We start from the raw sequence: 70,558 nt of genomic DNA, 5'->3' as shown, positions 1-70,558 counted from the left end.
GTCGGGAGCGGCGCAGGCGGGGCCGGGGCCGCCGTGGGGGCGCCAGGGGGCGCGAGGGGCGGGGGCGGCGCTGCCGCGGGGAGGGGCCGGGAACGGGGGGAGCGGCGGGAGCGGCGGAGGAGCCTGAGGGCGGGACGGCGCGGAAGGAGCTTGGGCGGGAAAGGCTGATGGAGCTCAGGGAGGGGGGACATCGGGGAGGCTTTGGCGGGAAAGGCTGAGGGAGCTCAGGGAGGGGTGACATCGGGGAGGCTTTGGCGGGAAAGGCTGAGGGAGCTCAGGGAGGGGGTGACATCGGGGAGGCTTTGGCGGGAAAGGCTGAGGGAGCTCAGGGAGGAGATGGCGTCGGGGAGGCTGCAGTGGGCAATGCTGAGGTAGCTCAGGACGGGATGGCACTCAGCTGTGGTTTCAAAGGGAAATGCTGAGGTACCTTGAGGAATGGACGCTGGGCTGGGAACTATGAACACATCAGGTTGGTTCAGAGAGTGTTCATGACAGAAATTTGTGCAGTGAAGGATTCCAGCAAAGAGAGGGAGAAGAGCCAAACTTAGATCAGGCCTCCTAGGACGCCTGCAGGTTTGGGGACAGGGATGACGAGGTTGTTAATCCGGTCCTGACTGTTTCTTTCTCTGTCCCTCTCTTGCAGCACCTGACTGAATGGAGGAGCAAGTGGACGGGAAGCTCCTGCGCCACACACAGATCACATTTGTTATAAATAAGAGCCAATGAATCGATTCTGAGTCAATCAATCGATTTTATTTAGCAAGCGGTAATTAGGCAAAACAGCGCTGGGTGACTGGGGGAAGCTCAGTTCCGCCAACAGGCACACCACTCAACTTTTCGTGTGTGCTTATATATGTTATACGCTCGTTCACACGCTGGGAATTTCCGTCTCTGGAACTTTGTTACCTGTGGCACCATCCGGGAGTCCTGTTACCTGTGGCACCATCCGGGAGTCCTGTTGTCTGTGGCACCATCCGGGAGTCCTGTTACCTGTGGCACCATCCGGGAGTCCTGTTACCTGTGGCACCATCCGGGAGTCCTGTTACCTGTGGCACCATCCGGGAGTCCTGTTACCTGTGGCACCATCCGGGAGTCCTGTTATCTGTGGCACCATCCGGGAGTCCTGTTATCTGTGGCACCATCCGGGAGTCCTGTTATCTGTGGCACCATCCGGGAGTCCTGTTATCTGTGGCACCATCCAGGCAATCCAGGCATTGGCTTAACTACTACTACAAGGTTCTACAAAACATAATCAAACTTGCACAAGCGCAGTTACTGCTTACAACAATATGCATAATATAATTGAATCCTACTCGATTTGTTCAACATTAACAATTTTGACCATCACTTATTACAATTCCCCCCCTTGTTTTTTTTTACCCATTTATTTGTTGATCAAATCGAATTACCGCTTTTCGGGCTAGTAAGGTCATTTCAGCTTCTTCATCAGCTCCATGTTTCTGTAGCAGCATAAGGTGTACCCGCTCTACACGGTTTTTAACTAGTCCAGTAAGTCAATTTAGGACACAGGGTCCAAAGGTTAGGGTGAGTAATAATATCATCAAGGGTCCAGCTACTGTGGATAGCAATGTAGTTAGCCACGGGGACTGAATAAACCAGGACTCGTACCACCCTTTTGCAGCTTCTCTTTCCCTTTTTCTCTGTTCCAGTCTCTGCCTCAATTTTGCCATCGAGTCTCGGACTACCCCTGTGTGATCTGCATAGAAACAACACTCTTCCTTCAAGGCTGCGCATAGTCCACCTTGCTGTAAGAAAAGGAGATCCATCCCTCTCCTGTTTTGCCACACCACTTCAGATAGCGAGGTTAGAGATCTCTCTAAGGCGGTTATGGAGTTTTCAATTCTCTCTAGGTCCTCATCTATCGCAGTCTTCAAGGAATTGAATCCTTGATTTTGTTGAACAAGTGAAGCTCTCCCTGTTCCTGCTCCGGCTACCCCTAACCCTAGCAACGTGGCTATAGTAATGGCTGTAATGGGTTCCCGTTTGGTACGCTGGAGTCCTGTATCCCAAATATCATACATTACATTTTCTTGATGATACAATATCCTTGGGGTGATGGTAACTAACATGCAATACTCTCGGGAACTGTTGAACACCTTTAAAGACACACATGGAGTAAGTCCCGTCCTAGAACATATCCATTTTGTTCCATTCGGGGGAATAATATATCCTGTGGTTTCGTTAAGGCTCGGTACGATATTCCCACAAAGTGGTCTCTTGGAGTTTGGTACTTTCCCTATACAAGTCCCTATCCCAGTTCCATGTTGCATAGTTATCCCTCTTTTCTGCTTTTCCCAAGGACATTGAATAGGCACAGACTCCTTGTTTATGGTATACCGACGATTCTCCCCTATAGCTTCATAAAAGGGTGGATTAACATTATAACACAACCAGCAAACAGTGGTTAAGTTGGGTTGAGTATAGTTTAGGGTTTGATAAGTAGCCCGGATAATTTCCCATAGAGATTCAAAGATTGCGAGGCTTCAGTATTCAGAGATTTCAAGGCTTCAGTGACAGTTTCCTCTTTTACTATTATATTCTCCTTCTCTGCTGTCCTTGTCTCCTTACCCAGAGGGGGAGGGGATTTTACTACTGGATTGGGACCTATCGCTCGAGGGGTCGGTTTAACTTCTTCCTTCTTTATGAAGAACATGCCTCCCCTATCATCACCCGGTTCATAATACCGCATTCCCCAGGTTTTCCCAACAAGCCATCCACTATGTTCAGGGTTTGTTATGTTAAGGAATATATATTCATACTCGCCATCACTGTCCCGCTCGTTTCGGTTGCGAGGATAACCGAGTTTTAGTCGGCGGCCTTGGTTCACGACTCCCGAAGGAGGAATGCATCCTACAGGTCCCCATCCAACCCTTAAGAACTTATCAGTATTTGCCGGAGGAATTGGCCAGCTTGAGGCAATCGTTTCACACCCCCAGTAAGCGCAGTAATAGTGTCCTGGGGTATTACAATACGAGGGCCCTGTGCTGGGGCACATATAAAACCCCATTTTGTTAAGGCATGGCTCAATCTGAACTAATTGGCAGAAGGTTACAGTAAAAGAAGGTGACCCTGATGTGCTCTGTTGTTGTATGATCGTTTGGTCCTCCCATCGATAGAGGGTCCATTTAAAAGGTTGGTGAGAACTCCCCTGCTTTATTGCATACAGAAAGTCATACAGAAAGTACTGAATATTTTTACTACACTCTATGTTCTTAACTATAAGTGTCTCTCCTAACTGTGCAACAGTTCTGTACCAATCTCTTCTATAATGTCCGTATCTAGGCCAATTTTCCCGTCCAGTAATTTCCACAGTATTTCCACAGTATTTATGGTTTTTCCCAAACACTCATCACACCATCGTTCAACATAAGGAAACTTTTCCCACTGCTGTATCCCGCACCCGCTACACACACGACATACCCAAGGATTACATTGTTTGCATACAGGACATGCGATATGTAACTTCCGCAATTCCTTACAGTTGTCCATAAGAAGCTTAGTATCTACGGCTATACGTCACGTGTCTGTTTCCTCCTGAAGGTCAGCTTCAACTCATCCGGTTCCCCGGTGACTTCCCAGTCTGTATGAAGGATAGGACCTTTTACTCGACTAGCGTGTGTCCATCCTCTTTCTGCTGCGCGGACTGCGGTATCTGTGGTGAGTAAAACAAGGAAAGGTCCCTCCCAGCGAGGGGTTAACGATGATTCCTTCCATGTTTTTAGGAGTACTTGATCTCCCGGCTTAATACTATGTATTGCTACATCTAAAGGTGGTCTTTGAACCACCAGGCCTCGCTTTAGCAGTTCTTGCCTCCTTCTCATGAGTTCTATAAGATATTCTTGTAACATCTTTTCTTCCACTTTAGGGTGTTCGATTGGCTTCTCCAAATCATAGGGCATTCCATATAACATTTCAAAGGAGGAAAGTCCTATATCGGCCCTCGGTTGTGTCCTTATGTTCAAGAGGGCTAAGGGGAGGCACTTCACCCAGTTCATTCTGGTTTCTATCATTAATTTGGTCAGGTGCTTTTTAATTTCTCCGTTCATCCTTTCAACTTTTCCTGAGCTCTGGGGGTGCCAAGGAGTGTGATACTCCCACTTGGTTCCCAGAGCTTCTAAAGTTTCTCTAATTATTTTGGAAGTAAAATGGGGTCCTCTGTCCGAATCAACAACTGACATGATCCCATATCTAGGTATGATATGCTCTAATAATATTTTTACTACTGTCCTCGCAGTGGCCCGAACTACCGGAAAGGCTTCGACAAAGTGAGTTAGGTGGTCTACCATAACTAGAAGGTATTTATATCTGCCTACCTTTGGTAACTCCGTAAAGTCTACCTGAATCCTTTCGAATGGCTTTTTGGCTAGTTGTCTCCCTCCAGGGATTCTCTCCCTAAGGTGCTGTTTATTTATCCTTTGACATGTTAAACATTCTCCAACAATTCCTTTTGCCAGATCACACACCCCCATAACCATATATTTGTTAGCGAATTGATCTACCAGAGCCTGCACTCCCCAATGGGTTTGTCTATGAAACTCTCTCAGGACTTGCCAAGCCACTCCTTTCGGAAGCATTTCTCTCTCATCCGGTAGCCACCACTTCCCCTCTCGTTCGACTATTCCCATTTGCCCCAATTTCTCCTTTTCCTGATTTGTAAATCTCATAGCATACTTAGTTTGTACAGGATCCTGTTCGACTGCTTTTATTGCCAGTAGCGCAGCTTTCTTAGCTTCTTCGTCGGCTAAATTATTTCCTCTTATTCGCGTGGAGGTTCCCTTCCGATGGCCCTTTACGTAAACTACTGCAATTTGTTTGGCCCCTCTTAATGCCTCCAGGGTTTGCTTTATTAAGGTCTCGTGTTGTCGAGGGTTAAGATTGCGGGCTGACAATAAAACCCTGGCAGATGTATTGTTAACCCCCTCTCCCCCCCACTTCCCCCTTGTGCCCCTCCCTCTCCCCTTTTCCCACTCAGGACAGGCGATCGGGAGGGCAAGAAGGACAGAGAGAAGAGAGTTGGAAAAATTAAAGATGTTTTACTAATGCTACTAATAAGAATAGAGAAAATAATACAAAATATACAAAACCAATCTTGAAAGTCTCAGCAACTGCAGAGCCGGCACCCAAAGTCCTGGACTGGACTCTGCAGCCAACCGGAGCTGGATTCAGTCTGTCACTGGCCTCAGTTCGCAGGGACGACTAGCAAGGTCCTCTCCTAATGTCGGCCATAAGCAGAAGGGAAAAGCAAAGGCAAAAGGGAAAAGGGACGAGATCCTCGTGATCTCCCACTTTTATATGAAGTATTCACGTGAATGGAATGTTATACACAGTTGGTCAGTTTCTTGGTCACTTGTTTCTCGTCGCCCCTCTCGCGAGATGTCCATCCGTGCTTATCAATAAGTTTGCATTCCATTGCTAGTTTTACCAAAACATGTGTCTGGTTCTCCAGGAAAATGCAGTTAATATGAAGCTTTAGCTGACAGGCAAATTCACTAAAAGAGAAACTGGTTTTTAACAAAACCAGGACAGAAGGGCTTCGGCCTTTCATCGCAGGCTTAAGTGCTGCAGCCAAGGCCGCAGCGTGGGCTTGAGCATGTAGTTTTGCCTTTTCTACCTCCTGTTGCGTGATCGGTACCTGTGTGCAAGCTTCCACCATCTCTGCTAGAGAAGCAGTTTTTCCCAAAGCGGCTCATATCTGTTGGCATTGGGTGTTTGCATTCATCATGGCCAAATCTTTCCCCACAGCAGCTTTTGCCTCTGGAATCAGGTTAGGAGAAGCATCTATAGCTTCTTTTAAACGGTCCACAAACTTCATATATGGTTCCCCAGGATCCTGCTTTATTGTAGAATAGGGTGGCACAGGGTTACCTATATTGGGTAACTCACGGCTGCCAGAGCAAGCCCTTGCGTTTGCTGCAAAACCCTTGGATTATCATTACTATCACTGCTATACAATTCCCTTGTGCTTCCCTGTGGATCAGTAAGTCGACGCATATTTGCAAACCCATCTAACCCAGTCTCCAGCCCTTTTCCACACCACGATCTCAAATATTCATCTGCTCCTCTTACGGACCACATCCCACCTTCAACACATTGTCTAGCCCATTTTTGTGTTCGCTCCCTTTTAATACGGAGCTCCTCAGGAGTGAGGTCTAATTCCGCCCCCTCCCTTTCCTGTTTTCCCCGTTTTTCACATCCCCTGCCAGTTGCCTCCAGCCCGTCCTTCATCGCATCTGACGCCTTTTGATATGCTCTTAACCACCAAGTTTTACTGTTACCGCCATCTAGTCGCCTCACGGCGTCTAGAACTTCTTGCATCTGGCTCTCCTGCCGTCTCAGTAAGTCCTTCGGGCTCTGCACGTGGCTCTCCTGTCGCGGTTGAGACGGACAAGCGACATGGACCGAGTTCTTTCAAGATGAAAGGAATGGATGCTATTGATTGCTATAAGTGCATTTTTATACAATTCTACCAGTTCATGTGTCTTTTCACTATTGGTTACAAGTTACAGCACTAACATCTCACTGGTTAATTTTGCTATCATCCATGTTATTCTTCTATCCCCTTCTCTCTCACAGGTACATCTCTCCTCTCTCACGGGTACAACTCCATATCTCCGGATACTCCTTTACTCCCATCCTTCTCAAGGGTAAATCTTAATATCTTCAAGGCTGATCTCTACTCCCATATTTTCTGACAAGGATTCCACAGACCCGCTGTAGTTTCCCACACTCTCCTCCTGGAAGCCAGGGCGATTCTGCGGTGCTGCATTCTCGTGCTCCACCGGGTCCTCCGGCAACGGCACTTCAGCTGGATTAACCTGTCCGGGCTCGTTGAACCTTGCTGGTTGCTGCCGTTGCTCGTCGCAGGCAGGCGATGGCTCAAAGGGCGCAGAGGGTATAATTTGCTCTCCGCCCCAGAAATCCAAATCTGACACGGGACATACCAGCGGTATCGATTGTTCAGAGTCCTCGGAGGGGGGGCAGCTCGCGGCGGGCGGCTCCGGGGGGACGGCACACGGCTCCGGCTCCGCTGAGACCTCCTGCATCAGCCGCCTGACCTCCCGCCACGGCCCGGCGAGGTCGCAAGCCTCGCGGCTGCCCCTTGTGACCGCGTCCCACAGTTCGGTCCCTGTGTCCTCCCGTGTACCGGGAGAAAAAAATCCGTCGTCGAAGGGGACACACGCCTTCCGCTGGGCGAATTGCAGCAGGCGCTTTAACGCGTCTGTTTCAAAATACCTTCCTGTTCGTGCAGCCAGCTGCAGAATACTCTGCATTATGATTTTTTCTTCCGCGGATGCCGTGTTTCCCACGCCACCTGCTTCTCCGCAGGCCTGCTTTCCGCTATTCTTCAAGCGCAGGGCTAACTTCGCCCTCCAGGTGCCTTTCCTGGCGTCTTCACGTCCCAACGATCTTGCTTCGATACGAAGTATCACATCGGGGTCACCAAAATGTTGCTCTTTCCACGCGAGACACGGAACCTGACACAGCAATGTGATGTTCACAGAGTTCGCTTTATTGCCGGAGCGGGCTGGCTCTATAGCAAAGCTGCCCTGTCCACGCGCCTTACAACAACGCTCCTTTAGTTTCTTCTGTCTCTGGCTTCACCTCTCAGCCAGGCTGGCGACAGCCCCATCCCCCCGGGGCGGGGGGGCTCTGCCACTACAGAAAAGCAAAGACTGGTGAGAAGAAATAAGGCAAAAAGACAAGGGATTACAATTACCCACAGGAGGGAAAACCCTGCTTATAGATCTTATGGAAAATAGACCATGCTGGATAAATGTCACCTCATGCTGGATATATGGGGGGTCTCAAATGACTGATACATCGGATGAACCTCTTGTAAGCTAGTGTCGCGGGTAAATTCATCAAATACCTCTATTGCTCCCCCTTGGTACCCAGGTCCACCTAATGGATATTGGTCTCGAAATGGTAGCCTGGTGGAAGAAAACAGGGTTCGTGATAGCATGTGCATTTCTGGGTTTACTGTTTGTGCCGTGTATGATCCTGTGCTTTATTCGGTTAATACATCCAGTAGTCCAAGGCATGCAAATCTCAGGCATGCCCTATAGATCCTAAAAAGGCAACTTAGCAAGATTTGTCAGGAAGCAAAAATTCAATGGGCTCAGGCCTTGCCAATAGTGGTGTTGTGTATTAGAATTAAACCTAGGAGCGGAATGTCAGTAAGTCCATACGAAATTCTGTATGGCAAGCCATATGAAGCACCGGATCCAGATCCAAGTGTACATGTAAAAGGTAATCAGGATTTCTACAATTATGTGTTGCCTCTCGGCAGGACACTGAATCAACTCAGATCCGCACTAGTGTGGAATCGCCCACTAGCACTTGAGAATCCGGTACATGATACAGAGCATGGAGACACGGTGTATACAAGAACTTGGAATAAAGGAACTTTAAAAGAACGTTGGGACGGACCCTATCAAGTACTCTTAACCACATTAACCGCAATTAAGGTTGCTGGAATAGACTCCTGGATACACTACACCATTCAACACAAGAACCGAGAGGTTTTTGACACCTGCGTTCTTGTCGGTGTCCTACTGAGCACTAGCACAAAGCCAAGAGTGTTGCTCAGCAGCACCAACCACGTCTGCCAGGAATTAGTCTTCAACATGAACCAGGGGCAGCAGAAGGCAATCACCAGCACCACAGACAGCAAAGGAGAAGTCTGCAAGATCCCGTAAGGCTGGAATAGACTGTTGGCATCTGCTCTCCACGGCAAAACCGGAGGAGAGCGTAGAGGGAAAAGAAATGAAAGTCATTGACCGTGAAAAATGCGTGGCGAAACACAGGAGGTTCTGACACAAAAAGACCCTCCCGGGAGCAAGCCATGACTTCTGGAGCCAGCATCTCTGGCCCGGGATGAAGGCTTGCCCATTGCCGTGCGGCCACTTGGGGTGCAAAACTGGGGTTTGAGAGGGGCTGTTGCCCCCCAGTGTCTTGCTCTGCCTGGAGATGTCTGTGCAGAGGTCCCTGGACAGGACGCCTCTTCCTCAGTCAGCGCTGGCAAAAGCCATCTGGGGACACGCTCCGTCCTCTGGAACTCTTCCTGTGTGACTCGCAGCTCACGTGTGACAGCGCTGCTCCAAACTTGGCCATCTCCAAGGACCGGCTTTCTTTGGGATGTGGGGTTCACTCTCAGAGGAATCATGGCAGCCCTGCTTTCTGTGTTGGGGTCTCCCTTTCAGCTGTGGAGCAGCTTCAGTTCTCCGTGCAAAAGGATCTTGCAATGGCTGTGTAGATAGCAGCAGCGTTTCTGAAGCATCAGAGGAGATGTCAGAGCCATCAGGCTGAGGGACGGGAATGCCAGCAAAAGATGGCCCGTGTTTCAAAAGGGAGGCAACCGTGCCAGCTGGAGAACCTCTCTCGCAGCTCCATCCCCAGCAAAGAGCTGTCTCTAGAGCAGCTCGTGCTGCTTACAGGCAAGATCAGCCTTTGCATTTGAACCACCTCCTTGCAGAGGTGACAGGAAACATACTCTGGTTTATGTCGTTCTAGCTGCAAAGGCCAGGACAGTGTTCATGAGGGAGCAAGCGATGAGCACATTTCCTGGTCGGCAGCCGCTGGCTCGTGCCAACGGTCAAGAGAGGCAGAAGAAATCCCTTCAGAACAGCTCCCTCTCAAAAGACATCCTTCTGCTTGATGAACCGCAGGGAAAGGCGTCCTAAACCAGGCACTTTGACCTTGTTTTCAGCCCAGGTTCCCAGTGCTGGTGCACTCGTGAGCCAGTCGCTGCACATCTGCCACCAAGGGGAATCGCCTCCGAGGCCAACTGTGCCGTGGGGAAAGGAAAGGGTGAAACGTGGGGAGAGTTTGATTTAGTGCACAACACGGATAAAGCCATTCTCTCTGCAATTAAAACTGAGGGTATTTAATTGAGTGAAATGAGATTTCATTCCCCATGACCTGACTGATTGTACTTTGATTCTGGGCACGGGCTGCAGTGACCTGCCACAACATTTGAGGTGTCACCAGCTGCATTGTGGGTGGTAAAGTGGGAAAGGCAGGAGGGAGCCTCAGCATCTCCCATCCCGTGGGTGACTTCATCACAAAGGACCAGGGCGGCGCCCGCTGGCTCCTGGGGCGGCTGTTGCCGGGCAACAGAGACACTATATTGTCCCCTGTCACCTGTGCCCCTCGCCCATTTGGTCACTGGCCGTGGTGGGATCACTTGCCGTGGTGGGATCACTGTGGTGGTGGACTCATTTTGGCAGTTGGATCGCTTTTGGTGGTGGGATCACTACTGGTGGTTGCATCACTTTTGTTGGTTTGATTGCTTTTGGTGGTTGCATCACTTCTGGTGGTGGGATCACTTTTGGTGGTGGAATCGCTTTTGGTGGTTGAACCGCTTTTGGTGGTTTGATCACTTTGGGCACTCGGATCGCTTTGGTGACTGGATCGCTTTCATCACTCGGATTGCTTTCGGCACTTGGATCTGTTTTGGTGACTGATCGCTTTCTGTGGCAAGAAGGAGCAGGAGAAAGGCTGCTGGCTGCCCATCCCTCCAAGATCACCTCCGGACAGAAAAGCTCCCGTCTTCCCACATCAGTCTCCGTGTTTTCCGGCAGAGCAGCAGCGATGGCCACACTCGGTCTGCTGGAGATGCTGAACGCCGCCATCGGGACACCCAATTTGGGGGTTGTTGACTTCGTGGCGCTTCACAAGTTGCTCGAGGCCATCATCGGGCAGCTGGGCCAGCAGCAGCTGTCTGTCCTGGAGCCAGGGCAGAGCCCGGCCCCCGGCCTGGCAACGGACCAGGACAGCAAGGACCAGCCTGGCCAGGAGAAGGAGGAGGACGGAGCCCTGGGCACAGGGCAGCAGCTCTGGAAACCAGAGGAGCAGCTGGAGGGGACCGGGAGCAACTCCGAGGTCTCCTCCATGGCCAAGGAGCTGATGCCAACAACAACCGAAGAGGAGGAGAGAGCCGTCTCCAAGGTAGATGCTCTTGCTGGTCCCTGGGTGCTCCCCCACGAGACGCCCCCTCCTCCGGGCTCCGCGCTGCCGTCGTGCCGCCCTCAGCCCAAGGGCTGGGTTAAGCCCGAGCTCCCGCAGCAGAGCACAGCGGGGCCCAGGTCCCCAGGGACCCTCCCCTGGGCTCACCCCCCACCCGCTCTCCCAGAAAAGGGCTTCGCTCCAGCACCTGTGGGAGGAGATCAACAAGTTTAAGGAGGCGCAGTGCGGCCTGGCAGAGGACGTGCGGGCCATGCAGAAGGCGCACTCTGGAATGGCACAGGACATGCGGGAGATGCAGGAGGCCATGCAGAAGGCGCATTCTGGAATGGCACAGGACATGCGGGAGATGCAAGAGGCCATGCAGAAGGCGCATTCTGGAATGGCCCAGGACATCCAGGAGATGAAGGAGGCGCATGTCGGCCTGGCAGAGGACATGCATGCCCTGCAGGAGGCGCATTCCGGCCTGGCCGAGGACATCCAGGAGATCCAGGAGACGCTTGGCCTGGTGAGCATCCCCTGGTGCCCCGGGAGGGAGCTGGGCCCTCGTCCCTCCCCGCTCCTGCTGCCCTGTCACACTGTGCCCGTGCCCCACGGCCATCGGTGTCAGCAGCGTGAAGGGCAGCAGGAGGGAAGAGTGGGAAGGGTGTCCCAGGAGTTGCTAAGGCACTTTTGAACTAGAGAGCCCTCAAAACAGATCCAGGGGAGGGGAGGAGGGGAGATAAAGCTCTGCCCGTGCAATTCAACCACAGCCCCCAGGCACAGCCCTGCCCAGCGTCCCTCTGTCTCCTGCCCCAGTTCATTTGGGGATACTCTTTAAATCCCGCTCCCACATCTGAACGGGTGTCCCTCTCCTCGCCCAGCTCCAGGGGAAGCCCCAGGACGCTGCCGGGCTGCGCAGGGACAGGAGGCGGCTGCGTCCCCCGCTCCCTCGGGGACACCAGCCCTCCTGCCTCGGGGCACAGCCTGTGGGGTGGGGTGCTGGGCGGTGATGCTGCGGGTCCCATCCCTGGATGTCCCATCCCCCCAGCTCCATGGCTGGGCTGACCCCGTGATCCCTTTGCATTTGGGCTCTCAAGTTCAACACGAGTTTGGCCCTGTGAGATGGTGGTTTGGGGACAGGGACTGGGGACATGGCGGGGGGTTCTGGGGTCTGTCCTCACGGCTGCCCAGCTGCCAGTAAACGTGCTGCCCTTTGCCTCTTCTTCCCAGGAGGGCGGTGGGGGCCAGTCTGCCCCTGCTGAGCCCACCCAGGTGGCCATGGACAGCCAGGCCAGGAAGAGCTCAGCACTGGGGCCGAAGGGACGTGGGACACGGCCTGGGATGGAGACCGGCAAGGGGACTGCAGGGTCTGGCTCCCCGGGGATGCGAGCAGGGACACAGGGGGAACCAGCAACCCCTGTGAAGTTGTCAGGCGCTCCCTCTGATCACACGAGGTCTATTGGTGCCGGCGCCACCACCCCGGGGATGCAGGCAGGATCCCGGGGCACCCAGGCCAGCACCTCGGGGCTGGAACCAGGATCACGGGGCACCCAGGCCAGGACCTGCCTGGGGACACAGCCAGGGGCCCCTGATGCCCAGGCCAGCACCTCGGGGATGCAGCCAGGATCCCCTGGGACCCACACCAGCACCCCTGGGGTGCAGCCTGGGTCCTCCAGCTCCCAAGCCACCATCCCAGGGGATGCCCAAGAGCCGGCCAAGCCCTGGGGCTCCACCAGCACCTCCAGCTACGAGTCGGAGATGCGGGAGGTTCTCTCCCAGGTTGGGCAGCTCGGCCACCTCTGCACTGGTCTGAAAGAGCAGGTGGAGCAGCTTAAATCTACCAAAGCAGAACATGCGGATCTTGAGAACTTGCGCCGGCTCTTCCCGAAGGGAGGTGAGAGCACGGGAGGACTGGCGGGGGCTGTTTGGCGTGGGGTCACCCTGGGTCAGGGGCTCGTCATGCTCAGAGACCCCCTCACCGACAGCACATCCCCTTGCACCATGTCCCTCTAGGCCGGGAGAGCATCACCAGCATCCTGGCCAACCTCAGGTGCCAGGTGTCCTTCCTACAAGACATGGCCAGGGCCCTGCACGGGGAGGAGGAGAAGGTGAGCCGGCAGCAGTCCCCGAGGGGCTGCGGGGATGCCAGTTTGGGCAGGGAGGGGGCAGCCGAAGGGTCCCCGTGCCGGAATGACACAGGGGGCTGTGCCCTCACCGCCCCCACTGCCGTTCCCAGATCAGCAAGGTGGAGGATGCTCCCAGAAAGACGAGGGGGGCTGGAGCCGGCAGAAAAGCAGCCGGCAGCGGCCAGATGACCCGACAGCCACGGTAAAAGGATGGGAGAGGGTTTCCTACCCCGCAGGGCTGCGAGGGATCCTGGGGTCTGGGAGCATCCCAGTTTGGGGGCCAAGGGACACCCCCACGAAGGCTAAGCCTGCCCCTGCCCCCATCTCGCTGGCCAGGCCCAAGGGACAGAAGGTCAAGGCAGAGCGGAAGGAGCTGGGGAAGCAGCCGGAGCCGACCCAGGCCGAGCTGGAGCAGTTTGCGGCCAAGTACGTGAATAAGTTGGTGATGGAGACAGCGCAGCAGCTGCAGGCAGAGGTGAGGCCCGGGGGCAGCGCTCCCAGCCCCCGCTGGCTCGGGGGGAGTCCTGGCGGGGTCCCGGCCACGTCCCCTGTCTGGAAGGGGCCATGGAGCCTCCATGGCACCTGGGCTTGTGGGCGGCATCCAGCCCGGCTCAGAGCTGATTCCTCCTCCCCTGCCAGCAGGTGGACGAGCCGAGGGCGACGGTGCAGAGCGGGGGACACGAGCACGCAGGGTGCCACTTCTGCAGCCCGGACACCAGGGTGCTGCTGGGGAAGCTCCTCCAGCGCTGCGAGAAGCTTGAGGAGCAGGTGGAGTCCCTGGCCCAGAAGGCGGGCGGCAAGGTGGACAGTTATCCAAAGTGGAGGAGACAGGTAAGGAGATGCGGTGTAGGGGGCTTGAGCTGCCAGGACCCCCCAGGCATTTCTGCTTTGCTCTAACGTGGGGGAGCCCCTCGCTGCCCCCCTAATTGGCTTGTCGGAGTCAGCAGCACGGAAGGGAATTAAAGCCTTGGAGCAAATGTCCTGCTTGCACTGAGGGCCCGTGGCCATCAGCCAAAATACCCTGGGTCTGCCCCCGTGGGGCAGCCACTCCCTTGCTCAGCACCGCCTTGTCCTCTTAGTCCCTGCAGCAGGACGAGCAGCTCAAGTGCCTCCAGACCAGCATCGTGCAGCTCCAAAAAGGCTACGAGAAGTTCAGCTCGGCCCTTGCAAACCTGCAGCAGGATCGCCAGCAGGAGCAGAATGACGTCAAGGTGGGTGGCTGTAACGCGCAGGCAGAGCCCAGGCTGGGACCCCAAGGGGTCTGTCCCCCTGCCACCCTGCTCGCAGCCCTGCACAGCTTCCCCATGCCTTTCCTGGAGGTTTCTGATGGGGTGGGGAGGCAGGGGGTGCTCGGCTGGCCAGGGACAGCTCCGACCCTGCCGTGGCATCACGGGCTGCTGTCTGCCTTGGAAGGCTCTGTCCCAGGCCCTGGGGAGGCTGGAGAAGAAGCAAGCAGACAAGGAGGAGCTGCTGGTGCTGGGAATCGATGAGGTACGGGCTCAAGGGGCCCCGGTGCCAGTCAAGGGTGTCCCGGGCAGGGTGACAAACACCCCTTGTCCCTTGGGTGCCGGCTGGCAGAACCAGCCAGGGGGAGGGAGGATTTCTAGCCCGGCTGCAGGTCCCTTGCCAGGTCCCTCTGTGGCCCCGAGTCCCTTCGGCTGGTGGGACCAACGCCACGGGGGTGATGGGGTGAACAGGACCACGTAGCCACTTCCCCTCTCCTGTTGTCTCTGCATCCTGTCCCCACCGCTCTCCTGCCTTTCCCTGTTGCTAGAAAGCAGACAAAGCCGCCCTGGCTGACAAAGTCAGTCGCAGCCAGCTTGAGGCGTGCGTGGAGCGGCTGACCAAGATGATGGAGGAGGTGACGAGCCGGGTGACGGGCCAGGAGAACGGCTGGCTCCAGTTCCAGAAAGAGCTGCAGAGGCAGATGGACTGCAAGGTGAGGGCTCGTCCCCTCCACGCAGCACTGGCACCTTGGGGCCTGGCAGCCTAAGGCAGCATCCTTGCGAGGGTCCCCCCTCCCGGCTGTGCCCCCGGGGACCGCCATGTCCCATCCTGGGGTAGCTGGCTGAGGGTGTCACCCGTCCACAGCTGGACCGCCGGGAGCTGGGGGCGTTCCGGAAGCAGCAGGAGGAGCGGTGGAAGAGCCTCAGCGGGCAGCTCCAGGAGCAGGCGCTGCAGGCAGAGCGTGACAATGCCGCTGGGATTAGGAAGTGAGTGCGATGGGGACAGTGGCGGCTTTGGCAGTGCTGGCCCTGTTCCTGCTGGCTGTCCCGGCTCGTGCCGGTGTGGTACCTGGCGTGGGAGCCATGTGGGCAGCGCCCCTGGGGCTGCTGAGCAAGTGGCTGTGCCTTGTGCTCCTGCCAGCTGCAGCTTCGCAGCGATAGAGGCGGCACAATGAGGGGCACGTGTGGGAGGAGCCCTCCTCAACCAGTCTTGGGGGGTGGGTGCAGAGGCTTTTTGTGGCTGGTGTGCAGGTGGGGCTGTGCCCCCCAGGAGCTCCCCAGCCCTTTTCTCCCCCCTCCAGGCAGCTGCTGCCTGGTTTCCATTGCCTGTCCTGTGACCGGCCCCTCAACATGCTGGCGCCTGGACCGTGAGTAACTGCCCCCCGAACAGGGAGCACCCCCCGACCCCTCCCTGGCGTCGAGTGACACATGGGGTGCCACCTGCCGGGCCCTGAGCACCCCCATGTCCTGTCCCACAGGGAGCGGACGGGCGAGTGCAGATACCCCACTGTTCCGCGGAGCTGCGGGGGCCCACACACCGTCACGCCCCCGCGCTTCCAGCCCCAACCGCCCAGCACCCCACGGCCGTCCCCATCCAGCGCCCGCCGCCCCAACAAGGTAGGGATGACAGAGGTGGGGAGGGGGATGCTGAGCCTGCGGGGGGATCTGTGCCTCAGTTTCCCCGGGGAGAGCTGGCTGGGGGAGGGTTGCTGGGGGCTGCGGAACGGGGCCCCGTGTTTGGGTCACACGCTCTCCCCTTCCCAGAAGGACGCGATGCAGCTGTCGGGCCAGGACGGCACTGATGGGAAGCGGCAGGACGAGCAGCTCTCCATGATGGGGGGCTCTCAGCTGCCCACAACACCAACGGCCACCCCAGAGACCTCGACCTCGAGGAGCCAGAAAAGTATGGCCCTGTCAGGGCACCGGGGGGCAGAGGACACCCCGCTGTCTGGGGGGACGGGTCTGTGCCCACAGCTGGGCAGGGTTGGACGGGGGTCTGGGCTCTGGGCTGGGCTGTGGGGGCAGCACTGGCTGCTGGGGCAGCCGGTCCCTGTGGTGGAGCTGGAGGGAGCTGGGGGGACATGTGGGGTGGTGCTGGGCAGTGTGGGACAACAGCCTGTGTGCTTCAGGGTGGGGGCAGGACCCTGTTGGTGGGTGTCTGTGGCTGACCCTGCCCCTCGCCCCCAGGCACCGCCTCCCCGCTGCTGTTAGCCGTGCTGAAGCGCCGACCAGCCTCATCTCCCGGACGCCTCACCCAGGCACCGAAGCTGCTGCCGCCCATCCAGCCCCCCCGCAGCGAAACAACCCCCTGACAGCCGGGCAGGACGGGGGTCCCGGCCCCGGTCCCACCGCCCCGGGCGCTGAGCAGGCAGTGGCTGCAATAAATGGCGATGGGCAACCAAGCGCCGGTGTGGTCTGAGTGGGGGTCCCTGGGGCAGGATGGCAGAAAGCCCCCTGTGTTTGCTTTTCCAGGAGAAAAATAAGTGCTAAAAAGGCGCTTTGGGGTGCCCAGGTGGATCCAGTGGTATCCAGGGTCCCCAGAGGGAGCACGGGGAGCAAACCAGTGGGCACCAGGGCAGAGCCAGCAGAGGCCCATCCTGCACCCCGGCTGGGGCTGAGGTGTCCATGGGCTTCAGAAGCACCCCCTGGCACTAACTGGGGGGACGGGGTGAGGGGGGAGCCAGGGGGCTGTGCAAGAAGCCGGGCTGGCTGTCGGCAGCCGGAGGAGGGGAGCGCTTTGCTCTGGGTCGGGGGATCCAGAACTGGGGGGACGCAGCAGCTTCGTGCCCCGCCCCGGGGTGCCCACAGCCGCCGTGTCGCAGCGCTTTGCAGTCGCAGGAAAGCACCGGGCAGCTCGAGTTGATGGGCGCTCAGTTTCCCCAGCCAGGCGATGCCGGCGGTGCCAGCCCAGCCACCCAAGGCCCTACAAGAGACAAGGGCTGTTCATAGAGCCAAGCAAAAGTGTGGCCCGTGGGCAGGGGAGCTGCCAGCCCTGCCTGCCCTGCCTGCACAGGCAGGAGGAAAGCCCCTGAGCAAACCTCCTGCATCCCAAAACCGGGGATGCTCAGCCCAGCAGAGCTGGCACTCTGCACTCTCCAACTGAAGCGGAGCAGCTGAGACCGGGGAGTGGACCAGACATGTCCCTGATGGAGCCACGTGCCAGGGGGTTCCCACCAGCCCCCCAAGGGCAGTGTGTCACGGAGAGTCCTCGCAGCTTCATTTAAGGGACAACAGAGTCCAAAACAACTTTCATTAAACCGGCGAGGAACAGGGTTTTAGCACTCCAAAGTGACTTAAATAAAGGTTCGGATATCAGCTGAGGAAAATTATTTGAGGGGCAGCAACTGATACAACCAATCAGGCGGTGCACAGCGTGCACACACGGGGCTTCACTCAAAACAAATGCCGGAGCTGGCCCTGAGTCCCGGAGAAGTACACACTTGCCTAACACGGCGCGGGATTGTTTTAAAGAGATAAAGTACGCGTGCAAATGCGCACGGAAAGTTACTCGTGCATATGTGCACGGGAGGAAAATACACCCGCGATTCGGCGAGGGTCAATTTATACGCGCTCAAATGGAGCGCGGAAAGTTATACGTGCATATGTGCACGGAAAGTATAAATATACTCGCAATCCTGCGAGAAGTTTTACTTACACCCGTGGCGGTGTCAGCATTCAGGACACAGAACCACGGGCGTAGTTATATGCGGTGCTTTATTTCAGCGCTGGGAAACCAGGGGCTCGCACCCAAAGCTGGTTCCGACCACTGATTCAAACTTCACCATTTTATACAATTTGGTTACATACATATTCATTGAAGTTACAACGTGTATATTGCATATTCATTAGGTTACACAATTATTTCACAATATCAGTTGCAACACCTTGGAACTACTCTAAGCATGCGCAGTGTCCTCTGGTGGTCGGTCAGGGGGTCTTCAGGATGAAGTAAGTAGTCTTCATCACTAGTGTACTTTCCACCATTCGTCACAGCACATGCGCACTTCGTATAAAATTATACAAATTCTTGGATGATAGCAAATGTACCTTCTCAGCACTTTCAAGATAAGATAAGAACTTACTGAGAACTAACAGGACTAATTTTCAGTTCTCTACAATATGAGCTCGTATACAACTTGCAGAGCTTTTACGATAAGGTAGGAATCCTGGATATGGTCTACAGAATCAGAAACACAGCCCAGCCCACAAAACTCAATTCAACTAGAACAGCGGCGAGGCAAGCGGAGTCTCCATCCCAGGGAGGGGGCTCTCCTGGCGGCAGTGGCTGAGCTCGTACTCCGAGAGACCCCCACACAAAATGGGGCTGGGTCTCGACGAGCATCCCGTTTTTATCTGATCAGATCTGACTGTAGGCACTCTAGAAGCTTCTCTGCACCCCCCACACTGGCTGCGGGTGCCCCTGAAGCCTTACCCTGGCCGCTGGCGCCCAGCGGCTCGGCACTCCCCTCTCCCAATGGCCCAGGAGCCAGGGTGCTCCGGGCCAAACAAAAGAAGCTGTTAGCCTCAAGTAGCAGAGAAAAGGGGGAGATGTGCCATCCTGAACGAGGGAGGGGGGTTTGCATTCTGCCACACAGTGCTGGGGTGCTGCCTGCCCTGCCAAGCTCTGCCCCTCCACCCAAAGCCCTGCCAGCTCCCCCTCCCCGAGGCTGCCCCCTCCTTGTCCCCTCTCCTCCTTCCCCCCAGCCCCTCAGGGCGTCCCCAGCTGCTGACAGGGTTCCCCAGAGCATTCTGCCCCCATCTCCCCATGGAGCTCCCCAAAAGGCAGAGCTTGGGCTCCCCAAGGACCTGTCTCCAAGCCTGGGCTGGCAGCAGCTGCTCAGAGCCAACAGAGAAAGCACAAACCAGCACGTCAGGGCAGGGCTCAGAGCTCCAGCACCCCCGGGACCCCCCAGAGCCAAGACCCCTCTGGCCACCACCTCGCCTGTCCCAGCCCCGCTCTCCTGGCAGCAGAGGGAGCAAGGCCACCCCCGATGGCCTTCAAACAACATGAGCCACGGACTCGCTTCTGATTTTTAGCATCTTGTTTAGACAGATTAAATAAAACTAAAATCAGGTGGCAGTTCATGGCAGATGCAGAAAATCACCTGAAGGGAGGAAATTCAAAGCAAAGGCTGCAAGTTTGGGGTGTTTTTTTCTGTTTGGTCGGGTTTGTTTGCCTCTCTGTGCCCAAGGAACCTGCGTGTTTGGGAGCAGAGGGCATGGAAATCCTGTGCGCAGTGCTGCAAGAGCTGGGGACTTTGCTACAGGGAAATTAAAGGCAATGAGCTCCCCCAGCAGCGCCAGAAACCCTGACCAGGGCAGGTCCAGCCCCTCAGCAGCTCCTCTGAGCGCTTTGCAAAGTTTCATGGCAGCAGCAGTTTAATTGCAGCAGCAAGTCCCTGGGGAAATGTCACCCCACAGGCGTGTGTCCCTGAGCACAGGGGGCTGCCACGCCAGGATCAAAGTGCTGTCCTGTCCTTGTCCCTAAAATGGATGCAGGTCCGCAGCACACTGGCCTGTGCCCTGCAGGGATGTGACATGCACTCAGCCACAGGGCCTGAGGCCACGGGGTTGGGCTCCCATGGCACCATCCCCTGGTGGCACCATCCCCTGGTGGCGCCACCAAGACCAGCACGGCGCTCACTCTTGGGCTCCGTGAGGGTGGCCGGGACAGTGAGTTCGCCCACCCAAGGGAGGTCAGAGCTCAGCTGAAGGCAGGAGGTGGGTGACGGCAGTGGGGCTGGAGGGACAGCGGGGCTGGGGGCATTTGGCAGGGCAGAGCAAGGCCCATGGGGAGGACGTGGCACAGGAGAGGGTGCTGGGAGCTGGGGGTGCTGGGAGCAGCAGGGGGTCCCAGTGAGTGTGGGGGGCACAGGGTGCAGGTGGGATGTGCGGGGCAGGGGGTGCGGTGGGTGCGGGAGATGCCGGTAGGTGCGGGAGATGCCGGTGGGTGCTGGAGGTGCCGGTGGGTGCTGGAGATGCCGGTGGGTGCGGGAGATGCCGGTGGGTGCTGGAGGTGCCGGTGGGTGCTGGAGATGCCGGTGGGTGCGGGATATGCCGGTAGGTGCGGGAGATGCCGGTGGGTGCTGGAGGTGCCGGTGGGTGCGGGAGGTGCCGGTGGGTGCGGGAGGTGCCGCTGAGGCACTGCACCACCGCGTTCATGCAGCAGGTGTTCCCGTGGTTCCGCAGCCCCTGCGCGCTCATGGCCCCGGGCGGGCGCTGGGCACCCCCCGCCGCCGGTGCCGGTGCCGCTGCGGGGCCGGAGGGGCCGGCCGGGCGGTTTTGTGCGCGGCCGGCTCCTCCCCCGGCCGGGCTGGGGCTGCGAGCGGGGAGAGGGACGGGAGGAGGAGGACGAGGACGAGGAGGACGAGGGAGCGGGAGCTGCCCCGGTGTCCCCAGCATCACCGCGGGTACCCCAGCCTGATGTCCCCAGCATCACCCCAGGGTGTCACAGCATCGCTGTGGGGTGCCCTGATCCTGCCACCTCGGGGTGCTCGTAGCTGGGACAGTGGCACAGTGGCCACCTCTGCACCCTCCACACTGAGGTTTTGAGACCTATCGAAGCTCCCTCCACAAAGAGCCACAGAACAAGGGTGGCCACCCCAGCGCTGGCACAGCCCGGAGGCTTTGGCTGCCTCCTGCCCAGCCCACACCAGCTGGCCCCATGTGTGGGTGCTCGTTTGGGGTCCGGCAGAGCTTGGCTGGGGAGCGACAGTGTCACCTTCCCCCCCGCCGCAGGGATCAGCCCCTGAGCCTTCCCTATGTGCCCGGGGGGACACAGGATGGCTGAGGCCACTGGGTCAGCTCCTCCTCCCCACCTGCAGCGCCGCCAGCAGGGGAAACCCACTCTGGTTCTGACAAGCAGTTTTCAACCGGATCAGTCCCATGGTCCAGCTGGATCCGTCCCACAGCACCACGCATGTGGCACCGGCTGTTTCTGAAGCAACTCCCCTGGACGGCAACCCGGTGGCAACGTGTGGTTCTTCACCCAGCTCTGAGAGACTCGCAGCCCCAACCAAGTCCAGCCGTGTGAGGCTGGGACCCGCCTGTCTGTGCCAACAATCTGGAGGTGAACCCTGGCCCGGGTTGCTTTGACAGCTGCCAGCACTGCTGAGATAACAGCCCCAGCGCTGCCCTGTGCCCGGGAGCCTGGGCACATCTCGGGCAGAGCTGTCCTTAACCAGGGCCAAGGGGCTGGCAAGGGATGGAGTGGGAAGGAGGTCCCTGTGCCAGGCACGGGTGCCACTGAGTGTCACCTCGCTGCAGGGCAGGGGGTGTTGCAGAGGCCCCATTGCGGCGTGTGGCTCTTCTCTCTCCAGGGAGCTACAGAGGCTGATGATGATGTTGGGGGGGCTCCCAGGGGATCTGAGCTTGGCTGTGGGTGCTGCGGACTCTCTTCCATCCCTGCATCTGCCTTTCCCCCCGGAAGGGACAGCTGTGCCAGGCAGGCTCTGCAGCGCCTTCCCTGCCCCACAGACACCCTGGCCATGGGGATGTGCTGCAAGCCTGGCCCTGGATGCAGCTGGAGGTGATGTGGGTTCCGAAGAGATGGGGCAAAGTGGTGGAGGAAGGGCCAGGTGGTGCTGCTGGATGTCACAATCCCTCCTCCCATGGGGCAGGGTGTTGGTGGCAGGGACACAGTGACCTCCCCGGGGATGCCAGGCTGGTGGCCGCCAGCGGAACCTGAGCGGGGCTTAATGCTGGATTGAGTGGAACCAGAAATCCAAAGCAGTTTGTCAATGAAAGCAGGAAAAGCCTGAAGAAAAAGCGAGGGGAGCCGGACAGTGAAAGATGCCGGAGCCAGACTGAGAGATCAGAAACCAGCATTTGTTGGAAGGAGGTTGGTAGAAAGCAAGACCCGATGAACACAGGAAAGGGAAATAGTCTAAAATGCGACAGTGGAACAGGCACGTCCCAAAGCTCCAAACCTGCCTGAATTAGGAAGTGTTAGATAACGCCAGTGGCTCTGCCGGGTCCCCAGCAATGTGCCACAAAGTGCAGCAGGTAACAGCAGCGAGAGCCTCTGAACGCCCTGCCACGCTGATGCGGGGAAGAAAACCAGCTCCCATCAGCCAAGGACCTAAAACCCTGCTGGGGTTCTTCTTGAGCAGCATCTTCCCAAGCGCCAGGGCGCAGGCAGCGATTCCTTTCTGACAGGTACCGCCAGTCCATTCCAATCCAAAGCGTTTGCAGGTTGGAGCGGGCGCCAGGAATGCTCGCTATGCTGATCTGCCTTTCAACAAGATCGTGTGTGCGACCTTCCCCCTTCAAACCGTTCTGAACGCGATGCCTTCCTGTTCAGGCTGAATCCAACATCCATCGGTGCTGCAGCATGCTGCAGACTTGGGAGCAAATTTGGGGTGGGGAAAATGAAAACGTCCAATGCAAGCAGGGGAGGAAAACGGTTGCTCGCTATTCTGGAAAATTCCGTGTTGTTATGGCACGAACTGTCCTGGTGCCTCGGGCACCAGACAGATGGAATGGATAATTAAAGACACGGAGAGTTTTGGTTTGATCAGGGAGACACGGGGACAGGACAGTGTTGGAAACGTCTCCTCTGCCTGGGCAAGAGTCTCTGCCCCAGGGAGGCACTTGGGTGTCAGGATAAGCTCAAGAAAAAAGCCTGAGCAGGTCTGAGCTGAGCTGTTCCAGGCCCGGCAGAAATCCATTGTCATGCTGCCAATCACAATAACAATAAAAACAAAGGGAAAACGTGGTCCCCACTGTCTGGGCTTTGCCATCGGACAATGTTTTCTGTATTGGAGCCGCTCCCGTCCCTTGGCACAGGCTGGAACACCCGTGCGGCCGAGGGGAAATGTGCTTTCAGACACCCCGTCCCACTGCCGCAGGTTGTACCCGGGGCTGAGCTGGGGAGAACCGGTGGGGCTGGGAGACTGGGCATGGTCCAGCTCTGCCTGTGCTCTGCCTGTGCTCTGCCTGTGCTCTGCCTGTGCGCTGCCTGTGCGCTGCCTGTGCGCTGCCCGCGCGCTGCCTGTGCGCTGCCTGTGCGATGCCCGTGCGCTGCCTGTGAACTGCCTGTGCTCTGCCTGTGCTCTGCCTGTGCTCTGCCCGTGCGCTGCCTGTACCGCTGCCTGTGCGCTGCCTGTGAACTGCCCGTGAGCTGCCTGTGCGCTGCCTGTGCGCTGCCTGTGCGCTGCCCGTGCGCTGCCCGTGCGCTGCCTGTGCGCTGCCTGTGCTCTGCCTGTGCGCGGCCTGCACCACTGTCTACACGCCTGTCTGCACCACTGCCTGCACTGCTGTCTGCACTAAACACAGCAGACTGAATTGAAACAACAAGTTATTCATTAAATACGAGACAGGAGAGTGCAGAGAAGAGGGAGTCCATGTGAAAGCAAGAGAGAGCCCACAAATGAGTAGACGTACAAGGCAGATGATGCTGAGACGGGCAGGAAAGGCGGCAGGAACAACGCAAACTGTTACAACAACTGCCAAGGTGATTTTCGGAAGTGATGAATCCAAAACAAGCAGCAAATTCTTAGCTCCACTGAAAAAAATTGAGCTAGAAAGGGTATCTAAGGACCTGGTAAATGCATACCAGGGAGCAGAAATATACTGTTTACTCTAAGAGAACAACCGATTGACAACAAACTGAGTGGTAAGAAAAGAGCATTTCCAGGGCCGGCCGGGGAAGCAGCAGCCCAGCAGCTCTGGCACCGGCTGTCAGCCCGAGCTGGGCTGTTTCCAGATGAGGACGGCACCGTCCGCGCTCACGCTCACCATGTACTTGTTCGCGGGGCAGATCTTGAGGCGGGTGATGTTGCCGCTGTGGCCCACTCCCACGTGAGTCACCGTGCCCTCCTTATAGTCCCACAGCTTCACCAGATGGTCGTCACCACCTGCGTCAGGCACAGAGGAAGAACAAACGATTACAATGACAGGGTAAGGGGTAATGGGACCAAGCTGGAACACAAGAGGTTCCACTTAAATTTGAGAAGAAACTTCTTCTCAGTGAGGGTGCCAGAGCACTGAACAGGCTGCCCAGGGGGGTGTGGAGTCTCCTTCTCTGCAGACATTCAAAACCCGCCTGGACATGTTCCTGTGCGACCTCACCTGGGCGTTCCTGCTCCATGGGGGGATTGGACTGGATGATCTTCTGAGGTCCCTTCCCATCCCAAACATACTGTGATACTGTGATACACCGAGTTCTGCTGCTTTTTGTTCCCCGCTCCCAGGCAGGGGAACGCTTCGGTGTTCCTAGGAAGAGCAGGATATGTTTTCTTGGGCATTATGGCAAAAACTGCTTCTGTTCTGCTGGGGTCAGTGTCCAGTGAAGGGCTCAGGACCTTCACCAGCAGATCCCAGTGAGCTACAGCAGCATCTTCCCAGTCTGAACTACAGCCTGAACCACAGTATTTTTCTTCGGTGATTCATGTTCTTTTCCCCTTTAGCTGACCCCTTTTTTCAGCTTTTTCGCACTGTACTGAGATCCTTGGTTCACTGCCTTGCTTTTCCTGGTCTTAATACGACCTCCTTTCTCCAGCTCCAACCACGCACTCGCCTGTGACAAAGGACGCCCCGTCCGATGTGATGTCCATCCCGTTGATGGAGCTCGACAGAGAGCCTTGCACTTCTCTGATTGCGGAGCCATCGAGCACTTCCCAGTACACAATCTAGAGAGCAGAGCAGAGCGGGGCGCTCAGCTGGCCGTGAGCAGCACACGGGTTTCAGCACCGCCCTGGGACACAACCTGCTGTGCAGGGACAGGAGTTTCACCCCAGAACCAGCGCCAGACCGTGTGTTGTGCACTGCAGAGTTCCTGCTGCTTTGCTCACCTTTCTGTCTGTTCCACTGGTGATGATCTGGTACTCTCTGCGATGGTAACACACGCATTTGAACAATGTGTTGTCTAGGATCATTTCTTTTCTCACGTAACGCCTGCAAAACACCCCAAAATGAGACAGAGCAACAGCGTCAAAACCCAAACTTTGCCTGCCTGGAATGTCTCTGCCTGTGCTGTACATCAGATCTCTCTCCTTGGATATTCTCAGGCACTGCTCTGAGTTCAGGGTTCCATGAAGCCCGTTAGGCTATCAGTTCTGTTTCCATCACAGCTGCCCTGTAGGACTCTTGATCTGCTGTCGTACGAAATGAAATGTTTAAACCCAGAATGCTTTCCAGGTGCTGTTCCCTATGCCAAGGTGTCCTCGGCCTTACCCCAGTGCAGAAAGTCTGCAGATCCGCAAGAGCTCGACACGAGTCACAAAGTTCTGGAAAACAGAGCTAGTGGCAAACTTGGGAACTCACCCGCTCCACCTTGGCCAAGCAGGATCCCGCACAGGAAAACAACCGCAGACAAAGGTTTGTCTGAGCTTTTCTGAAAAGCTTCTCGAATTGGAGGTTCTACATTCCCTGACCCGATTGTTCTTTCTAGAAGTTTTTATCTCTTAGTGCTCTTTTTCCCCTCCTCCTCGCTCTGTGGTGTCCCAAACCGGGCACAGTGACCCTACAGATATTACCAGCACTCCAAGTGCCTTCGCAATACTAATCTGTCGCCTTACTCAAGATCCCAGATGACGCACGTTCCATCCAGGCTGGCTGTGACACCCTCTTTGTCGTTCTTATTAGTCTTGATGCAGGACACGGCACCTCTGTGCTCCTTCAGAACTTCCCTCAGCTTCTGGGTTTTCTCACCAATATTCCAGATCCTCACCTGAAAATCAGCAACACACATCTGCTCTGGTACCAGCTGGTCCTGCCGGAGCTCAGGAGGAGCTTTCCTGAACTCTGCCTTTCTCTGCCAACACGTACAGCAGCTCAGTCCCAACCGTCTCCATTGGCCTGTGGGTTATTGGTGCAGCTGACCTGTGAAGCTCAACTGAGTTCTCCACAGTGTAATCCACTTGCTTCAGGAATTCGTGGCCATCAACCCCAGGCCTTGGTTTTGCCAAGTGCCCGCTCTCCCATGCTTCATTTTACACAGCTCTTGATCAGGAAAAACCACCCAGTCCACGATCTATTGCCAGTGGTGCTTTCAAGATCAAAGCACAAAGCTGCTGCAATGGAATAGAAAGGAGCTACCCGCTATTTGTCCTACAGAGAATGCCAGGAAGGAAATACAAAACAGCTCTTTAAAGCTTCGATGTGAAACACGTGCCTGAAAGCACCTCTTTGCCCTGTGCTGGTAACAGCCAAAATCTTTCTGCTTTGAGGCCTTGATCCTTCACACCTTGCACGTCCTGTCCCACTAGTGCCAAACATTGCAATGTCTGTTCACCTCGACGTTCCACTAAGGCCAAATCCCAGGGAAAATTTAGACATTTAGACACGGGCATCAAAGGCAGAGAAGAGCTGACCTTCCACGCTTTCGAGGCTGATGCCGAGTTCCCGAAGGGATCTGGATGTCCAGTTGCCACTTGCTCAAAGCTCAGAGCATCCCGATCCCTTCAGCAACCCTGAAGTCACAGCTTCCTGAGGACTGATTCTGACAGAACCATTGGCATCGCAGAGCAGCTTTTTTGTGTTCCCAACGAGTACTGCAAGTGCGCCCCTGCGGTTCTCCTTTCTGCTTCACCAACCGTTAGTTGTAATTCTGTCTCAGCTGCACAAATACAGCCAAATAGAGGGGAGAGACAAATGAACAAAAAGGATGAAGAGCATATTCTGCATTAGAAGGATTTCCAAAACTGCCATGCCAGAAGAAATCGGGGCACTGTTTTACATGATGCCCTCTGAGAACAACAGCACATCTCAAAAGCTGATATCTTTGAACTCAGTCCTTGGCTCAAGCGGCAGCTCAGAACAGCTCCCGTTCTGACTGAGCACTTCCAGGCAATTCGCAGGCCCTGTGATGAGCGCACGAAGCTGCTCCAGGTTTTGAAGCACAAATTACCTGCCCGTCACCTCCTCCGCTAATGATCTGTTTGCAGTCGCTGGTCGCAGCAATTGCCGTCACTCCCAGGTTATGGGCGTTGTTGATCTCGTACATTGGCTCTCCCGTAACGGGAACGAAGGCGCGGATTTTCCCGTCATTCCAAGCTGATGAACAGAAAGAAAGAGACTGCCCGGGTGCACAGACTTTCCTCACACTGTTGTCGCTCTTTCCTTTCCAAACCAACCCCTTTTTATAAAGAAGTTCCCACATAAGGCCCACACTGTTAGATCACCAGCATACCCGTGAAAACCACTGTGCTGCAGATGAGCCCGCAGAGCTACGGTCCCAAACACACTGTTGAAATGTAATTGCTTTTGGATTCTGGCTGTGGACAAAGTGGTTTGGTAACCATGGGGAGGCTGCACGGCTGCTCTAGGACTGCAGGAGTCCCTGTGTCAGCAACTTGCACGTGGCGATGGACGGCGGCTTTCTGCAAATGTGCTCTACATACATCACAGGTGAAGCTGCTGCACACAACAAGGTTGATATTTTAGAATTAGGTAATTTAAATAAGACTGAACCGCATTCTGGATTGCCGGAATTCACTGATCCAAAGCAAGGTCTCCAGCCCTTGCCTTCTACCCTCACCGCAACTGCAGCACCAGGACAGCGGGGCTGCCAGCAAAGTCCATCGCACCAGCTGCCAGCAAAGAGGCCTTTGGGTGTCGCCATGAACTCCATTTAAACGCTTTCCCAATTTAATCTTCTCTTCGTTTTAACATACTGATGTTTATTAAGTTGAGCAACCGCGGCTCTGGACTGACCATCACCTGAAACGATGACCATGCCGTCCCTCGTCACCTCGACCGCGTGGCGGGTGACGTTGGGGACGGTGATTCGCAGCCGCTCCAGACGTTCCGGCGTGTACCACACTCGAATGTCGTTTGTGGAGCAGGTAATGAACAAGTCCGAATGTCCCCTGGAGAGTTCAGAGAGGAGAGGGAACGAGGAGGGGCACACAGAAACGCTCCTTGCTTTGTCACAGCTCAAATCAGCCTCCAAAGCTCGGCTTTGCTAACCTGCAGCTGGGATCTGCCCCACAGGGATCCCCATGGCTAAGACAAAGGCCTTTTTTGGAGGATCACCTTTCTCACATGAAATTCCCCTGGTTTGGGTTCTCTTCAAAGATTCATTTTAAGGAACAGTTAAAGTTAAACTAAAAGAACTCTTTCTGCTGAAGCTGTGACGTTTATTCCCCATATTCAATCTCTAAACAACTTCATGTGTTCTATAGAATAGACACAAAAGTGGGTGTAAAAGTGCTGACTGCCCAGGTTTAACATCAGCCACTAACAGCAGCCTCACATTGTAAAGATGTCATTTGTTATCTTGCTTACTGGATGATTCCCATTCAACAGCGCTGAAGGCAATAGAAATGATGGCAAAGTCTGTTCATAATACACTTGTTATAAATGTTGGAATAAAACAAGACCTGCAGCATTTCAAAAGCCATGGGACACAGTGCTTTGAAATAAGCTCTAAGCCACTCGTCCTAGGGATGCAACAGAAAGTGACATCTAGAAAGGTACCGCGAGCTTTTGTTCAACAGCACCATCAATGCCCAGAAAGATGAACCAGGACAGAGAAAACCGGCACAACACAAGTGTGGCCTCTTTCAAGCCCAGCTTGCACGGGTGCTTTATCAACCAGGATAACATCAGCAAGTGAAGGATTCTGAAATAAGCCAGAGCAGGGAAATTAAGCCCGTATTTCCCCATCAGCAATAGGCTTTGTTCAAGAGCAGGCAACAGATAAGAAGTTCAAACATCTACGCAAGGATGTAGTCCTGTAGTCCTTACAGTCAGCACTAATGGCTGTGACACAGGCGTGTCAATCAGCGGTATCAGCAGCACATCACCCTAAAGCTCCACCTGATTTTCTCATTAAATGAGAAGATGTGGGTTTGAGGCTGGCGGCAGGCAGGGAGGAGCGCTTCCTGCACCCTGCACTCCCTGCACCTCGGTGACATCTGATCCTTTGCGCTGGGCCGAGAAGCGAAGCAATAAAAATACGCCAAAAATGTTCATTTGCATCAAAATCCCATTTTCCATCTGGAGAGATGATCCGCTGTGGGTTTAAAAAAACAAAAGAAAGAGTCACGATGCTACTACCCAGGAAGGGAACATTTGCTGTGCGTTCACAAGACAAATGCAGAGCGACCCTGGGACAAAAGGGGGAGGCTGCCATCCCTGCCGCTGCCCAAACATCAATAATTCAGGTCTTTTTACTTATCATCCTTTCTGCAGATCAGTGATTTTTCCAGTGCTCCAACTGAACTGCTGCCTTCTGCTTTGAAGCAGCTGCTCACCGTCCCCCCGGCGTTTTTTGGGCAGGTGACAGCATCGCCCGTATCAATCATCCCAACAGATGGTACCAGGCTCTGGGTTCCTGTGGTAAAAGCTGCGCACACAGGCACCCTGACCTCAGCGGCAGCTCCTCAAGCTTCTGCACCAGCCAAATACAGCCCAGCCCATTATACTCACTCAGGAAAAACAATGTCGTTGACGGCTTCGGTGTGACAGACGGCGACCAGCTCCTCTTTAAATGTAGCGTAGGCACTGCGGTGCATCTGGCCTTTATTTGTCCCTAGAAAGAACTGGTCGTCCCGACCTCTACACGTCAGGGAAGTGACAGCACCTTCAACTCGCATTCTCCTGTGCAAAGAAAGCAAAGGTTTGGCCATACATTGACCTCGAGGAACTTTCATTTTCCAGCTTCTCGAGAATTCGACTTTCGCTGTTTCCCCAAAAAGCTCCGCACTAGGCTGTGATATCAAGATGCAAGAGCGTGGGCAGGACTAACATTCCATTCCCAGTCACGTTTCCTACTTCCCATGATCTTGCCCGTCCCACCTGCTGCTCTGCCAGGGCTGGCACAGGCAGCGCTTTGGAGACTTGATTTCCTGCACCAGGGCCTAAGGTAACAACAGCTTTGTTGATATTCTTGCTCAAGTGCACTTCAATATCCCACTTTCAAGGATATTTCCAGACAGTTTAGACCTTCTGGGAATAGTTTCAGTCGTACAAAGCTAAGCTTGCAGAACTGTACACTTGAAGGGGATATTCAAGCAATGCCAAATGAGTAGGTGTGAGCCCAATTTTCAAATCACGTATGGGGAAATGACGCCTGCAGCTTTCTATCTGGTATGCAGAAAAAAGCCTTGCAAATACTCCAGCACTTCCAGACACGTGCCTATAAAATTAGCAGAGCCCTGCTTTACAATCCCATGACCCCCAACAAACCCTTTTGGAGATGGCAACTACTACTCTTTCTCACCCGGCGTAAATAAGCATCATTCTATTGACTTCAACAAATCTGTCTGGCTTGGCATCAATTTAGGATCTGACTCCTACTGCTCCAAAGGAAACAACAGTCATTTACAAGGAAGGATCAGAGGGCACTTCCCTGCAAACGCACGCAGTCATTTTCAGTTTGCTCCAACCTCATGACGCTGGAACCAGACCGTGTATTGTGTCTGCAGGACTGAAAAACTGAGACTGACTTGGATTATGCCTTTCCATAGAAACGATTGGTTCTCATACCGTGACCCTTTTGGAGGAATTGTCACCTCTCCCCTCCTGATTCTTCCACCTACAAACTCACTTCTTTACTTGGAAGTCTGAGCCTGTACAGAGAGCTACAGTCCCTTCTCCGGTGCCGACTATTAAACCTCCTGTCTTCGGCAAAAGCAAAGCTGTGACTCCCTAGGAGAAAACAGGATGAAAACGCAATCGGATGGGAGCAGAGGCTCCTTGCTGCTGCAGCCACGCTGAACAGCACAACGGAGTCTCTACCGGGCTCCCGACGGCGGTGCTTATCTCACTCCAATATGGCTTTGGCAGCATTTTGTCACTGACCTGGGCTGAAGAGTGGCTCTCTAGAGGGAGAAGGGAGAAAAAAGTTATTAATTGCAGGTCTAGATGAACTAATACAGTACGAGGAGCGAGCAAACAGCATTATCTTGGATTCTTCAGAGCAGCTGGGACCACGTACAGAGCCTGACCTCATCGCAGCAAGCGATACCCACATCGTGGAGCGGCACTCGCGCTTTTCCTTCCGCGTGTCCTTCATCCAACAGCCACGAAAACAACAGAGGATACAACTCAGCTTCAATGGTCTTTCCTACAGCTCTTTTTAGGATGATCCTCTGCGTCTCAGGCCTCTCTCTCTGCCTGAAAGATGCAATCCCATCTCCCACCTATTAGGAATCAAATACGTTTGTCACAGGAAAGCTTTGGAAATGAGTCAGCCCATGGTCAACATGGGTTTCTGCTGTTACTGAGCAGAGCAGATCAACGGGAGGCCAGCCACTGGAAAAGGAGAAATGCTGTTCGGTGGATAAAGTACCAGGCTACAGGAAAAAAATGCATGACAACAACATCAACAAAAAACACCCAAACAAATGAAAACAGTCCTCAGCCTTCCACAAAATACAAGTGTAAGAAGAGTCAGATCTGCTTCAGTTCTGCCACCTGTGAAGTAATATTACTGTTCCATGTACAACAGATTCATTCTTGAAAATCACCAAGAGACTCCAAGATAGGCTGCCAGAGGAGTGAAATGACTTCTGTGGGGTTAAATCACAGTATCACAGTATCACAGTATGTTTGGGATGGGAAGGGACCTCAGAAGATCATCCAGTCCAATCCTCCCTACGCTGGACTCTCCTGATATTCTAACTTGGGAAAATATCCCTACGAGCTTGGGCGAACTTCTGCATGAGTGAAACGGAAAGGACAAAACCATGAAATAAAGGAGCTTTGTGCCACCAAACTGGAACTGAAAACGAAGTTCCTGTCCCAGAGGCGCCTGCAGAACCTGTGGCCGGTGGCTGTTCCGCCCAGACAGACCCGCAGGGACGGGCAGGAGCTGTTGGACTGACACCGTAAGTCACAGTCCAGACTCCAGCAGCATTTGCCGCTCCCAGGTTCATAAGCACCATTGCCAGCCCTTGGGATCCCACCAGCAGGTTCGCAACGTTCAGATTGTTTCTCCTTTAAGCCCGAGCCATTACGGGAAAACAACAATTTCTGTTTGGTGGTGGCTCTTCGGGGAAAAACAATGCCCAGCTGCAGCATTTAGTGTTGTGAAAGCACCAAGAAGTCAATTCTCAAAGAGCGACCAAGAGGCGACTCAGAGTAATTCTGTATTTATTCCCCAGGAAGAAACCCCTGTCGTGGGCTTGACTTGTGACTGGGGAACACACACAGATGTCGCTGCTTTAGGATTCAAAGTCTGACATCTAAGCAGCACCCCCAGCCTTCCTGTGCTTCTCAAGCATTAATCTGGCCTAAGCCCGGGAAATGTTCAGCATTTAACACCTTCAGAGGGTTTAGAAAAACCAAAGCCACAAAGTGTTGGTTTTGTTCGCGGAAAGGACTGAAGGGCTAAGGAAGGAGAGAGAAGAAGTGAAGAAAGAAGAGAAAACAAAATGGACATCTGAGCTGTTTAGACCCAGAAAGGACACGGAAAAAGCCACAGGCGAGGTCTGATGAATCTGGGAAAATTCCTTTGCTTCGATTATCCACGCAAATAGAAGCAATTGGTTGTTTTTAAAGGCTTGCTTATACGTTTTAAAGGAAAAAAACCCAAATCACCATAAGCGTTACTGTGCATTCCAGCGCTGGCAATGCAGGCAGCCTCACACCTACCTCCGCATCGGCTTAAAGACGATTTAACTTGAGGATCAAATAACCATGGGCTGCAGAAAAGAACCTGACACACGCTCTCCCGCTCTGTGATTCACCAGCACTGAGCTCCCCGTTCGCCGGCTCCAGCAGCAGCACATCCGCAGTCTCCTGATGGGTGACAAACACGACCTGCGGAGAGGATCTTCTGCCACATTCTCACAGCGGCAGCGGCGCCGGGTTTCGTGCAAATATTCTCAGCAAACGCACAAGAACAAAGGGATTCTTTTGCATTAGAAGGACGATCCACAAGCAGAGCGGTTTCTGAGCAATGCTTCTGGAAACTTCCTCCGAGGCGCTGGCAGCGTTTGGCCAGTCCCCTGTTATCACGGGCCCATCACCTGGCTGCTGAGCTCCTGGTCTGCGGTTTTGCCTGTAAAATCTTCCACCTCAGACGCCCTTTGGGTTCAGCGTTATGGCAGGTGGCAGCATTACAAATGCAACCTATGACTACGGAGTTTATCTGATTACAGCTGCCAGTGCTCTTGTAGGTGAAATGCAGAGTCTAACGTAGGAGGTTAAAAATATCTCCATTCATTATTGACTGCTCACCCAAAGAAACCAGCGCTTTCAAGTACGACTATAAATAAAAACCCCATCAGACCTGCAGCCTGCCCGGTCCCTTCCTGCAGGGATTCCTGCTCTTTGTCCCACTCAGATCTCTTGCAAAGTTCTTGAGCGCTCTGTGAACTCTTCCAGCGCATTTCCTGTCAATATTTATTTCTTTTTACAATGCAAATCACTCCAACTACTTCTGAACATGCGTTTGCAATTGTACATCCCTCTTCACATTCCAACGGGTGCCTTACAGCTCCTCAGGCCCGCGGCAGGGAGCAAAATTAATGCTGCTGTTTATTCCAGTCTTTATACACCTTAGAGACAGGCACTAGAACTTCATTCCAGGTAGATGGAAAACAAGTTGCTTCATCATAACAAACTATTTTGCCACTCCTCTTCAAAACAGAAACCAAGAAATCTTCAGATCGTGTCTATACAATAAACACGTTCTTATGTATCTAAAGGCAAAGTTCCTTTAAGGGTGCCCCACCTTGTTTTCAATAGAATCGCCTCCTCACCCCGCAGTATCTAAACCCTTTACAGATGTGCTCGGCGTGGGGTGGCTGTGGACTCCAGGTTTGCAGTTTCATGCTTTGCCACCGGATCGTAATTCCCCGGTGCAACTGGTGAACATGGGTTGCAGAGGTTTGTTCTCAAACACAGACAGCATTGCAATGCGTGGCTCCGGAGGGGAGAAGTTTTGGTACAAGTGCTAATGCAAGGTACATTTTCAAGAAAGACACACAAGATGTCTTGGTTAGCAACGGGATGGACTAAATTGTGTGGAAACAAGGATGCAAATAGTTTTGTTTTGATAAACGCTGTGGTTTTGACTCGAAAAAACATCTGCAAAATACCTCTTTCGGCACTGGAGGTGAGGCTACAACTGGAAATTTCTGCCGTAAAACACGAGATCCTACGTGTGTCCAGCGAGCACTTGTTGACAGTCCAGTGACAAGGCGTGATTTGTGTGCAGAGATGTGCAGGGGGTGGGCGGAAAGGGAATCACAGCACGGAGCTGGGAAAGAGAGCTGGAAAGTATGAGAGGGGATCTGTGGCCGAGGCACTGACAGTAACTGCAGAGAAAAACGTCCCAGCGCCTTCCCAGTGACGGCAGCAACACGGGTTTGCCCTGGTGAATTCCCCTCCTCGGGCACAAGGGAAGCGCATTGGGAAGAGCGAGGGAGAGAGCAAGAGGAGAAGGGGTGACGGGGCTGAGCGCGTCTGACCGAAAAGCCTGTGAACAGGAACGCCTGTTTGAAGCGGGAGGGGAAAGGAGGAGACTGGGAGGACTCCTCGCTATTTCCATCCAACGGGAATGTCTCCTTTTCTCTCCCGGCTCCCCCAACGACCAGTGCCACATCCTAAGAAGCTGCCACCACATTACAGTCACAAACCCAAGCTGAAGCCAGATTAGCGCCTACCAGCTCAGGGCTCGTCCACAAGGCTGGCAGGCGGCTGTGATGAGACCCACTTCTGGATCTTCCCTTCTCCTCAACACCTTGTCAGCCTCTTGCACAGTCAAGGGGCCTGTTTTCCCTCAGCTTTTCACTCTCAGAAGCCATGTCAGCTGAAGCTCATGATGCTCCAAAGGTCTCTGCCACAAACTGCCGTTCCTATGGATCTGCCTTACGATAAAACCCCTCACAGTACGCACTGGACTGTGCTCTGGCTTTGAGCCTTGGCTTTTTCTTTTGGACCCCCAAACGGCACAGCATCCTGCTCGTGACCCTGCCTGACGGCTTCTTTAGCAGTGCTCTCAGAAGTGTATTTTTGGTGAAGTTTTGTTTCAAGTGCATTTGGCACCTTTCCCTCAGCCCTGAGGACACGGGAGTTCAGGCCCTCGGGTGGCTTCAAGCAGGGGCTCTGGGCGAGGTGCACGTGCTGCGAGATGGAGAAGGACTCAAAGCACGCAGGCATTGGAAGGGGAGGTGACAGTCACCAAGACCTTGGCCTAAGAGACAGCACAGAGCAGCCACGGGTCCTGCGTGGACGCAAAGCCCTGCAGGGGGGCAGCCGGACAAGGGGCTCAACCACGGCCAGTGCGGGTGTCCCCACACGGGGACACACCTGCAGCGAACTTACCATTGCCAGCAGGAAAACAAAACACACCCATTCCTGTCCTTTAAGAGGGACACAGAGAAAAACTACTTGCATTCCTACAATATAAGTGGGAAAAACAAGTAATAACTTCTCCACCCTTCTGGAACAGATAAACATTGAACTGTGTTTCAAAGGATTCAGTGGGTCCAAGTTATCCCGGAGACACCGGCCTGCATTTGTAACGCAATAAATATTTCATCTGGAAGGGGCACGTACATGGTTTGGATGCACCTGTCCAAGCAAAGTTCAGGAGGTTGAGAGAAACAAGCCCAGAGGAGCGTTTTCTTCGGGGCTGACTGCTGAACTGCTCTTACAGCCCCTGTGGGCTTGTGCTGCTCTCAGAGCAGATCTGCTGCCCCGCAGGACAGCGGCCCCGCGGCATCCCCACCAGCACAGCCGGCCCTCCCGCGGCAGCGCTGCCCCTGCTGCTCGCTGCTGGGCGTGCTGCTGACGCAGTCGCAAAACACATCCCAGCTTAGGCAAGGGATAGACCGAGACGCTACAAGAAGCCTTTTCTAGCACCAAATAACGAGAAATCAACAACAAGTGTTGTAGCTGGTGCCGATTGTTTTATCATTACAGCTGCCTGCATGCAGAATTCTTGTACGACCACAGGTCAGAAGCTCCTTATTCAGGAGATAACTCCTGTTTGAGGATGCTCAGACCCACGAGTCCCAATTAGAGACAAAAAAAAGCTCAGTTAAAAAACCCTTGGGGTTATGAAGTCAAGAACTCAGAAGTCAAAAAGCAATAGAATCAATGTACCCTGTGCAACCTTGTTTTGTCCAAATTGTGCATACGCATTACAATAAACTCTTGAATTACATGATTTATACTGCCTTTTTCAGTAAGATCTCTGCCTCATCAGTGGCAGAATCAGAACAGCAAAAAGACGAAGGGAAGTGGGGGAATGGGATGGGGAACAAACACAAAAAGAAAAGTTCAGTCCAGACAGTTTAACACATTTGTGAGATCTGACTATAGGACCTTACAGCAGTAAGTGCGGGAAAGCCTCTCAAACAAGCGCTTCCACCAGCCTTCCCAGGAACGTCCTCTGTCTCACTCCAGCTCGTATCTTCTTAAAAGAAGCAAAAAAGTCAGGAACTACTCCATTTTTATTACTGTTTTTCACTTTCTGTGACGTTTACCAGATTAATTGTACAAGAGTTTGTGGGATGACACACGAGATTCAAGTAAAACCCAAATTCTGAGCCAAATGAAGCTCAACGAAGGCAGGACAATGGGCTCAGCCTTCAGCATCAAGACCGAGACACAAGGAACTGACAGCGCAGGAAAAGCGTTAGTCTGAGAATCCGCTTTGTGATGGTTCTCCCGCAGGTTGCTCTACCTTCAGTCACTAACAAAGAGCAGGACAAGGACAGAATTGGAGTCACAGAGCTGCTACTCACCATGCTCAACTTCTTCTTCTGGGGCCCACAGGCAGTCAGCACCTTGCTGCTTGTGTTCACTTTCAGGACATCTCCACTCGTCGTGCCAAGATGAAAATCACCATCATCGTCTGTCATCTATAAGAAAGCATAAAGAAAAAGAGATCACGGTCTGGATCCTGAGACCCGTGTCCCACGCCTGACACTGGGCTGCATCAACAGCTTTAGTTCAGTGCATTGCCAAGAGTTCACCTGGGGGAACCCAGCCAATGTTTCTGTTCCATCACACGCACAGATCCAGAACACTGCTGAGCGCCAGACACTTTCTAACCAAATCTAGATCATATTTGGAAGCATAAAAATACGGGTGCCGGAGCCCGTGACCGTAATACGTGCTGCTTCTCTTGAGGAGCATCCAGAACACTCTTTCCCAGAGGCCGTGGGAGATCAACGGCCATGGCCAATGCTGAGGAACTTCACTGCCATCACGCGCTTGGGACCAACATTTCCAGCATTATTAGAGAAACTCGTGGTTCTTCTCTAGTCTGTACAGAGTTTCTTAGTTTAGCAAAGTCATCTTGGCTGAAACGTACCTGAACACACACGCTGATTCCTCTCAGTTGCCCCGCGTAGCATTCAGATGGATGGATTGTTTTAGTTGCTGTATCGAGTTCCCACACTCGAATGGTGAAACTATAAGAACAAATAGAGTGGGATCAAATCCACAGATGCAGAAACCTCCAAGTTTTTTCAGTACTACAAGAAGTAAAAAGCCTTCACAAGGCTCCATTATTCTGATCTTTCAACACGGAGAAAAAGAACAATATCAGAGAAGTCTCTTATGGAAACTTTTTCCGGGGAAATCAAAAATCTTAAGGCTTCAGCAAAAACATATGTGAGGACACTTTCAACTCTTTTCTAGTGCAATTTAATTGACGATGTCAGAGACGATGTCATATCTTTAAGCAGAGTCACCCTTACATTTACCAAAGTGCTAAAATTGCAAAGGCGAGCACTCATAAGTGCGAGTGCAGCCAAGAGCATCCAAAGCCGTCCCTGATGTACAGGGAGGTGCAGGCCCTCAACGCGTTTAAACGTCAGCCTGGATATATGGGCGCTGCCGCAAATCCTTGCAAAACGCGACGTTTTGTACAACTTTTGTTACAAGCCAGTGACCAACTGTACATCACATCTGGTGAGGACAGGAGATCATCCAACGACCGGCAAGACATCATTGTTTCGACATTAATTAGCCATTGTTCAGGGGCACTCATTGACTGCTTTTCTTGTGTAAACACTGGCAACTAAATATGTTAAACACCGCACGGGGAATGCTGAGTACAAAATCCTGCTATCAGGAGCAGAAGGGACGCACGTGGGCCCCTGTGTGCTGCTCTGAAAACATATTGTTACATGGAGAACAAGCAGAAATGCCTTAAAGCTACAACCTGACGGGTATTCATGAGTCCATTCAGAGTGAAAAGAAACAACACAAGCACACAGTTGCTGAAGTTTCCTTGTAGTTCAATAAAGACTCTTTGTCAAAGGAAATAGGGCCAGGGGTTCTCTCGCTCTGCTCGTTCCTCTCCACAAACCCTTACTTTCCAGCAGTGACAAACACCTCGTCCCTGCAGCTGCAGCACATGACGACGTTGGCATTGCCGGCGCTGCGCGGCGAGGCCGGGCTCCCGCACACAGCCTCTCTCTTACTGACGTCCCACACCATCACCCTGCAGGAGAAGAAAGCCTTGAAACAGCTTCGCTTTTTGACACTGCTTGGAAGTCAGTTACTAAAAAACAAAAGCAAGACAAAGCCTCTTGTCCTGCAGTCTGTTCCTACCAGGACACACAACAGAAGTAACTTTGTAGAGATTCTACCCAAGAAAAAACTTGTCACCAAAGTGTGGAATTGCAGTTTACATCCCCTGCTCCTGAAGCAAGGCTACGTGGATTTATCAGATTCCTTCTGCGGAGCACGACTCAAATCATACAGAATCACAGAACAGCTTGGGTTGGAGGGACCTTCCCAGCTCCCCAGTGCCCCCCTGCCATGAGCAGGGACATCTTCAGCAGCTCAGGGTGCTCAGAGCCCCGTCCAGCCTGGCCTGGGATGTCTCCAGGGATGGTTCAGCCACCACCTCTCTGGCCAACCCGGGACAGGCTCTCACCACCCTCCCTGGAAAAACGTCTCAGGCCGCCCATAGAATCTGATTCTCGTCAAAAATCTTGTGCCAAGAAGCGGAAATCCTTACCTGCCGTCGTCCTGGCCTCCCAGGGACACAAGATAAATGCCTCTGGGCGAGAACGAGAGTCCCTCGACTTTGCCCTCGTGCAGCGAGAGCCGAGCAAGTAACTCCTGCTTTGGGAAATCCCAGAGGATGACGTCTGCCTGCGGGGCAAAGCAGAAAGGGGGGGATGGCAGAGCATGAGCTGTAACTCGCAGGATCAGGGAGAACAACGTTCTCTGGCAGGAAAGTTGTTCGAAGGAGCCCAGCCCAAGCTTCTCTGCAGCCCTGGGCACCCCTGACACAAAGAGGCTTCAGACTGGGTGCTGTAAGAAGCATTATTCCAGCTGAGCACTTGAGTAGCTCTGCTTCATTTCAGCACCTACATTTACCCTGAGACACTGAGTATTTGACTTAGGTTTTAAAATACTGAAAGCACTAAAACCTGATCCCTTCCAAGTGTCTTGAGCTCTTTCAAATAGGCAAAAATAAAACGAAAAGAACTTGAGAGGTCTGGAAATGCAGGTAGGTACCTGTCAAGGGCTTTTGAAAGTCCTAAGCAGCTCTGGAACTCAGGTCTCACTTGAAATAAACCAGCATTTATTAATTAATGTCTAATGAGATTTTGGCTGCCACACACCCACAACACTTTGGATAAAAAGGACTGGAACTAAAAATCCCTCAATCCTAGGGAGACTGCTTCATGTTTTACAAAAACATAAAGGCACATCCAGCAACGGAGTAACTACAATTTCCCATTCCCTTCAACATCTTCCCATTGCAGATATTTATTTTCCAACAAAAGAAAAAATAAACGCAAGGTGTTCCCACCACTGGCAAGCCAACTCCAATTTCTCTGGTCAATACTAAGCGGTTAAAATCAGAGCATTACCCACCTTGAATCCAATGCAGGTGACTTGTCCTGAAGCGACGTACATCCCATCCCTGGACACGACAACGCAGGACACGTTATCGGCGTGGCCGTGCAAGAAACTCTGTTTCTTAGTGTCCAGGTGCTGAATCACCACCGTACAGCCCAGGGGGTACAGGATGTGCTCCCTGTCGGGTGGCAGATGAGGCCACAGGGAACATGTCCTGCAAGAGAAACGGGTGAAAGATCCGCTGGCTGCCAACAGTTCAGGGGCTGCAGAAACCACTGGCTCCCCACGGTTTACCTCACAAGGCGAGGGGGGGGAAGGAAAAGAACCTTCCAGTTCTCCCCAGAGCTGTTCAGCAGAACAACCCCGTGTCGAACAGCACGGTCACCCTTGGAATAAGTGATGGCCAAAATGGTTAATGTTGAACAAATCGAGTAGGATTCAATTATATTATGCATATTGTTGTAAGCAGTAACTGCGCTTGTGCAAGTTTGATTATGTTTTGTAGAACCTTGTAGTAGTAGTTAAGCCAATGCCTGGATTGCCTGGATGGTGCCACAGATAACAGGACTCCCGGATGGTGCCACAGATAACAGGACTCCCGGATGGTGCCACAGATAACAGGACTCCCGGATGGTGCCACAGATAACAGGACTCCCGGATGGTGCCACAGGTAACAAAGTTCCAGAGACGGAAATTCCCAGCGTGTGAACGAGCGTATAACATATATAAGCACACACGAAAAGTTGAGTGGTGTGCCTGTTGGCGGAACTGAGCTTCCCCCGGTCACCCAGCGCTGTTTTGCCTAATTACCGCTTGCTAAATAAAATCGATTGATTGGCTCAAAATCAATTTATTGGCTCTTATTTTTAACAAATTTTGGTGCCGTGACTCGGATTAAGGATCTCTGGGAGGGACTCCTAAACTTCAGGGAGGCGCCCCGTCCCGTTTTCAGACGGCCCTGGAGTGGACGGAGGATCGCCCTGAAACCTTCACCTCCGAACCCTAAATTTCGGTAATTAGGCAAAAGAATTGAACCCCGTAAACCTTTGTGCACGAAGAACCGGACGAAGACCCCGGGGAGGGTAAGTATAGAAAGCAATTCCGTTCGGTTGGGGTGGGTATCCTGGAGTGTGCATGAACGAGACGCCCCCCCGCTTGGGGAGGAAGCGAAGTGAGTGTGGACCCTGCCGTAAGGCAGGGCGGGACTCTCTAGTAGTGCGGTTCTCATAGCCCGCGAGGGCGTGAGCCACGAACGAGGGGTGCGTGTGTGTGTGTGAAAGAAGACACTCCGGAAGATGGGACAGGGGAAGAGCAAGCCTTCTGATCCCATGGGGAAGGGACCCAAGGAGAGGTTACCGGATATTCCCCGAGATTCCCCATTGGGCCTTATGCTCAAGAACTGGGAAGGTGCAGCTTGCACGCGAAACAAAGGTAGGGAAAAAATGGTTTACTATTGCATGCATGTCTGGGGAAACCAGCAGATTAGACCAGATCGTTTATTTTGGCCAATTTTTGGGTCATATGAGAACTGGATTTGTCAGGCCCTAAATCTTTACCAACGGCACCAACAAGGGCCGGGCGCTGACATTAAGTGGCCACAGCAGCGTCCTAACTGGGATAATCAAAACCCGGAACACAGGGGCCATATGGGAGACCTCCGCACTATAATCGTCCAAGGGATTAAGGAATCTGTCCCTCGAGGGCAGAACATAAATAAAGCCTTTAATGAACAACAAAAGAAAGATGAGACTCCCACAGAATGGTTAGAAAGACTAAGAAAGAGCTTGCAGCTTTATTCCGGGATAGACCCTATGACACCGGTCGGGCAAGCTCTTTTGAAAACACAGTTTGTGGCGAAGTCATGGCCGGATATTAGAAAGAAGTGAGAAAAGTTGGAAGATTGGCAAGAGAAAGGGTTGGACGAGTTGCTAAGGGAAGCACAGAAGGTTTATGTGAGAAGGGAGGAAGAGACCCAGAGGAGACAAGCTAAAATGTTAGTAGCGGCAGTTGGAGAGGGACAGAGGACGGCTCCACAGAAGGGAGGGCCACCACACATAGGTGGGAACGGGCCACCGCAGGGAAGTCAAGTCGGACTGAAGGACTTGAAGGAAATCGAATGTTTTCACTGTCAGAGGAAGGGACATATGCGAAGGAGCTGTAGGAAACGTATACAGGATGAGAAAATGTATTTTGCTGAGTAGGGGTGTCAGGGGCTCTATCTGCTGGGGACTTCTAAAACAACAGAGCCCTTGATAAAATTGAAATCAGGTCCCCAGCACCAGGAGATGGAATTCCTGGTAGATTCAGGGGCAGAAAGATCTACTGTCCAAACTGTACCCTGGGGATGCACTCCATCCTTGGAGAAAGTACAAGTAATAGGAGCAAAAGGAGACCCCTTTTCTGTACCCATAATTAAAGGAGTAGAAGTAGAATCCCCATCCCGGATAGGGGTAGGGTCCTTTTTATTAGTATCTGAAGCTGAATATAACCTATTAGGAAGGGATTTAATCGTCGAATTGGGAATTAGTTTGGAGGTAAAAGATCGAGAATTGAAAGTAAAACTGTACGCTTTACCAACCGCAGACGAAGCTAAGATCAATCCTGAAGTATGGTACACTCCCGAGTCGGCTGGAAAATTAGATATTCCACCAATTACAGTGACAATAACGGATCCGGAAGTACCGATACGTGTTAAACAATACCCTATGTCACAGGATGGGAGACGCGGGCTGCAACCAGTAATTGATCCATTGTTACAACAAGGGTTACTAGAACCATGCGTGTCGCCCCACAATACCCCCATCTTACCTGTAAAGAAATCAGATGGGTCCTATCGTCTAGTACAAGACCTCCGTGAAGTAAATAAAAGAACAGTAACTAGATTTCCGGTGGTGGCCAACCCTTATAACCTATTAAGCCAAGTGTCCCCAGACTTGACCTGGTATAGTGTAACAGACCTAAAGGATGCCTTCTGGGCCTGTCCTTTGAGAAAAGAATGTCGTGACTATTTTGCCTTTGAGTGGGAGAACCCTGATACCCATCGGAAGCAACAACTTAGATGGACGGTTCTTCCACAGGGATTTGCTGAATCTCCAAACCTCTTTGGGCCCTGGAACAAGTCTTGGAGAATTTTGAACTGGAACCTGGAGTAGTTTTAGTACAATATGTAGATGACCTATTAATAGCTGGAAAAAGCCAAGATAGTGTGCGAAGCACCAGCATTAAGTTATTAAATTTCTTGAGTCTAAAGGGTTTAAAGGTATCAAGATCTAAACTGCAATTTACCGAGGAAGAGGTAAAATATTTAGGGCACTGGTTGAGCGAAGGGACTAAGAGACTAGATCCAGATCGAGTAAATGCTATTTTATCCCTCCAGCCTCCCAAGAATAAAAGGCAGGTGCAACAACTTTTAGGTCTTTTCGGCTACTGTAGACAATGGATTGAAAATGACAGTAACAAGGTTAAGTTCTTATATCAGAAGTTAGTGGGGGAAGGTCTGATGAAATGGAGTACAGAAGATGATCAACAATTAGACAACTTAAAAGCTGATTTAGTAAATGCCCCAGTACTGAGTCTGGTGGATGCCCGAAGACCTTTTTACTTATTTGTTAACAAGGAGGGTGGAACGGCCTTTGGGGTCCTAACGCAAGAATGGGCAGGTAAAAAGAAACCCGTAGGATATTATTCCAAGTTATTAGATCCAGTTAGTCGCGGTTGGCCGACCTGTTTACAGGCCATAGTTGCTACTGCTCTCCTAGTTGAAGAAGCTGGAAAAATAACTATGGGAGGGGAATTAAAGGTATACACACCTCATAATATACGAGGGGTATTGCAGCAGAAAGCTGACAAATGGATTACGGATGCTAGGTTATTGAAATATGAAGGGATCCTATTGCACTCCCCTAAGTTAGAGCTTGAAACCACTAACTTGCAGAATCCAGCCCAATTTCTGTATGGGGAACCGAGCGAATCTCTTTCCCATGATTGTATCAGGGTAATAGAATATCAAGTCAAAATAAGAGAGGATTTAGAAGAAGAGGAGTTGCTATGTGGAGAGAAACTGTTTGTAGACGGATCATCGCGGGTAGTGGACGGAAAGAGGAAATCAGGATACGCCATAACAGATGGAAATAGCTGGACAACTAAGGAGTCGGGTCCCCTTAACTCAGGATGGTCGGCGCAGGCTTGTGAGCTGTTCGCAGTATTGAGGGCGTTACAGTTGTTAAAAGATAAGAGAGGAACAATATTTACAGATTCTAAATATGCATTTGGGGTGGTTCACACGTTTGGAAAAATTTGGGAAGAGAGGGGACTAATGAATTCTCAGGGTAAAGGATTAATACATGAGACCTTAATACAGCAAACTTTGGAGGCATTAAGAGGGCCCAAACAAATCGCGGTAGTTTACGTAAAGGGCCATCGGAAGGGAACCTCCACGCAAGTAAGAGGGAATAATTTAGCTGATGAGGAAGCTAAGAAAGCTGCGTTACTGGTAATAAAAGCAGTTGAACAGGACTCTGTACAAACTAGGTATGCTATGAGATTTACAAATCAGGAAAAGGAGAAATTGGGGCAAATGGGAATAGTCGAACAAGAGGGGAAGTGGTGGCTACCTGATGAGAGGGAAATGCTCCCGAAAGGAGCAGCTTGGCGAGTTTTAAGAGAATTTCATAGGCAAACCCATTGGGGAGTACAGACCCTGGTAGATCAGTTCGCTAATAAATATATGACCCTGGGAGTGTATGATTTAGCAAAAAGAATCGTTGGAGAATGTTTAACATGTCAAAGGATAAATAAACAGTGTCTTAGGGAAAGAGTCCCTGGGGGGAGGCAACTGGCCAAGAAGCCATTTGAAAGGATTCAGGTAGACTTTACGGAGTTACCAAAGGTAGGCAGATATAAATACCTTCTAGTTATGGTAGATCACCTAACTCACTTTGTCGAAGCCTTTCTGGTAGTTCGGGGCACTGCGAGGACAGTAGTAAAAATATTATTAGAGCATATCATACCTAGATATGGGATCATGTCAGTTATCGATTCGGACAGAGGACCCCATTTTACTTCCAAAATAATTAGAGAAACGTTAGAAGCTCTGGGAACCAAGTGGGAGTATCACACTCCTTGGCACCCCCAGAGTTCAGGAAAAGTTGAAAGGATGAACGGAGAAATTAAAAAGCACCTGACCAAATTAATGATAGAAACCAGAATGAACTGGGTGAAGTGCCTCCCCTTAGCCCTCTTGAACATAAGGACACAACCGAGGGCCGATACAGGACTTTCCTCCTTTGAAATGTTATATGGAATGCCCTATGATTTGGAGAAGCCAATCGAACACCCTAAAGTGGAAGAAAAGATGTTACAAGAATATCTTATAGAACTCATGAGAAGGAGGCAAGAACTGTTAAAGCGAGGCCTGGTGGTTCAAAGACCACCTTTAGATGTAGCAATACATAGTATTAAGCCGGGAGATCAAGTACTCGTAAAAACATGGAAGGAATCATCGTTAACCCCTCGCTGGGAGGGACCTTTCCTTGTTTTACTCACCACAGATACCGCAGTCCGCGCCGCAGAAAGAGGATGGACACACGCTAGCCGAGTAAAAGGTCCTATCCTACATACAGACTGGGAAGTCACCGGGGAACCGGATGAGTTGAAGCTGACCTTCAGGAGGAAACAGACACGTGACGTATAGCCGTAGATACTAAGCTTCTTATGGACAACTGTAAGGAATTGCGGAAGTTACATATCGCATGTCCTGTATGCAAACAATGTAATCCTTGGGTATGTCGTGTGTGTAGCGGGTGCGGGATACAGCAGTGGGAAAAGTTTCCTTATGTTGAATGATGGTGTGATGAGTGTTGGGGAAAAACCATAAATAATGTGGAAATACTGTGGAAATTACTGGACGGAAAAATTGGCCTAGATACGGACATTATAGAAGAGATTGGTACAGAACTGTTGCACAGTTAGGAGAGAAACTTATAGTTAAGAACATAGAGTGTAGTAAAAATATTCAGTACTTTCTGTATGACCCGTAAGTCCAGACATTTGGGAAATAACCAAGAGGAAGTGTAAGAAGCATTTTGGTAAGAAAAGATAGAGGAAGTGTTCCAAACCCTGTGAGGATTCGGGACAGTGGCCAAACCCTTGTATTTGAAAATATCCCTATTGGGTTGAGTATTGGAAAGCGGGTTGTGACAGAACAAGGAGAGGATTCAGGAGGCAGTCCCCTGAAGACTACAACTGCTGCCGAGAAGAAAACTTACCCGGCTACTCTGAAGCAACAGAGTAGGCCCAGGGCAAGGCAGAGGGGTATCCTTGTGGGGATTGGCAAGTGCCTCCGAAAACTCCTGAAATAAAGCAGCTCCGTTAAGCAGAACAACCCTCAACAAAATGAACCTCCACTGGCTGATTTTCAGCCAACCAGGGGCCGGGTCGCTCTCCCTAATCCTCCTTACCTTACCGGTAATAATAGCAATAAAGCAGGGGAGTTCTCACCAACCTTTTAAATGGACCCTCTATCGATGGGAGGACCAAACGATAATACAACAACAGAGCACATCAGGGTCACCTTCTTTTAATGCAACCTTCTGCCAATTAGTTCAGATTGAGCCATGCCTTAACAAAATGGGGTTTTATATGTGCCCCAGCACAGGGCCCTCGTATTGTAATACCCCAGGACACTATTACTGCGCTTACTGGGGGTGTGAAACGATTGCCTCAAGCTGGCCAATTCCTCCGGCAAATACTGATAAGTTCTTAAAGGTTGGATGGGGACCTGTAGGATGCATTCCTCCTTCGGGAGTCGTGAACCAAGGCCGCCGACTAAAACTCGGTTATCCTCGCAACCGAAACGAGCGGGACAGTGATGGCGAGTATGAATATATATTCCTTAACATAACAAACCCTGAACATGGTGGATGGCTTGTTGGGAAAACCTGGGGAATGCGGTATTATGAACCGGGTGATGATAGGGGAGGCATGTTCTTCATAAAGAAGGAAGAAGTTAAACCGACCCCTCGAGCGATAGGTCCCAATCCAGCAGTAAAATCCCCTCCCCCTCTGGGTAAGGAGACAAGGACAGTAGAGAAGGAGAATATAATAGTAAAAGAGGAAACTGTCACTGAAGCCTTGAAATCTCTGAATACTGAAGCCTCGGAATCTTTGAATCCTCTATGGGGAATTATCCGGGCTACTTATCAAACCCTAAACTATACTCAACCCAACTTAACCACTGGTTGCTGGTTGTGTTATAATGTTAATCCACCCTTTTATGAAGCTATAGGGGAGAATCGTCGGTATACCATAAACAAGGAGTCTGTGCCTATTCAATGTCCTTGGGAAAAGCAGAAAAGAGGGATAACTATGCAACATGGAACTGGGATAGGGACTTGTACAGGTAAAGTACCAAACTCCAAGAGACCACTTTGTGGGAATATCGTACCGAGCCTTAACGAAACCACAGGATATATTATTCCCCCGAATGGAACAAAATGGATATGTTCTAGGACGGGACTTACTCCATGTGTGTCTTTAAAGGTGTTCAACAGTTCCCGAGAGTATTGCATGTTAGTTACCATCATCCCAAGGATATTGTATCATCAAGAAAATGTAATGTATGATATTTGGGATACAGGACTCCATCGTACCAAATGGGAACCCATTACAGCCATTACTATAGCCACGTTGCTAGGGTTAGGGGCAGCTGGAGCAGGAACAGGGAGAGCTTCACTTGTTCAACAAAATCAAGGATTCAGTTCCTTGAAGACTGCGATAGATGAGGACCTAGAGAGAACTGAAAACTCCATAACCGCCTTAGAGAGATCTCTGACCTCGCTATCTGAAGTGGTGTGGCAAAACAGGAGAGGGATGGATCTCCTTTTCTTACAGCAAGGTGGACTATGCGCAGCCTTGAAGGAAGAGTGTTGTTTTTATGCAGATCACACAGGGGTAGTCCGAGACTCGATGGCAAAATTAAGGCAGAGACTGGAACAGAGAAAAAGGGAAAGAGAAGCTGCAAAAGGGTGGTACGAGTCTTGGTTTATTCAGTCCCCGTGGCTAACTACATTGCTATCCACAGTAGCTGGACCCTTGATGATATTATTACTCACCCTAACCTTTGGACCTGTATCCTAAATCGACTTATTGGACTAGTTAAAAACCGTGTAGAGCGGGTACACCTTATGTTGCTACAGAAACATGGAACTGATGAAGAAGCTGAAATGACCTTACTAGCCCGAAAAGCAGTAATTCGATTTGATCAACAAATAAATGAGTAAAAAAAAAAAAAAGGGGGGGGAATTGTAATAAGTGATGGTCAAAATTGTTAATGTTGAACAAATCGAGTAGGATTCAATTATATTATGCATATTGTTGTAAGCAGTAACTGCGCTTGTGCAAGTTTGATTATGTTTTGTAGAACCTTGTAGTAGTAGTTAAGCCAATGCCTGGATTGCCTGGATGGTGCCACAGGTAACAGGACTCCCGGATGGTGCCACAGATAACAGGACTCCCGGATGGTGCCACAGGTAACAGGACTCCCGGATGGTGCCACAGACAACAGGACTCCCGGATGGTGCCACAGGTAACAGGACTCCCGGATGGGGCCACAGATAACAAAGTTCCAGAGACGGAAATTCCCAGCGTGTGAACGAGCGTATAACATATATAAGCACACACGAAAAGTTGAGTGGTGTGCCTGTTGGCGGAACTGAGCTTCCCCCGGTCACCCAGCGCTGCTTTGCGTAATTACCGCTTGCTAAATAAAATCGATTGATTGGCTCAGAATCGATTTATTGGCTCTTATTTATAACAAATGTGATCTGTGTGTGGCGCAGGAGCTTCCCGTCCACTTGCTCCTCCATTCAGTCAGGTGCTGCAAGAGAGGGACAGAGAAAGAAACAGTTAGGACCGGATTAACAACCTCGTCATCCCTGTCCCCAAACCTGCAGGCGGCCTAGGAGGCCTGATCTAAGTTTGGCTCTTCTCCCTCTCTTTGCTGGAATCCTTCACTGCACAAATTTCTGTCATGAACACTCTCTGAACCAACCTGATGTGTTCATAGTTCCCAGCCCAGCGCCCATTCCTCAAGGTACCTCAGCATTTCCCTTTGAAACCACACCTGAGTGCCATCCCGTCCTCAGCTACCTCAGCATTGCCCACTGCAGCCTCCCCGACGCCATCTCCTCCCTGAGCTCCCTCAGCCTTTCCCGCCAAAGCCTCCCCGATGTCACCCCTCCCTGAGCTCCCTCAGCCTTTCCCGCCCAAGCTCCTTCCGCGCCGTCCCGCCCTCAGGCTCCTCCGCCGCTCCCGCCGCTCCCCCCGTTCCCGGCCCCTCCCCGCGGCAGCGCCGCCCCCGCCCCTCGCGCCCCCTGGCGCCCCCACGGCGGCCCCGGCCCCGCCTGCGCCGCTCCCGACCCGGCGCTGACCCTCCCGCTCGCTTTCCTCCCTCTGCCCTGCGGCACCGCGGGCTCCCCCCTCCGCCCCACGGCCCCGCCCGAGCCCCGCGCAGCGCTCAGCCCGGGGCTCCCTTCCCTCACAGCCGCCCGCGTGTTTCCCCCTCGCCCCTTGCCCGGCCCGGCCCGGGGCCGCGCAATTGCGGCTGGCTGCCCCTCGCCTTCCTCCTGCCGAACCCAGCCCGTCCCTCCCCCTCCAGCCTCCCCCCTCAGCCGGGACCGGGGCGGCCCCGTCCAGTCTCCCCGCTGTCCGCCCGCCCCTCGCTCACCGCCGGCCCCGCCGCTCCTCGCGCGCTGCTCCCGCCGCCGCACCGCCGGCACGCGCTCCTCGGCGCGCGCGCCTCTGCAGCGTGGCCCCGCCCATCCCGCGCAGGAGCCAATCCCGTCCGCGCCCGCCACCGGGCCCCGCCCCCCCTCCCGGCCCGGAGCCGCCGGCGGCCGCAGAGCGGCGCTGTCCGCCCGCAGCGCGGCCCCGGCCCCGGCGGGTCAGCGGCAGCGGGGCCGGGAGCGCTCGGGCTGCGCCTGCCCGGGACGGCCCGGGACCGAGGGCTCCGCCGCCCGCCCGGGACGGCCCGGGACCGAGGGCTCCGCCGCTGCAGCCCGTTTCGTGCCGTCTGCACCCCGGCTTACACGGCTGCAGCCTTCCTGCTGCTGCAGCTCACACATCTTTCTTCCTTCTAACCGCACAGCAGGTCACACTCACAAACGTTCCGTGCTCGCTGGCATAAGAACATCTGCAGAAGAATCTACAGACATTACGCAGATATACCACCGACCACAGCTTTCTGAGCTTTCAGGTTAAAGTTCCTGCAGATACCCATGTTTCAATCAAACAGACACCACCAGCAGAGCTGCTGCCTCTGCCGTCTTTGCTCAGAAAGCAGTGACAACACCAGAAAACACATTGGCAGCCGGTGCTTTGAGCAGTGAAGGTGGGATCTACAAAAGTCTGATTGAACCAAACAGCCTGAGGTCTTTATCAAGCTGCACATCTGCCAGGAATGCTGAAATGCAAGAGTTTACTCCTGCACTATTCCACAATGGAACAGCCACTGCATATCAAAAATCATCTCAAAGTTCCAAACCGGTACATTAAAAAGGTGTCACTAGGTATTAGAAGACCACTGCAAGATCTTATTGCTTTTTGAATTAAATCATAATTGTTCAATAAACCAAAAGCCAAACAGTTTCTGCAGTCATCCTCGTGTTAATTAATGAGCACTGCAGCAAACAGTCGTTATACGACGTGTCAACAGAGGAAATTGAAAACCCCCCAAAAAAACTTACTGTATCTAGTGGTGTATCTAGGATGCTGTATCTAGGATGCTGTATCTGGAATGCTGTATATGGGATGTTGTATCTGGGATGCTGTATCTAGGATCCTGTATCTGGGATGCTGTATATGGGATGCTGTATCTAGGGTGCTGTATCTGGGATACTGTATCTGGGATGCTGTATCTCGGATGCTGTATCTAGGATGCTGTATCTAGGATGCTGTATCTGGGATGCTGTATCTGGGATTCTGTATCTGGGATGCGGTATCTAGGATGCTGTATCTGGGATTATGTATCTGGGATGCTGTATTTAGCATAATGTATCTGGGATAATGTATTGGGGATCCTGTATCTGGGATGCTGTATCTAGAATGCTGTATCTAGGATGCTGTATCTATGATGATGTATCTGGCGTGCTGTATCTGGGATGCTGTATGTAGGATACTGTGTCTAGGATGCTGTATCTATGATGCTGTATCTGGGATGCTGTATCTAGGATGCTGAGTCTGGGATTCTGTATCTAGGATGCTGTATCTAGGATACTGTATCTGGAATGCTGTATCTGGGATATTGTATCTAGGATGCTGTATCTGGGATGCTGTATCTCGGATGCTGTATCTAGGATGCTGTCTCTAGGATGCTGTATCTAGGATGCTGTATCTAGGATGCTGTATCTAGGATGCTGTATCTGCGGTGCTCTATCTGGGATGCTGTATCTAGGATGCTGTATATGGATTTCTGTATCTAGGATGCTGTATCAAGGATTCTGTATCTGGGATTCTGTATCTAGGATGCTGTATCTAGGATGCTGTATCTAGGATGCTGTGTCTAGGATGCTGTATCTAGGATTCTGTATCTGGGATGCTGTATCTAGGATGCTGTATCTAGAATGCTGTATCTGGAATACTGTGTCTGGGATGCTGTATCTAGGATGCTGTATCTAGGATGTTGTATCTAGGATGCTGTATCTGGGATGCTGTATCTGGGATTCTTTATCTGGGATGCTGTATCTAGGACGCTGTATCTGGGATGATGTATCTGGGATGCTGTATTTAGGATAATTATCTGGTATTATGTATTGGGGATCCTGTATCTGGGATGCTATATCTAGGATGCTGTATCTAGGATGCTGTATCTATGATGCTGTATCTGGGGTAAGGTATCTGGGATGCTGTATGTAGGATACTATGTCTAGGATGCTGTATCTATGATGCTGTATCTGGGGTGCTGTATCTGGGATGCTGTATCTGGGATGCTGTATCTAGGATGCTGTATCTGGGATTCTGTATCTGGGATGCTGTATCTAGGATGCTGTATCTGGGATGCTGTATCTAGGATGCTGTATCTGGGATATTGTATCTAGGATGCTGTATCTAGGATGCTGTATCTGGGATGCTGTATCTGGGATGCTGTGTCTGGGGTGGTATATCGAGGCTGCTATATCTAGGATGCTGTATATATGATGCTGTATCTAGGATGCTGTATCTGGGATTCTCTACTGGGGATCCAATATCTGGGATGCTTTATCTAGGATGCTGTATCTAGGATGCTGTATCTGGGATGCTGTATCTGGGATGATGTATATGGGATCCTGTATCTAGGATGCGTTCTCTAGGATGCTGTAGCTATGATGCTGTGTCTAGGATGCTGTATCTGGGACTCTGTATCGGGGATGCTGTATCTAGGATGCTTTATCTGGGATGCTGTATCTGGGATGCTGTATCTGTGATGGTGTATTGGGGATCCTCTCTCTGAAATGCTGCATCTGGGATGCTGTATCTAGGATGCTGTATCTGGGATGTTGTATCTGGGATTCTGTATCTGAGATTCTGTATCTATGATGCTGTCTCTAGGATGCTTTATCTATGGTGCTGTGTCTAGGATGCTGTATCTAGGATTCTGTATCTGGGATGCTGTATCTAGGATTCTGTATCTAGGATGCTGTTTATGGGATTCTGTATCTAGGATGCTGTATCTATGATGCTGTATCTGGAATTCTCTATTGGGGATCCAATATCTGGGATGCTTTATCTAGGATGCTGTATCTGGGATGCTGTATGTGGGATGCTGTATCTGGTGTGCTCTATCTAGGATGCTGTATCTGGGATGCTGTATCTGGAATGCTGTATATAGGATGCCGTCTCTAGTATGCTGTATCTATGATGCTGTGTCTATGATGCTGTATCTGGGATGCTGTACATGGGATGCTTTATCTAGGATGCTGTATATATGATGCTGTATCTAGGATGCTGTATCTGGGATTCTCTATTGGGGATCCAATATCTGGGATGCTTTATATAGGATGCTGTATCTAGGATGCTGTATCTGGGATGCTGTATCTGGGATGCTGTATCTAGGATGCTGTATCTAGGATGCTGTATCTGGGATGCTGTATCTGGGATGCTGTATCTGGGATGCTGTATCTAGGATGCGGTCTCTAGGATGCTGTATCTATGATGCTGTGTCTAGGATGCTGTATCTGGGACTCTGTATCGGGGATGCTGTATCTAGGATGCTCTATCTGGGATGCTGTATCTAGGATACTGTATCTGGGATGCTGTATCTGGGATGCTGTATCTGGGATGGTGTATTGGGGATCCTCTCTCTGGGATGCTGTATCTAGGATGCTGTATCTATGATGCTGTATCTAGCATGCTGTATCTGGGATGCTGTATCTAGGACGCTGAATCTGGGATGCTGTATCTGGGATTCTATATCTGGGGTGCTGTATCTAGGATGCTGTATCTGGGGTGCTGTATCTGGGATGCTGTATCTAGGATGCTGTATCTAGGATGCTGTATCTGGGATATTGTATCTAGGATGCTGTATCTACGAAGCTGTATCTATGATGCTGTATCTGGAATGCTGTATCTGGGAGACTGTATCTGGGGCGGTGTATCTAGGATGCTGTATCTAGGATCCTGTATATATGATGCTGTATCTAGGATGCTGTATCTGGGATTCTCTATTGGGGATCCTATATCTGGGGTGCTGTATCTAGGATGCTGTATCTAGGATGCTGTATCTGGGATGCTGTATCTGGGATGCTGTATCTAGGATACTGTATCTATGATGCTGTGTCTAGGATGCTGTATCTGGGATTCTGTATCTGGGATGCTGTATCTAGGATGCTGTATCTGGGATGCTGTATCTGGGATGCTGTATCTGAGATGCTGTGTCTAGGATGCTGTATCTGGGATCCTATATCTGGGGTGCTGTATCTGGGATGCTGTATCTAGGATGCTGTATCTAGGATGCTGTATCTGGGATGCTGTATCTGAGATGCTGTGTCTAGGATGTTGTATCTGGGATGATGTATATGGGATGCTATATCTGGGGTGCTGTATCTAGGATGCTGTATCTATGATGCTGTCTCTATGATGCTGTATCTGCGATGCTGTATCTGGGATGCTCTGTCTAGCATGCTGTATCTAGGACGCTGTATCTGGGATGCTGTATCTAGGATGTTGTATCTGGGATGCTGTATCCAGTAAGCTGTATACGGGATGCTGGATCTGGGATGCTGTATCTAAGATGCTTTATCTAGGTTATCTGTATAAATATGTGTACTCTGGACCAATAAAGTCAACTATGCTCTGTCACTCACATTGAGTCGTCTCAGCTTTTTCCTCCACCACTCTCAAGCTTTGGTTTGGATGACATCAGATTTGGAACGTTAAGGAAGCTGTAACTCTCTTGGTGTTTCCTTCTCCCCGCAGTCGCATTTCTGGTTCTGTCTGTCGAGTTCTGCTCCTCTCCCGCACCAGGTGATGATCGTGGGGCTCAGGGTGGGGGGGGGCAGGGAGGGCAGGGGGTCCATGGGCTTCAGTAAGTTTTGTTTGGGGTTTTTCGATCGCCTCTATTGACACGTCGTTTAACAACTGAGTGCTGCAGTGCTAATGAATGAACAGGATACAGCATCCCAGATACAGCATCCGAGATACAGCATCCCAGATACAGCATCCCAGATACAGCATCCCAGATACACCACTAGATACAATAAGTTTTGTTTGGGGTTTTTCGATCACCTCTGTTGACACGTCGTATGACAACTGATTGCTGCAGTGTTCATGAATGAACAGGAGGATGAGCAACAGACTGCAGAAATTGTTTGGCTTTTGGTTTATTGAAAAATTATGATTTAACTCAAAAAGCAATAAGATCTTGCAGTGGTCTTCTAACATCTAGTGACAGCTTTTTAATGTACCGGTTTGGAACTTTGAGATGATTTTTGATATGAAGCGGCTGTTCCTTTGTGGAATAGTGCAGGAGTAAACTCTTGCATTTCAGCATTCCTGGCAGATCTGCAGCTTGATAAAGTCCTCAGGCTGTTTGGTTCAATCAGACTTTTGTAGATCCCACCTTCACTGCTCAAAGCACCGGCTGCCAATGTGTTTTCTGGTGTTGTCACTGCTTTCTGAGCAAAGACGGCAGAGGCAGCAGCTCTGCTGGTGGTGTCTGTTTGATTGAAACATGGGTATCTCCAGGAACTTTAACCTGAAAGCTCAGAAAGCTGTGGTCGGTGGTATATCTGTGTAATGTTTGTAGATTCTTCTGCAGATGTTCTTACGCCAGCGAGCACGGAACGTTTGTGAGTGTGAACTGCTGTGCGGTTAGAAGGAAGAAAGATGTGTGAGCTGCAGCAGCAGGAAGGCTGCAGCCGTGTAAGCCGGGGTGCAAACGGCACGAAACGGGCTGCAGCGGCGGAGCCCTCGGTCCCGGGCCGTCCCGGGCGGGCGCAGCCCGAGCGCTCCCGGCCCCGCTGCCGCTGACCCGCCGGGGCCGGGGCCGCGCTGCGGGCGGACAGCGCCGCTCTGCGGCCGCCGGCGGCTCCGGGCCGGGAGGGGGGGCGGGGCCCGGTGGCGGGCGCGGACGGGATTGGCTCCTGCGCGGGATGGGCGGGGCCACGCTGCAGAAGCGCGCGGGCCGAGGAGCGCGTGCCGGCGGTGCGGCGGCGGGAGCAGCGCGCGAGGAGCGGCGGGGCCGGCGGTGAGCGAGGGGCGGGCGGACAGCGGGGAGACTGGACGGGGCCGCCCCGGTCCCGGCTGAGGGGGGAGGCTGGAGGGGGAGGGACGGGCTGGGTTCGGCAGGAGGAAGGCGAGGGGCAGCCAGCCGCAAGAGCGCGGCCCCGGGCCGGGCCGGGCCGGGCAAGGGGCGAGGGGGAACCACGCGGGCGGCTGTGAGGGAAGGGAGCCCCGGGCTGAGCGCTGCGCGGGGCTCGGGCGGGGCCGTGGGGCGGAGGGGGGAGCCCGCGGTGCCGCAGGGCAGAGGGAGGAAAGCGAGCGGGAGGGGGCAGCGCCGGGTCGGGAGCGGCGCAGGCGGGGCCGGGGCCGCCGTGGGGGCGCCAGGGGGCGCGAGGGGCGGGGGCGGCGCTGCCGCGGGGAGGGGCCGGGAACGGGGGGAGCGGCGGGAGCGGCGGAGGAGCCTGAGGGCGGGACGGCGCGGAAGGAGCTTGGGCGGGAAAGGCTGAGGGAGCTCAGGGAGGGGGGGACATCGGGGAGGCTTTGGCGGGAAAGGCTGAGGGAGCTCAGGGAGGGGGGGGACATCGGGGAGGCTTTGGCGGGAAAGGCTGAGGGACCTCAGGGAGGAGATGGCGTCGGGGAGGCTGCAGTGGGCAATGCTGAGGTAGCTCAGGACGGGATGGCACTCAGGTGTGGTTCCAAAGGGAAATGCTGAGGTACCTTGAGGAATGGACGCTGGGCTGGGAACTATGAACACATCAGATTTGTTCAGAGAGTGTTCATGACAGAAATTTGTGCAGTGAAGGATTCCAGCAAAGAGAGGGAGAAGAGCCAAACTTAGATCAGGCCTCCTAGGCCGCCTGCAGGTTTGGGGACAGGGATGACGAGGTTGTTAATCCGGTCCTAACTGTTTCTTTCTCTGTCCCTCTCTTGCAGCACCTGACTGAATGGAGGAGCAAGTGGACGGGAAGCTCCTGCGCCACACACAGATCACATTTGTTATAAATAAGAGCCAATAAATCGATTCTGAGTCAATCAATCGATTTTATTTAGCAAGCGGTAATTAGGCAAAACAGCGCTGGGTGACCGGGGGAAGCTCAGTTCCGCCAACAGGCACACCACTCAACTTTTCGTGTGTGCTTATATATGTTATACGCTCGTTCACACGCTGGGAATTTCCGTCTCTGGAACTTTGTTATCTGTGGCACCATCCGGGAGTCCTGTTACCTGTGGCACCATCCAGGCAATCCAGGCATTGGCTTAACTACTACTACAAGGTTCTACAAAACATAATCAAACTTGCACAAGCGCAGTTACTGCTTACAACAATATGCATAATATAATTGAATCCTACTTGATTTGTTCAACATTAACAATTATGACCATCACTTTTTACAATTCCCCCCCTTTTTTTTTTACCCATTTATTTGTTGATCAAATCGAATTACCGCTTTTCGGGCTAGTAAGGTCATTTCAGCTTCTTCATCAGTTCCATGTTTCTGTAGCAGCATAAGGTGTACCCGCTCTACACGGTTTTTAACTAGTCCAATAAGTCGATTTAGGATTCAGGGTCCAAAGGTTAGGGTGAGTAATAATATCATCAAGGGTCCAGCTACTGTGGATAGCAATGTAGTTAGCCACGGGGACTGAATAAACCAAGACTCATACCAGCCTTTTGCAGCTTCTCTTTCCCTTTTTCTCTGTTCCCGTCTCTCCCTTAATTTCACCATCGAGTCTCGGACTACCCCTGTGTGATCTGCATAAAAACAACACTCTTCCTTCAAGGCTGCGCATAGTCCACCTTGCTGTAAGAAAAGGAGATCCATCCCTCTCCTGTTTTGCCACACCACTTCAGATAGCGAGGTTAGAGATCTCTCTAAGGCGGTTATGGAGTTTTCAATTCTCTCTAGGTCCTCATCTATCGCAGTCTTCAAGGAACTGAATCCTTGATTTTGTTGAACAAGTGAAGCTCTCCCTGTTCCTGCTCCGGCTGCCCCTAACCCTAGCAACGTGGCTATAGTAATGGCTGTAATGGGTTCCCGTTTGGTACGATGGAGTCCTGTATCCCAAATATCATACATTACATTTTCTTGATGATACAATATCCTTGGGATGATGGTAACTAACATGCAATACTCTCGGGAACTGTTGAACACCTTTAAAGACACACATGGAGTAAGTCCCGTCCTAGAACATATCCATTTTGTTCCATTCGGGGGAATAATATATCCTGTGGTTTCGTTAAGGCTCGGTACGATATTCCCACAAAGTGGTCTCTTGGAATTTGGTACTTTCCCTATACAAGTCCCTATCCCAGTTCCATGTTGCATAGTTATCCCTCTTTTCTGCTTTTCCCAAGGACATTGAATAGGCACAGACTCCTTGTTTATGGTACACCGACGATTATCCCCTACAGCTTCATAAAAGGGTGGATTAACATTATAACACAACCAGCAACCAGTGGTTAAGTTGGGTTGAGTATAGTTTAGGGTTTGATAAGTAGCCCGGATAATTTCCCATAGAGGATTCAAAGATTGCGAGGCTTCAGTATTCAGAGATTTCAAGGCTTCAGTGACAGTTTCCTCTTTTACTATTATATTCTCCTTCTCTACTGTCCTTGTCTCCTTTCCCAGAGGGGGAGGGGATTTTACTACTGGATTGGGACCTATCGCTCGAGGGGTCGGTTTAACTTCTTCCTTCTTTATGAAGAACATGCCTCCCCTATCATCACCCGGTTCATAATACCGCATTCCCCAGGTTTTCCCAACAAGCCATCCACTATGTTCAGGGTTTGTTATGTTAAGGAATATATATTCATACTCGCCATCACTGTCCCGCTCGTTTCGGTTGCGAGGATAACCGAGTTTTAGTCGGCGGCCTTGGTTCACGACTCCTGAAGGAGGAATGCATCCTACAGGTCCCCATCCAACCTTTAAGAACTTATCAGTATTTGCCGGAGGAATTGGCCAGCTTGAGGCAATCGTTTCACACCCCCAGTAAGCGCAGTAATAGTGTCCTGGGGTATTACAATACGAGGGCCCTGTGCTGGGGCACATATAAAACCCCATTTTGTTAAGGCATGGCTCAATCTGAACTAATTGGCAGAAGGTTGCAGTAAAAGAAGGTGACCCTGATGTGCTCTGTTGTTGTATTATCGTTTGGTCCTCCCATCGATAGAGGGTCCATTTAAAAGGTTGGTGAGAACTCCCCTGCTTTATTGCTATTATTACCGGTAAGGTAAGGAGGATTAGGGAGAGCGACCCGGCCCCTGGTTGGCTGAAAATCAGCCAGTGGAGGTTCATTTTGTTGAGGGTTGTTCTGCTTAACGGAGCTGCTTTATTTTAGGAGTCTTCGGAGGCACTTGCCAATCCCCACAAGGATACCCCTCTGCCTTGCCCTGGGCCTACTCTGTTGCTTCAGAGCAGCCGGGTAAGTTTTCTTCTCGGCAGCAGTTGTAGTCTTCAGGGGACTGCCTCCTGAATCCTCTCCTTGTTCTGTCACAACCCACTTTCCAATACTCAACCCAATAGGGCTATTTTCAAATACAAGGGCTTGGCCACTGTCCCGAATCCTCACAGGGTCTGGAACATTCCCGTATTTTTACTAAACGCTTCTTACACTTCCTCTTGGTTATTTCCCAAATGTCTGGACTTACGGGTCATACAGAAAGTACTGAATATTTTTACTACGCTCTATGTTCTTAACTATAAGTTTCTCTCCTAACTGTGCAACAGTTCTGTACCAATCTCTTCTATAATGTCCGTATCTAGGCCAATTTTCCCGTCCAGTAATTTCCACAGTATTTCCACAGTATTTATGGATTTTCCCAAACACTCATCACACCATCGTTCAACATAAGGAAACTTTTCCCACTGCTGTATCCCGCACCCGCTACACACACGACATACCCAAGGATTACATTGTTTGCATACAGGACATGCGATATGTAACTTCCGCAATTCCTTACAGTTGTCCATAAGAAGCTTAGTATCTACGGCTATACGTCACGTGTCTGTTTCCTCTTGAAGGTCAGCTTCAACTCATCCGGTTCCCCGGTGACTTCCCAGTCTGTATGTAGGATAGGACCTTTTACTCGACTAGCGTGTGTCCATCCTCTTTCTGCGGCGCGGACTGCGGTATCTGTGGTGAGTAAAACAAGGAAAGGTCCCTCCCAGCGAGGGGTTAACGATGATTCCTTCCATGTTTTTACGAGTACTTGATCTCCCGGCTTAATACTATGTATTGCTACATCTAAAGGTGGTCTTTGAACCACCAGGCCTTGCTTTAACAGTTCTTGCCTCCTTCTCATGAGTTCTATAAGATAGTCTTGTAACATCTTTTCTTCCACTTTGGGGTGTTCGATTGGCTTCTCCAAATCATAGGGCATTCCATATAACATTTCAAAGGAGGAAAGTCCTGTATCGGCCCTCGGTTGTGTCCTTATGTTCAAGAGGGCTAAGGGGAGGCACTTCACCCAGTTCATTCTGGTTTCTATCATTAATTTGGTCAGGTGCTTTTTAATTTCTCCGTTCATCCTTTCAACTTTTCCTGAACTCTGGGGGTGCCAAGGAGTGTGATACTCCCACTTGGTTCCCAGAGCTTCTAACGTTTCTCTAATTATTTTGGAAGTAAAATGGGGTCCTCTGTCCGAATCGATAACTGACATGATCCCATATCTCGGTATGATACGCTCTAATAATATTTTTACTACTGTCCTCGCAGTGCCCCGAACTACCGGAAAGGCTTCGACAAAGTGAGTTAGGTGGTCTACCAAAGCTAGGAGACACTTATACCTGCCTACCTTTGGTAATTCCGTAAAGTCTACCTGAATCCTTTCAAATGGCTTCTTGGCCAGTTGTCTCCCCCCAGGGACTCTTTCCCTAAGACACTGTTTATTTATCCTTTGACAGGTTAAACATTCTCCAACGATTCTTTTTGCTAAATCATACGCTCCCAGGGTCATATATTTATTAGCAAACTGATCTACCAGGGCCTGTACTCCCCAATGGGTTTGCCTATGAAATTCTCTTAAAACTCGCCAAGCTGCTCCTTTCGGGAGCATTTCTCTCTCATCCGGTAGCCACCACTTCCCCTCTTGTTCAACTACTCCCATTTGCCCCAATTTCTCCTTTTCCTGATTTGTAAATCTCATAGCATACCTAGTTTGTACAGAGTCCTGTTCAACTGCTTTTATTACCAGTAACGCAGCTTTCTTAGCTTCCTCATCTGCTAAATTATTCCCTCTTATTTGCGTGGAGGTTCCCTTCCGATGGCCCTTTACGTAAACTACCGCGATTTGTTTGGGCCCTCTTAATGCCTCCAAAGTTTGCTGTATTAAGGTCTCATGTATTAATCCTTTACCCTGAGAATTCATTAGTCCCCTCTCTTCCCAAATTTTTCCAAACGTGTGAACCACCCCAAATGCATATTTAGAATCTGTAAATATTGTTCCTCTCTTATCTTTTAACAACTGTAACACCCTCAATACTGCGAACAGCTCACAAGCCTGCGCCGAACATCCTGAGTTAAGGGGACCCGACTCCTTAGTTGTCCAGCTATTTCCATCTGTTATGGCGTATCCTGATTTCCTCTTTCCGTCCACTACCCGCGATGATCCATCTACAAACAGTTTCTCTCCACATAGCAACTCCTCTTCTTCTAAATCCTCTCTTATTTTGACTTGATATTCTATTACCCTGATACAATCATGGGAAAGAGATTCGCTCGGTTCCCCATACAAAAATTGGGCTGGATTCTGCAAGTTAGTGGTTTCAAGCTCTAACTTAGGAGAGTGCAATAGGATCCCTTCATATTTCAATAACCTAGCATCCGTAATCCATTTGTCAGCTTTCTGCTGCAATACCCCTCGTATATTATGAGGTGTGTATACCTTTAATTCCCCTCCCATAGTTATTTTTCCAGCTTCTTCAACTAGGAGAGCAGTAGCAACTATGGCCTGTAAACAGGTAGGCCAACCGCGACTAACTGGATCTAATAGTTTGGAATAATATCCTACAGGTTTCTTTTTACCTGCCCATTCTTGCGTTAGGACCCCAAAGGCCGTTCCACCCTCTGTGTTAACAAATAAGTAAAAAGGTCTTCGGGCATCCACCAGACTCAGTACTGGGGCATTTACTAAATCAGCTTTTAAGTTGTCTAATTGTTGATCATCTTCTGTACTCCATTTCATCAGACCTTCCCCCACTAACTTCTGATATAAGAACTTAACCTTGTTACTGTCATTTTCAATCCATTGTCTACAGTAGCCGAAAAGACCTAAAAGTTGTTGCACCTGCCTTTTATTCTTGGGAGGCTGGAGGGATAAAATAGCATTTACTCGATCTGGATCTAGTCTCTTAGTCCCTTCGCTCAACCAGTGCCCTAAATATTTTACCTCTTCCTCGGTAAATTGCAGTTTAGATCTTGATACCTTTAAACCCTTTAGACTCAAGAAATTTAATAACTTAATGCTGGTGCTTCGCACAGTATCTTGGCTTTTTCCAGCTATTAATAGGTCATCTACATATTGTACTAAAACTACTCCAGCTTCCAGTTCACAATTCTCCAAAACTTGTTCCAGGGCCCAAAGAGGTTTGGAGATTCAGCAAATCCCTGTGGAAGAACCGTCCATCTAAGTTGTTGCTTCCGATGGGTATCAGGGTTCTCCCACTCAAAGGCAAAATAGTCACGACATTCTTTTCTCAAAGGACAGGCCCAGAAGGCATCCTTTAGGTCTATTACACTATACCAGGTCAATTCTGGGGACACTTGGCTTAATAGGAAATCTAGTTACTGTTCTTTTATTTACTTCACGGAGGTCTTGTACTAGACGATAGGACCCATCTGATTTCTTTACAGGTAATGTGGGGGTATTGTGGGGCGACATGCATGGTTCTAGTAACCCTTGTTGTAACAATCGATCAATTACTGGTTGCAGCCCGCGTCTCCCATCCTGTGATATAGGGTATTGTTTAACACGTATCGGTACTTCCGGATCCGTTATTGTCACTGTAATTGGTGGAATATCTAATTTTCCAACCGACTCGGGAGTGTACCATACTTCAGGATTGATCTTAGCTTCGTCTGCGGTTGGTAAAGCGTACAGTTTTACTTTCAATTCTCGATCTTTTACCTCCAAACTAATTCCCAATTCGACGATTAAATCCCTTCCTAATAGGTTATATTCAGCTTCAGGCACTAATAAAAGGGACCCTATCCCTATTCAGAATGGGGATTCTATTTCTACCCCTTTAATTACTAGTACAGAAAAGGGGTCTCCTTTTGCTCCTATTACTTCTATTTTCTCCAAAGATGGAGCACATCCCCGGGGCACAGTTTGGACAATAGGTCTTTCTGCCCCAGAATCTACCAGGAATTCCATCTCCTGGTACTGGGGACCTAACTTTAATTTTATCAAGGGCTCTGTTGTTTTAGAAGTCCCCAGCAGATAGAGCCCCTGACACCCCTACTCAGCAAAATACATTTTCTCATCCTGTATACGTTTCCTACAGCTCCTTCGCGTATGTCCCTTCCTCTGACAGTAAAAACATTCGATTTCCTTCAAATCCTTCAGTCCGACTTGACTTCCCTGAGGTGGCCCGTTCCCACCTATGCGTGGTGGCCCTCCCTTCTGTGGAGCCGTCCTCTGTCCCTCTCCAACTGCCGCTACTAACATTTTAGCTTGTCTCCTCTGGGTCTCTTCCTCCCTTCTCACATAAACCTTCTGCGCTTCCCTTAGCAACTCATCCAACCCTTTCTCTTGCCAATCTTCCAACTTTTCTAACTTCTTTCTAATATCCGGCCATGACTTCGCCACAAACTGTGTTTTTAAAAAGGGCTTGCCCGACCGGTGTCGTAGGGTCTATCCCGGAATAAAGCTGCAAGCTCTTTCTTAGTCTTTCTAATCATTCTGTGGGAGTTTCATCTTTCTTTTGTTGTTCATTAAAGGCTTTATTTATGTTCTGCCCTCGAGGGACAGATTCCTTAATCCCTTGGACGATTATAGTGCGGAGATCTCCCATATGGCCCCTGTGTTCCGGGTTTTGATTATCCCAGTTAGGACGCTGCTGTGGCCACTTAATGTCAGCACCCGGCCCTTGTTGGTGCCGTTGGTAAAGATTTAGGGCCTGACAAATCCAATTCTCATATGACCCAAAAATTGGCCAAAATAAACAATCTGGTCTAATCTGCTGGTTTCCCCAGACATGCATGCAATAGTAAACCATTTTTTCCCTACCTTTGTTTCGCGTGCAAGCTGCACCTTCCTAGTTCTTGAGCATAAGGCCCAATGGGGAATCTCGGGGAATATCCGGTAACCTCTCCTTGGGTCCCTTCCCCATGGGATCAGAAGGCTTGCTCTTCCTCTGTCCCATCTTCCGGAGTGTCTTCTTTCACACACACACACGCACCCCTCGTTCGTGGCTCACGCCCTCGCGGGCTATGGGAACCGCACTACTAGAGTCCCGCCCTGCCTTACGGCAGGGTCCACACTCACTTCGCTTCCTCCCCAAGCGGGGGGGCGTCTCGTTCATGCACACTCCAGGATACCCACCCCAACCGAACGGAATTGCTTTCTATACTTACCCTCCCCGGGGTCTTCGTCCGGTTCTTCGTGCACAAAGGTTTACGGGGTTCAATTCTTTTGCCTAATTACCTAAATTTAGGGTTCGGAGGTTAAGGTTTCAGGGCGATCCTCCGTCCACTCCAGGGCCGTCTGAAAACGGGACGGGGCGCCTCCCTGAAGTTTAGGAGTCCCTCCCAGAGATCCTTAATCCGAGTCACGGCACCAAAATTTGTTATAAATAAGAGCCAATAAATCGATTCTGAGTCAATCAATCGATTTTATTTAGCAAGCGGTAATTAGGCAAAACAGCGCTGGGTGACCGGGGGAAGCTCAGTTCCGCCAACAGGCACACCACTCAACTTTTCGTGTGTGCTTATATATGTTATACGCTCGTTCACACGCTGGGAATTTCCGTCTCTGGAACTTTGTTATCTGTGGCACCATCCGGGAGTCCTGTTACCTGTGGCACCATCCGGGAGTCCTGTTATCTGTGGCACCATCCAGGCAATCCAGGCATTGGCTTAACTACTACTACAAGGTTCTACAAAACATAATCAAACTTGCACAAGCGCAGTTACTGCTTACAACAATATGCATAATATAATTGAATCCTACTCGATTTGTTCAACATTAACAATTTTGGCCATCACTTATTACAAGGGTGACCGTGCTGTTCGACACGGGGTTGTTCTGCTGAACAGCTCTGGGGAGAACTGGAAGGTTCTTTTCCTCCCCCCCCCTCGCCTTGTGAGGTAAACCGTGGGGAGCCAGTGGTTTCTGCAGCCCCTGAACTGTTGGCAGCCAGTGGATCTTTCACCCGTTTCTCTTGCAGGACATGTTCCCTGTGGCCTCATCTGCCACCCCGACAGGGAGCACATCCTGTACCCCCTGGGCTGTACGGTGGTGATTCAGCACCTGGACACTAAGAAACAGAGTTTCTTGCATGGCCACGCCGATAACGTGTCCTGCGTTGTCGTGTCCAGGGATGGGATGTACGTCGCTTCAGGACAAGTCACCTGCATTGGATTCAAGGTGGGTAATGCTCTGATTTTAACCGCTTAGTATTGACCAGAGAAATTGGAGTTGGCTTGCCAGTGGTGGGAACACCTTTCGTTTATTTTTTCTTTTGTTGGAAAATAAATATCTGCAATGGGAAGATGTTGAAGGGAATGGGAAATTGTAGTTACTCCATTGCTGGATGTGCCTTTATGTTTTTGTAAAACATGAAGCAGTCTCCCTAGGATTGAGGGATTTTTAGTTCCAGTCCTTTTTATCCAAAGTGTTGTGGGCGTGTGGCAGCCAAACTCTCATTAGACATTAATTAATAAATGCTGGTTTATTTCAAGTGAGACCTGAGTTCCAGAGCTGCTTAGGACTTTCAGGTCCCTTGACAGGTACCTACCTGCATTTTCAGACCTCTCAAGTTCTTTTCGTTTTATTTTTGCCTATTTGAAAGACCTCAAGACACTTGGAAGGGATCAGGTTTTAGTGCTTTCAGTATTTTAAAACCTAAGTCAAATACTCAGTGTCTCAGGGTAGATTTAGGTGCTGAAATGAAGCAGAGCTACTCAAGTGCTCAGCTGGAATAATGCTTCTTACAGCACCCAGTCTGAAGCCTCTTTGTGTCAGGGGTGCCCAGGGCTGCAGAGAAGCTTGGGCTGGGCTCCTTCGAACAACTTTCCTGCCAGAGAAAGTTGTTCTCCCTGATCCTGCGAGTTACAGCTCATGCTCTGCCATCCCCCCCTTCTGCTTTGCCCCGCAGGCAGACGTCATCCTCTGGGATTTCCCAAAGCAGGAGTTACTTGCTCGGCTCTCGCTGCACGAGGGCAAAGTCGAGGGACTCTCGTTCTCGCCCAGAGGCATTTATCTTGTGTCCCTGGGAGGCCAGGACGAAGGCAGGTAAGGATTTCCGCTTCTTGGCACAAGATTTTTGACAAGAATCAGATTCTATGGGCGGCCTGAGACGTTTTTCCAGGGAGGGTGGTGAGAGCCTGTCCCGGGTTGGCCAGAGAGGTGGTGGCTGAACCGTCCCTGGAGACATCCCAGGCCAGGCTGGACGGGGCTCTGAGCACCCTGAGCTGCTGAAGATGTCCCTGCTCATGGCAGGGGGGCACTGGGGAGCTGGGAAGGTCCCTCCAACCCAAGCTGTTCTGTGATTCTGTATGATTTGAGTCGTGCTCCGCAGAAGGAATCTGATAAATCCACGTAGCCTTGCTTCAGGAGCAGGGGATGTAAACTGCAATTCCACACTTTGGTGACAAGTTTTTTCTTGGGTAGAATCTCTACAAAGTTACTTCTGTTGTGTGTCCTGGTAGGAACAGACTGCAGGACAATAGGCTTTGTCTTGCTTTTGTTTTTTAGTAACTGACTTCCAAGCAGTGTCAAAAAGCGACGCTGTTTCAAGGCTTTCTTCTCCTGCAGGGTGATGGTGTGGGACGTCAGTAAGAGAGAGGCTGTGTGCGGGAGCCCGGCCTCGCCGCGCAGCGCCGGCAATGCCAACGTCGTCATGTGCTCCAGCTGCAGGGACGAGGTGTTTGTCACTGCTGGAAAGTAAGGGTTTGTTGAGAGGAACGAGCAGAGCGAGAGAACCCCTGGCCCTATTTCCTTTGACAAAGAGTCTTTGTTTAACTACAGGGAAACTTAAGCAACTGTGTGCTTGTGTTGTTTCTTTTTACTCTGAACGGACTCATGAATACCCGTCAGGTTGTAGCTTTAAGGCATTCCTGCTTGTTCTCCATGTAACAATGTTTTCAGAGCAGCACACAGGGGCCCACGTGCGTCCCTTCTGCTCCTGATAGCAGGATTTTGTACTCAGCATTCCCCGTGCGGTGTTTAACATATTTAGTTGCCAGTGTTTACACAAGAAAAGCAGTCAATGAGTGCCCCTGAACAATGGCTAATTAATGTTGAAACAATGATGTCTTGCCGGTCGTTGGATGATCTCCTGTCCTCACCAGATGTGATGTACAGTTGGTCACTGGCTTGTAACAAAAGTTGTACAAAACGTCGCGTTTTGCAAGGATTTGCGGCAGCGCCCATATATCCAGGCTGACGTTTAAACGCGTTGAGGGCCTGCACCTCCCTGTACATCAGGGACGGCTTTGGATGCTCTTGGCTGCACTCGCACTTATGAGTGCTCGCCTTTGCAATTTTAGCACTTTGGTAAATGTAAGGGTGACTCTGCTCAAAGATATGACATCGTCTCTGACATCGTCAATTAAATTGCACTAGAAAAGAGTTGAAAGTGTCCTCACATATGTTTTTGCTGAAGCCTTAAGATTTTTGATTTATCCGGAAAAAGTTTCCATAAGAGACTTCTCTGATATTGTTCTTTTTCTCCGTATTGAAAGATCAGAATAATGGAGCCTTGTGAAGGCTTTTTACTTCTTGTAGTACTGAAAAAACTTGGAGGTTTCTGCATCTGTGGATTTGATCCCACTCTATTTGTTCTTCTAGTTTCACCATTCGAGTGTGGGAACTCGACACAGCAACTAAAACAATCCATCCATCTGAATGCTACGCGGGGCAACTGAGAGGAATCAGCGTGTGTGTTCAGGTACGTTTCAGCCAAGATGACTTTGCTAAACTAAGAAACTCTGTACAGACTAGAGAAAACCCACGAGTTTCTCTAACAATGCTGGAAATGTTGGTCCCAAGCGCGTGACGGCAGTGAAGTTCCTCAGCATTGGCCATGGCAGTTGATCTCCCACGGCCTCTGGGAAAGAGTGTTCTGGATGCTCCTCAAGAGAAGCAGCACGTCTTACGGTCACGGGCTCCGGCACCCGTATTTTTATGCTTCCAAATATGATCTAGATTTGGTTAGAAAGTGTCTGGCGTTCAGCAGTGTTCTGGATCTGTGCGTGTGATGGAACAGAAACATTGGCTGGGTTCCCCCAGGTGAACTCTTGGCAATCCACTGAACTAAAGCTGTTGATGCAGCCCAGTGTCAGGCGTGGGACACGGGTCTCAGGATCCAGACCGTGATCTCTTTTTCTTTATGCTTTCTTACATATGACAGACGATGATGGTGATTTTCATCTTGGCACGACGAGTGGAGATGTCCTGAAAGTGAACACAAGCAGCAAGGTGCTGACTGCCTGTGGGCCCCAGAAGAAGAAGTTGAGCATGGTGAGTAGCAGCTCTGTGACTCCAATTCTGTCCTTGTCCTGCTCTTTGTCAGTGACTGAAGGTAGAGCAACCTGCGGGAGAACCATCACAAAGCGGATTCTCAGACTAACGCTTTTCCTGCGCTGTCAGTTCCTTGTGTCTCGGTCTTGATGTTGAAGGCTGAGCCCATTGTCCCGCCTTCGTTGAGCTTCATTTGGCTCAGAATTTGGGTTTTACTTGAATCTCGTGTGTCATCCCACAAACTCTTGTACAATTAATCTGGTAAACGTCATAGAAAGTGAAAAGCAGTAATAAAAATGGAGTAGTTCCTGACTTTTTTGCTTCTTTTAAGAAGATAGGAGCTGGAGTGAGACAGAGGACGTTCCTGGGAAGGCTGGTGGAAGCGCTTGTTTGAGAGGCTTTCCCGCACTTACTGCTGTAAGGTCCTATAGTCAGATCTCACAAATGTGTTAAACTGTCTGGACTGAACTTTTCTTTTTGTGTTTGTTCCCCATCCCATTCCCCCACTTCCCTTCGTCTTTTTGCTGTTCTGATTCTGCCACTGATGAGGTAGAGATCTTACTGAAAAAGGCAGTATAAATCATGTAATTCAAGAGTTTATTGTAACGCGTATGCACAATTTGGACAAAACAAGGTTGCACAGGGTACATTGATTCTATTGCTTTTTAACTTCTGAGTTCTTGACTTCATAACCCCAAGGGTTTTTTAACTGAGCTTTTTTTTGTCTCTAATTGGGACTCGTGGGTCTGAGCATCCTCAAACAGGAGTTATCTCCTGAATAAGGAGCTTCTGACCTGTGGTCGTACAAGAATTCTGCATGCAGGCAGCTGTAATGATAAAACAATCGGCACCAGCTAGAACACTTGTTGTTGATTTCTCGTTATTTGGTGCTAGAAAAGGCTTCTTGTAGCGTCTCGGTCTATCCCTTGCCTAAGCTGGGATGTGTTTTGCGACTGCGTTAGCAGCACGCCCAGCAGCGAGCAGCAGGGGCAGCGCTGCCGCGGGAGGGCCGGCTGTGCTGGTGGGGATGCCGCGGGGCCGCTGTCCTGCGGGGCAGCAGATCTGCTCTGAGAGCAGCACAAGCCCACAGGGGCTGTAAGAGCAGTTCAGCAGTCAGCCCCAAAGAAAACGCTCCTCTGGGCTTGTTTCTCTCAACCTCCTGAACTTTGCTTGGACAGGTGCATCCAAACCATGTACGTGCCCCTTCCAGATGAAATATTTATTGCGTTACAAATGCAGGCCCATGTCTCCGGGATAACTTGGACCCACTGAATCCTTTGAAATACAGTTCAATGTTGATCTGTTCCAGAAGGGTGGAGAAGTTATTACTTGTTTTTCCCACTTATATTGTAGGAATGCAAGTAGTTTTTTTCTGTGTCCCTCTTAAAGGACAGGAATGGATGTGTTTTGTTTTCCTGCTGGCAATGGTAAGTTCGCTGCAGGTGTGTCCCCGTGTGGGGACACCCGCACTGGCCGCGGTTGAGCCCCTTGTCCGGCTGCCCCCCTGCAGGGCTTTGCGTCCACGCAGGACCCGTGGCTGCTCTGTGCTGTCTCTTAGGCCAAGGTCTTGGTGACTGTCACCTCCCCTTCCAATGCCTGCGTGCTTTGAGTCCTTCTCCATCTCGCAGCACGTGCACCTCGCCCAGAGCCCCTGGTTGAAGCCACCCGAGGGCCTGAACTCCCGTGTCCTCAGGGCTGAGGGAAAGGTGCCAAATGCACTTGAAACAAAACTTCACCAAAAATACACTTCTGAGAGCACTGCTAAAGAAGCCATCAGGCAGGGTCACGAGCAGGATGCTGTGCCCTTTGGGGGTCCAAAAGAAAAAGCCAAGGCTCAAAGCCAGAGCACAGTCCAGTGCGTACTGTGAGGGGTTTTATCGTAAGGCAGATCCATAGGAACGGCAGTTTGTGGCAGAGACCTTTGGAGCATCATGAGCTTCAGCTGACATGGCTTCTGAGAGTGAAAAGCTGAGGGAAAACAGGCCCCTTGACTGTGCAAGAGGCTGACAAGGTGTTGAGGAGAAGGGAAGATCCAGAAGTGGGTCTCATCACAGCCGCCTGCCAGCCTTGTGGACGAGCCCTGAGCTGGTAGGCGCTAATCTGGCTTCAGCTTGGGTTTGTGA

At 51.4% G+C, this 70,558-nt stretch overlaps 2 protein-coding genes across 2 annotated transcripts; one reads left to right on the top strand and one right to left on the bottom strand.

The window, feature by feature from the left end:
• The first annotated feature begins 14,398 nt into the window (after positions 1–14,398).
• LOC135577679 (glutamine-rich protein 2-like) lies at positions 14,399–15,318 on the top strand. Its single transcript, XM_065047802.1, has 3 exons — positions 14,399–14,585; positions 14,869–15,033; positions 15,186–15,318. The coding sequence occupies exons 1-3, from the start codon at positions 14,421–14,423 to the stop codon at positions 15,309–15,311; spliced, it is 456 nt and encodes a 151-aa protein (XP_064903874.1). The 5' UTR covers positions 14,399–14,420; the 3' UTR covers positions 15,312–15,318.
• Positions 15,319–23,853: 8,535 nt separating this feature from the next.
• LOC135577674 (cilia- and flagella-associated protein 52-like) lies at positions 23,854–40,244 on the bottom strand. Its single transcript, XM_065047801.1, has 13 exons — positions 40,070–40,244; positions 39,201–39,337; positions 38,550–38,678; positions 37,542–37,641; positions 36,970–37,086; positions 30,816–30,916; positions 29,696–29,866; positions 27,983–28,131; positions 27,171–27,316; positions 25,840–25,991; positions 25,114–25,216; positions 24,840–24,951; positions 23,854–24,177 (listed from the first exon to the last, which is right to left on the bottom strand). Exons 1-13 carry the CDS (start codon positions 40,109–40,111, stop codon positions 24,002–24,004), a joined length of 1,635 nt encoding a protein of 544 aa, XP_064903873.1. The 5' UTR covers positions 40,112–40,244; the 3' UTR covers positions 23,854–24,001.
• Between the last annotated feature and the right edge of the window lie 30,314 nt (positions 40,245–70,558).

The sequence above is a fragment of the Columba livia genome, unplaced genomic scaffold (genome assembly GCF_036013475.1).
Source record: "Columba livia isolate bColLiv1 breed racing homer unplaced genomic scaffold, bColLiv1.pat.W.v2 Scaffold_133, whole genome shotgun sequence".
Classification (NCBI taxonomy): Eukaryota; Metazoa; Chordata; class Aves; order Columbiformes; family Columbidae; genus Columba; species Columba livia.
Note: the sequence above shows the minus strand (reverse complement) of the source record. Positions and strands in the feature narration are given on the sequence as shown.

Coding starts and splice junctions, on each gene's coding strand:
- LOC135577679 (XM_065047802.1), top strand. CDS start 14,421: ATGGGGTGGGGAGGCAGGGGGTGCTCGGCTGGCCAGGGACAGCTCCGA. Junction 14,586..14,868: donor TGGTGCTGGGAATCGATGAG/GTACGGGCTCAA, acceptor CCCTGTTGCTAG/AAAGCAGACAAAGCCGCCCT. Junction 15,034..15,185: donor AGAGGCAGATGGACTGCAAG/GTGAGGGCTCGT, acceptor ACCCGTCCACAG/CTGGACCGCCGGGAGCTGGG.
- LOC135577674 (XM_065047801.1), bottom strand. CDS start 40,111: ATGTACGTCGCTTCAGGACAAGTCACCTGCATTGGATTCAAG. Junction 25,992..27,170: donor GCGGAGGAGGTGACGGGCAG/GTAATTTGTGCT, acceptor GCTGATTTTCAG/GTGAGGATCTGGAATATTGG. Junction 24,952..25,113: donor CCAGTGGAACAGACAGAAAG/GTGAGCAAAGCA, acceptor TCTGCTCTCTAG/ATTGTGTACTGGGAAGTGCT.